The sequence below is a fragment of the Arachis stenosperma genome, chromosome 5 (genome assembly GCF_014773155.1).
Source record: "Arachis stenosperma cultivar V10309 chromosome 5, arast.V10309.gnm1.PFL2, whole genome shotgun sequence".
Taxonomy (NCBI): domain Eukaryota; kingdom Viridiplantae; phylum Streptophyta; class Magnoliopsida; order Fabales; family Fabaceae; genus Arachis; species Arachis stenosperma.
In genome coordinates, this window is record NC_080381.1 from 120,343,734 (window position 1) to 120,415,822 (window position 72,089).

The following is a 72,089-nucleotide window of genomic DNA, read 5'->3' on the forward strand; positions in this document are numbered from 1 at the left end:
AGGAGGGAAGAGCGAGGAAGGGGTTTATGTCCTTCCGATCTGCCCAGGGGCGGAGGATTTTTGGTGTGTTCGAGGACTCCTATCATGGGTTCAAGGACAAATACTTCAAGGTTCGCCCGGTCAAGGGTCGTCACCCGTTCTGGTTATCGTTGGAGAAAGAACGCCTCATTCCGACCTATTGGAGTTTCAGGGCGGGCTCCAATACTTTCATTAAAGTTACCTATAAGGGGATGTCGGCTGTGGATCGGAAGATAGCCGACGTGCTATGGGCCGTTTTCGAGAGGAACCATGTAAATCCTCACCTCCTCATGGGTAGTCGGGAGGTCGTCCGGGATTATATTCGTGAGTCGTCCGTGTCGTGTTTGTGTTTTGAATGGTTACTTGCTTTGTCTTAGTATGCTGGTTACTAATTTGTTCATTTTTTGTTTGTAGTGGGGATGTCTGCTGAAGTGACCGATCTCGAGAATCTGTACAAGACTTTCTTGACGGAAGATGATGGTGAAGAGGTCGGAGATCAATCAGCGGCGCCTCCTGAGGACGAGGGGATGCAGACGGCACCCACGCCTCCCGAGGTGGTCATGGCGGAAAAGGTTGCCACTCCACCTGCGTCCCCCATTCTCCAGGAGGTGGCTGTCCCCGGGCACTCGTCTTCCGCTCGTCGGGAGGAGGATGAGGAGTTGAGTGTCATCCCCACACCCAAGAGACAAAGGTCGCAGTCTAGCTCTGAGGGGGTCCTTACCGTTATGGAAAGGAACTTTGATGCCAGGTCGTTCATAGATACCCAACTGCTTCCCGGCACGGAGGAACATTTTCATGGTACCGACCTCTCGGGGCAGGCACGATGGATGTACCGCACCCTCCTTCGTGGCACGGCCATAGCTCAGAAGGCTGAGTTCGAGCTTTCGGGTATGGCCTCGCTTCGTCGGAAGTTCAAGACCGCCGCCACAGCCAACAATAAGCTCAAGGCTCAAGTTGAAACACTTCAAGGGTAGCTGACCGAGGCAAGGAATAAGCTTGATGCTGCCGAGAAGAAGACTGCGTTGGCTGAAGAGAAGCTGAAGACTGCCGACGCTTCTGTGTCCCGTTTGACCGAGCAAGAAATGACTTTGAAGAGCCAGTTAAGTGCTGCACAAGGTCGGGTGGCCGTGTTGGAGAAAGAGCGGGACACAGCCGTGGCAGCCGTCAATACTACTCAAGATGAGGCTGATGCGTTCAAGAGAAAGCACAAGGAGGTTAGAGAGCAGGGCAAGAATGCGATTTTCATGACCGAAGAGGCTCTCAAGGCTCAAATGAAGGTTATTGCTCCTGACTTCGACATATCGGCAATTGGTGTCTTCAAGACCATTAAGGACGGGAAGGTTGTTGATATGCCGAAGAAGTGATCTCTTGTAACTTATTTATAGAACTTTCGTATCAAAACTTTCGCGCCTGTTAGTGGGTTGGTTGGTTTGTATATACGTTTGTTTGTTTATTGTTGGTTGTTTTGTTTGCCAATTTACTCGCTTTACCGTTATGTTGGGTAATTTACTCGCTTTACCTTTGTGTTGGTACTTCTTCGAAGTCGAGTTCTCTCTTTGCTACGGTTGTTTGTTATATTCTTGGCCTAGGGGGCTCTCGGGTGTGATCAGTCCCGGGGCCGTGTATCGCCGTGCTTTCTGGTTTGTAAGGCGCGGGACTCGTTTGCGCGATAGTCGTCCCAGGAAAGTAAACAAAAAGAGCAGAAATATGGACAAGTATAACTTAACTAGTAATCAAGCAAGTCTATAACCATGGCAAAGGTATTGTTACAAAGTAAACGACTTAGGAATAAAACCTTCTCAAGTTGTCTGCATTCCATGTTCTCGGAATCTCCTTGCCATCGAGCTTTTCCAACTTGTAGGCGCCCTTGCCGATCACCTCTTTAACTCTATAGGGACCTTCCCATTTTGTCGCCAGTTTTCCTTTTCCCGGTTTCGTGTTGGCCAACTTAGATAGTAGGTCTGCCCGCGTGTTCCTTTCTCTTGGAATGTGTCGGATTGTGACTTTCTTGAATGTTTTACTCAGTTCCTTGACTTTTTCCAAATATTTTTGTAATAGTGAGTCTCTCGCTTGATAGCTTCCGTTTGCTTGCGAGGTAACGACTTGTGAATCGCTGCATACCTCCAGCCTCGTCGCTCCGACTTCCTTTGCCAGGGCTAAACCTCCTAGAAGGGCTTCGTATTCTGCTTGATTGTTCGAAACGGGGAACTCGAATCTGATTGATTGCTCGTATACGACCCCAGCCGGGCTCTCGAGGATGATCCTGGCACCGCCGGACGTCTGGTTGGAGGCCCCGTCAACATGGAGCCTCCACCGTGTGTCCATCTCTTCAGTTGGGTCCCCCGTTATTTCTACCAGAAAGTCTGCCATTGCTTGCGCCTTGATCGCATGCCGAGGTTCGTACCGTATGTCATATTGGGACAACTCAATGGACCAAGTCATCATCCTTCCCACTAAGTCGGGTTTTTGGAGCACTTGTCGGATTCCTTGATCTGTCCTGATGACGATCTGATGACCTTGAAAATATTGTTTTAATCTTCGAGAAGAGGTCAAGAGCGCCAGAGCTAACTTCTCTAGTTTATTGTACCGCAGTTCCGCCCCTTGTAGGGCCCTGCTCACAAAATAGACTGGTTGTTGAGCTTTTTCCTCCTCTCGTACCAAAACCGTTGCCAGGGCTTCCCCCGTTATGGCTAGGTACAGGTATAGTGGTTCTCCGACTTTGGGCTTTCCGAGTACCGGGGGTGTCGCCAAGATTTTTTTGAAGTATTTGAAGGCTTCCTCACACGCAGGAGTCCATTCAAATGCTATTCCTTTCCTCATTAGATTGAAGAAGGGTAGGGCTTTTGCTGCCGATGCTCCGAGGAAGTGGGATAACGAGGTGAGGCGCCCTGCTAGTCTCTGAACGTCTTTGACACATCCCGGGCTCTTCATTTGGAGTATTGCCTGGCATTTCTCGGGATTGGCTTCTACTCCTCTTTGGGTTATCATGAATCCCAGAAATTTTTTGGCCTCCATGGCAAAGGCGCATTTGAGGGGATTAAGCCTCATGCCGTGCTGTCGGAGAGATGCGAACACACTTCTTAGGTCGGTCAGGAGGTCGTTAGGCCGCGTAGTCTTTGCAAGGATGTCGTCTACGTAGACTTCCACTGTCTTGCCTATGAGGCTTCCGAATATTTTGTTCATTAGCCTTTGGTATGTTGCCCCTGCATTTTTCAGTCTGAACGGCATCACCTTGTAGCAATAGGTCCCTCCGGGTGTTATGAATGCTGCTTTGTCCTCGTCGGGTTGGTGCATCGGTATTTGGTTGTAGTCGGAATAGGCATCCATGAAGCTCAAGTACCGGTGCCCCGCCGCCGCGTCGACGAGCGCATCTATGTTGGGAAGCGGAAAGAAGTCCTTGGGGCATGCTTTGTTGAGGTCGGAATAGTCCACACACATTCTCCATTTGCCATTGTGCTTCTTTACCAGAACTACATTTGACAGCCAGGTCGAGTAGTCTAGTTCTCCTATGAAACCGCTTCTAGGAGGCTGGCCGTCTGCTTGGCCACCTCCTCTACTCTCTCCTGGGACATCTTCCTCCTTCTTTGGGCCACTGGACGGGTGTCCGACTTGACGGCCAGGTGGTGTGACATGACTCTAGGGTCTATGCCCGGCATATCGGCTGGCGTCCAAGCGAATAGATCTCCGTTGGCCCTAATCATCTCTACTAGGGGTTCTTTCAACTCGTGTGGGAGGTTTCTATTAACGAACGTGAACTTTTCCTCCGTGTCACTGACCCTGAACTTTTCCAAGTCCCCCTCTGGTTCTGGCCTTGGCTTGTCGTCGACTCTGGCGTCTAAGTCCGCAAGGAACACTCCGGATGCTTCTTTAGACTTCTTCCTCAAGGAGAGGCTGGCGTTGTCGCAAGCAACTGCCGTTTCCAGATCTCTTCTTATGGACCCTACAGATCCGTCATCAGCCACGAACTTCATAACCAACAGCTTCGTGTTGATTACCGCCTCAACATCGTTGATCATTTTCCTCCCCAGGTTGATGTTGTAGGCAGTGGAGTCCCGTAGAACCACAAACTCGGCCATAATTGACCTCTCCCCTTGTCCTTGTCCCACGGAGGTCGGGAGGGATATTATCCCGTCCGACTTAATGAAGTGGTCACCCAACCCTATGACACCGTGTTGGTGAGTCATGAGGTCGGCGTCCCGTAAACCTAGCGCATCGAACAAGTTGTGGAACATAATGTTCGAGTCTGCCTCCGTGTCCACAAGGATTCGTTTGATGAGGCCGGTTCCCACCCTAGCCGTAATGACCATGGGTGGGTTCTCAGGGACCTCGTCGAACCAATGATCCTCTGACCCAAAGGAAATAGTTGGGGACCTCTTGGAGCTTCGTGCCGGCGAGGAGGAAATTGCCAGGACTTTGGCGTCTTTCTTGTGCGCAGACCTCGACTTTGGCGCTGTGTTCTTGGCGGTCACCACGTTTATTATGGTGAGGCCGTGATCGTTGTCTTCTGGTTCTTGCCGCCGTTTCGTCGATCGGGTCCTGCCGTATTCATCGTGGTCGCGATGTCGTCTCCTCGGCTCCTTGATAAAGCGGGAGAATTCGGCCAGTTTACCGTCCCTGATTGCTTGTTCTAGCGCATCTTTCAGGTCGAAACAGTCCTGTGTTTGGTGCCCGTAGCCTTTGTGGTAATCACAGTAGAGGCTCTTGTTCCCCCTGTACGGTCTTTCAGAGGTCGGGGCTTCATCAATATTCCCTTTTCGGCGATTTGCTGGTAAACTTCTATGATGGGGAGAGTGAGTGGGGTGTAGTTGGTGAATTTTCCTATCCGGTGAGATGGTCTGGGTGCCTTGCTCGGGCCCCCGTCTCTAACCTATTCCTTCTGCCTTTCTCCGTTACCATGGTGCCTGGGTTGATTGTAGGAGGGCTGCCATTTGTTGGCAGCCACGACTCGGCTGACTTCCTCATCATTTATGTATTTCTTGGCTACGGTCTGGATCTCATGCATCGTCCAGACCGGTTTAGTGGTGAGGTGCTTTCGAAAATCCTCATTAAAAAGGTCATTCGTCAGACAAAGGTTGGTCACAGAGTCGGTTAGTCCTTCGATTTCCAGGCATTCGTCGTTGAACCGATCTAGATACTTCCTAGTCGTCTCCCCAGCACGTTGGGTCACGCCGAGAAGATTGATTGGGTGTTTTGCCTTCGCGATTCTAGAAGTGAATTGCGCCAAGAAGGCGCGGCTGATGTGCGAGAAGGCGGCTATAGAACCCTGCGGGAGGCTATTGAACCACCGTATTGCCGGGCCTGCCAGGGTGACCGGGAAAGCGCGGCACCTCACCTCGTCTTCCACTCCTTCGAGGTTCATTTGGGCCTCGAAGGCCGTTAGGTGCTCCTGCGGGTCTTGTGTTCCGTCATACCTCATGTCTGTTGGTTTGTCGAAGTGTCTCGGCAACCGGACCTTGAGGATGGAACGGTAGAATGGGGTGGCGCCCATGATGACGGGTTGCCGCTTTCTCTCGGACCTTTCTTCTCCGTTTTTACGGTCCCCACGCATGACGCATGCCCGTTTGCCTCGGGCATAGATGATTGTATCGTTTCGCCTCCTAGGGCGCTACCAATCCTCCCAGCTACTCTCCGATTCTGATCTCGGTATAGAGGTGCGCCGGGAGCGACTGCTTCGGTTGGGGGTTCTTCCCCGACTCTCAGGGGATTGAGAGTAGTCAGGGTCGGAGGTCCGCTGATGATGCTTTTGATCTGCTAGTTGGCGCTCCAGATTCTGCACCCTGTGGCGCAGCTCCTACATTATCCTGGCGCTGTCACTACCTGTTCCCCCGAAGGGACGCCTCTTCTGAGCTCTCGACTGGAACCCGATTTGTCGGGGAGGAGATCTTAACCTCTCACGGGGCGAGGCAACGGAGGCCACCCCCTCGGGGGCTGCTGCGCGCCCGTGGTCCTCTAAACCCGGCACGATCTCCATTTAGCTTCGTTCGATCCCCACAGACGGCGCCAATGTTCGGTGGGTCGGGTACCGGACGGTTCGGGTTGATATCTTGGTTGGTGAAGTGGGGGTCTTGCCTAGTCGTGAGCTCCCGGGCTGGCGAAGACAATGTTCCGAGTACTTCGTGCAAGGAGTGGGGGGGTGTCACCTGCAAAGACACTCCGACGCTCTAGTCAATAGAGTGTGCATGTGAAAAAGGGTAAGTGATAGGTGACGTACCTTGGGGGAAGGGTATGTCCCTCCCCATTTATACCGTGTCAGAGGTGGGTCCTGTAAGGACAGGCCCACCTCCTTTGAGGCCTCCCTTGCACAGCTGTAGAGCAGCTGTCAGGGACGCGTGTCCGGGTCGGCGATCGAGGCGCCCCGCTCCCAACCGTTTGGGTCGGGTGGTGCCCGAGTCGGAGATATCATCAATCATATTTTATATCAGCAATCTTCTTAAACATATCATCATCCAAGCTTGATGAATGATGGTAAGTGCACATTGATCTTTCTTTCTTTTATTTTCTAATTCTTCCTTCTGTGCTTCTGTTAGCTTGTCCACATTCTCTGATTTTACATAGGCTTTCTCAACCATCTCCCACACTCCTTGAGCACCGAGAATTGCTTTCATTCGGGCGGCCCAATTGTCATAGTTGAGCTTAGATAATTGTGAGTATTGAAAAGATAAAGTAGTTCCTTTTGAAGACAACATTTTATAAGTGGCTCTGATACCACTTTGTTGGAAAATAAAAGAACAAGGCACACACTTACGAAGAATATAAAATGAAGAGGAATGTATTGAATGTATTTGTGTGTTGTTGTTATTTATGAAATGATTACATATATATTTATACTTTTCTTTAACATCTAAATTTAATACATCCTAATAAACAAATGGTTTAAATTAAAACTAAATATAGACAATTTATTCAAACTGTGGTTTCTATTCATTCTTAAATTTTAACTATCAAATTTATTTTAACAATAATTTCGCCGACAGATTGGGGATTCTAACCCACACTGCAACTTTTTGTACCTCACTTTCTTGTGGAGTGAATAAGGGCTCCACCTTTGGACCAAGAAATAGTGATCAGCAATCACCCATGACCCTTCGAATAAAGCATGAGCATAATCCTCTTGGTTAAAAACCCTAACAAAAAAGAAACCCTCCTCAAGATCCATAACATGCGCAGCCTGCTTCCTAGCTCATCTTCAACTAATCTATTTTTCCATGGTAGGCAGATTGAACTTCTTTTGAAGAGGTTTGATAATTAGCGCTTGTTTTCACAGCCTGCACCATTTATCATATTCTTCAAGAATACATCAATGTTTGGTTTTGGATTGAAGGGAGCATTAACATCTTCTTCCTGCTCTATAGAGTCTTTAATTTGTCTGAAATGTAATCTTCAGCCACCATCTCAACAATTTTATTTGGATTTAATTTTCCTAGACCACCATCCAATAGTTTATCTTTGTAAGAAAGTTTAGCATCATGCGTGTTTCTTTCCTTTGATCTACGGTCTAAACCTCTTCCTCCATGAATTCTTTTCTCTTCTTTAATGCATTCATTTTAACTTTCTGTAGACCATTTTTTAGTGTTAAGTGTCAACGGTAGTATTTTCAGGTTCATTTAAAGAAAATAAAGAGAAAAAATAAAAAAAGTTTTTTTTTTTTCTATGATACACTAAATTGGTATTCTATATAATTTTGGTCTAAGCAACAAACATGTAATTAATGGACAAAGTTACCCAAAAATGAAAAATATGTACTTGATTCGTATCCTATGTGTGTTTATTAATAATTTAATTAAGTGGAATTTATTATATAAATAATTTTTATAAGTACATATATATGTAAGTTATTTTTATTCTTAAAGTTGTAAAAAGGTGAGTATAGTTAGTTGTTACATAAGCCATTTTTTTACGTTGTTAATATTAATCAATTTCGTTATCTTACCAACAAGGATTTTATCAAATTTTGTCAATTCTTGTTTATAATTATATTTAATGAAAGTGTGTTTATAGATATGTCTAATAAAAATATCTTTTTTATAATTGTGTCTAATAAAAATATCTTTATAGATGTATCTCCTGAATATATCTCTTTATACATATATTTAAAATATAATAATTAATTATTATTAATAATAAATTAACAAATAGTATATTTTTCTAATATTAAAGATGTGATATGCCCTAATACACTTATTTTAGTTGTATGGTGTACAATACTATATCAGACAAAATTCTCTTCACATAGAAGCACGAAAAAGTAGTACAAAATTAAATTTATTTGGAACTTATGCATAAAAACGACTAGATACAATTAGATTTCGTTAGGAAGAAGACATGGGCAAAAATTTAGTCAAAGTCTAATTTATTCCAATAACAAAATATATGCTTCATGTATATTTAATTAGTATGCATATTTCCGTATAATATATGATCCAATAATAATGTATATGTAGTGTGACTTCCGATTTAATTTTTGCTAAAATGTTTCGTAGCGTTAAGTATAATGGCATGAACATGACAAAGTCTTAGTTAGTGTATTTATAATTTTATATGGCATGATCTTAGGGTTAAGTATCAAGTTCCCTTCCATTGCCTAGTGATCCATAGAGTTAGTGATGGGATGGCAGGTGGTCAGGTGCTAAAGGTGCACAATACAATGGTGCTTCGGTTTATATTAAAATAACAGAGTTCATCAATTTCTCATGAAAAAAGGACCGATTAACACCTAAGCCAGTTTCACAAAATAAATATTAAAATAACAGAAAGCCTTATAAAATATATTTTTTATTTTAATAAAGAGTGTTAGAAGACTAATAAATTTTGTAATTTGTAGTCATTAATTAGTTATTATAAATATTTTTAATAATACAAAATTACTCATTTTTCTTTTGTTAATTACGTACTGACTAAACTTTAATAAAAGTGACGACGCTCTAGAATTTTTTACTATCAATTGTGGGAGTAGATTCTGTTTATATTGAATTGACATGATACAGTTTACAGTTTTAGTGTGACAGATATTTTTATCGGACACACATATACACCATTAAATTGATACGTAATTTTAATAGGTAAAGATAAGTTCAAGCATCGACACTATAGAATTTTCTAAAGAAAGGAATTTTTTAGTGTAGCTTGCTCTCCAAAATATCCTTAAATCGAACTTACACTGTTTTAGATTTTTTTTTTCCTAAAGGCCTGGATGGTTGCATAATTTCAGTTAATTAATAATTAGTATTACTTAACTTGAAGTGGAATTTTGTAGCAATATATCTCTATGTAATTTTAAGATCATAAATTTTAATTTAGAAATTATTGAGATAATTTTTATATTAGATTATCTACGTTACGTCCTTTAGATGTCGCCTTTACAAAACCTTATGTTAACACAGGATATTAATCTTATTGGTCTGTTCGTTTCATGGCCACCTCAATTTTACTTAAGTTCTTGGAGAGAAACATGTTATGGATGCTTTGCTTAGTAAAAGGATATCTTATTGTGTAATTAGGTGGTATTCCAGGTATGTCATTATTTTTTTTATTGTTTTTCGTTTCTTGTTAGTCATATACTTTGACCCTATGAACAGCATTGCAATATTTCAATTGTTGATTGTTAGTTTGTTACTAATAACAGAAATTTCTTGACATGGATTGAGAATCCTTTTGTGAGTCAATGAGAATAGCAATAAGTAGGGATACTTACTATTTAGATTCGGTTTAAGTAAACAATTTAATCAAGCTTTTTTTTAAAAAAAAATAGCTTAAACAATAAATGTATATTAAAAGTAGTTTATAAATAAGTTATTTTATGTTTGAATTTTTAATTTTAAAAGTGCTTATTTTATAGAAATATGATAAAAAAAAGTAGTAGTATTATGAGAGAAGTCATTTTTTTAATTTCTCTATATATAAGTTCTTAAATAACTTTTTAAAAAACTGTAATTTAATTTTAAAAATTACACCAAACATTAATACTACTATTTTTTATAAGTCAAAAACTCAACAAAATTACTTTTAAAACTTTCCAGAGACGTCATTTGATATCTTGATATCTTGACAATACTGCACTAGATAACTTGAAAACGGGAAGGTTCAATTGTTCAATTCATGTTTCTTTTAACTAACCTGCATTCAGAGTCTTGAGTTTGGACAACACAAAGGAAACTATAGACACAGGTTAGACCCAATAAATCTGATCCGTTAACTAACCTAGTCATATGGGCCTATCACTTGATATGGCCTTACATCATAAAAAGTCCAGTCCAATTTGAAATTTTGATATACAATTTTTTTTAATGGAGATTTACATATAATTACTTTTATTTAAAGCTAATAGTTCAAAATCGTTAGATAATTTGATATATACAATTAAATTATCTTTTAATAATTTTATTTCAACTATCAATTTCACATTAAAATAACTTATACGCGAGTTTCTACTTTTTCTTATTAGTTGAGGTCATAGAATACAACACATGCACCTAATATACAAGTCAAGATTTTCGAGGCTGTGATACTTTGGATGTAAATGTTAAAATGTTCATTTCATAATGAATAGGGGGGGACCTAAACTGATTATGGTTGGTTTGTTCTAATTGATTAACTAATAATGGAATTATTTATGATACTTTTTAATTATTTTTTATATATGCTGAGTGACATTTTACCTGAACAACTATCGACCATATACAACTTTTAACGTTTTTACAATGTCCGTTAAAACTTAGGGTTTACTCTTCTTAATTAACCCGAAGCATATAAATTAAAATGCTAATTATTTTAGTACTAGTGGATTTGATTGTGGAACTCCCACTCAATGTTTTACATATTAATACTTGAGATTATCAATGTAACCCCACATTCCATATATAGATAATGTAAATATAAAATGATTATTAGGGCTTCACACTTTCTATCTGCTCAACCAAATGAACTAGTCATAAGTCATATCTACTTGTCTTTTCCTCACTCAAATGTCATCATCTATATTATAATTGGTCATGGAGGCTTGTTTGATGACATAATAGAATTTTCTTTCAATATGATTTAGATTAATGCATACTAGCTAGAAGAACTAGATGTTTCTGCCTTTATTGTACTTATTATGAGTCATTGTTAGATTCAACAAATAAAATAAATGCAAGTTTTACGTAGGAATATGGCTCTAGATATCCGATTCTATTTTTTAGACATTCTGTCACAATTTTGGACATACTTCAATGCTATTGTGACGGCACTCGAATTTACTCAATCTTTTGAACTAAGACTAAGTCAGTTTAACTCTCAATACTTAGCAAGAAAGCTAAGAATATAAGAGAACACAAGAAAAAGAAGCTTTGGTGGAAGAACACTTTATTGCTCAAGTATTTGTTACAAATAATTCGCACACCCTTACACTAACTCTCATCTCCTATTTATAGCCATCCACCACCTCAATGGATGGTTAAGATTAAATCTAATCAACGGTCCAAATTAATCATCCAGAACCTTCTTTACACATATCTATCATACCACAACTTTTTAAATATTTCTAGATTATTCCATACCACTCTTTATACTTCTATATACATCTACACTCTTCTAGAATATTCTGTGACCTTCCAAAGTCTTCTAGAACCTTCTAGGATATTCCAGGACCTTCTAGGATATTTTAGAACGTTCCAGAACCATCTAGAGTATTCTCAAATACTCTAGAAAATTATACAAACACTGTTAAATCTAACCTTATAAAATTTACCGTGACATTCTCCCCCACCTAATGCGCAAACGTCCTCGTTGCGTTCTGTTCATGATAGCGCTTTAGGTGTTCTTGAAATTGCCACAGATCTTCACGAGCTTCCCAACTAGTTTCAGTTATCAGGAGTCCTTTCCACTTGATCAAGTATTGGATACTTTGTGGTACCCCTCTTCGTCGCACGACGCGATTAGCTAAGATCTCTTCGATTTTTTTATCAAAGGATCTAATCACCACGGGCAGAGCATGACTCGAGCTACCTTTACTCAGTTCGTCTTGGTCTTCATGATATGGTTTAAGCATACTCACATGGAAGATCGGGTGGATCTTTATAGAGGGAGGGAGTTGACTTTGTAAGCAACCTCTCCAACACGTCCAATTATCTCAAAATGGCCCTTCGTATTTGCGGATTAAACTCTTATGAATTTTGCAAAAGGCTTTGAATTGTTGTGGAAGAAGTTTGATCATTACCTTGTCTCCCACTTGATAGCTTGCATGCCTCCTCTTCTTATCTGCACATTTCTTCATCCTCTTGGTAGCTTTGTGGAGGTAAGAATAAGTGACATCTACTTGTTCTTCCCATGACTTAATCATATGATAAGCTCCAGGGCTCTTCCCTGAGTAAGAGGAAGAAAGAGAGTGAGTTGTAAGCGGCTGTTGTCCAGTCACAATCTCGAATGGGCTCTTTCCTGTAGACTCACTCCTTTGCAGATTGTATGAGAACTGAGCAATGTCTAGGAGTTTTGTCCAATCCTTTTAATTAGCGCTTACAAAATGCTTCAAGTAACACTCGAGTAAGGCATTCACTCTTTCAGCCTGCCCATCGGTTTGAGGATGGAAGCTTGTTGAAAAATGAAGCTCCGACCCAAGGAGTTTGAACAGCTCTGTCCATAGTCGTCCTGTGAAGCATGGATCTCGATCACTAATGATGTTCTTAGGCAATCCCCTGTACTTCACCACATTCTTGAAGAATAGTCGTGCTGCTTCTTCTGCAGTGCAGTCAGTAGGGGCAGGTATAAAAGTAGCATACTTCAAAAATCGATCCACTACCACGAAAATAGATTCAAACCCCTCGGACTTCGGTAAGGCAGAGATGAAGTCTAGAGAGACACTTTTCCACGGTCGCTCTGATGGAGGCAGAGGTTCCAACAACCCACATGGTGTCTTGTTTTCAATCTTATCTTGTTGGCACACAAGACAAGTCTTCACATAGCTCTCCATTTCATCTCTCATTTGAGGCCAATAATAAGAAGATTCAATGAGTACCAAAGTCCTTCGCTGACCTTGGTGACCAGCCCACTTGGTGTTGTGGCATTCTCTCACTAATTTTCTTCTTAAATTTTCCTATTTAGAAACGTATAGTCTTCTCCCTTTTGTGTAGAGAATGTCGTTTTCTTACCAAAATCTTTTAGTCTTACCTTCTCTAGCCAACTCCACCAACTTCTTGGCTAATAGATCATGATGCAATCCTTCCTTGATGGTATGCACAATATCTCCTTCAACCATAGAAATGACCGCCATCCTATATGGTTTTGAGATAGGCGGTTTTGCTCCTAACTCCAATTCAATGTTGTCATCCATCTTTCTTCTAGGTGGTAACTACTTTGGCAACTCAAGAGATATCACATCCTTATTTTCTTCAAGGACTTCCTTGATTTTGGGAGGAACGTCTTCTCTTTTGGATGTTGACTCCTCTTGTAATAGAGCCAAATATGTAATCTCTCCCTTCTTGAACCCTTTCTTGAGTTGCATAGCAGACAGTATCGGTGGTCCGCCAACTTTAGAGACTGTAGGGACCTTGCATGGAGACCCTTTCTCCATGACGCATATTATGTCGTAGTATGGCATAGGTATTATATTTTCCTTTCTTTGCAAATCAAGGCCAATGACTATTTTAAAATCGTCCATGGGTGCTACTGAGAAATCCACAATGCCCTTCCAAGAACAAAGAGCCATCTCAACCCTTTTTGCTACTCCCTTAAGGGGTTCGCCCTTGGTATTCACGGGTTTGAACCAGCCATTCTTTTCGGTGATCTTCAACCCAAACATCCTTACTTTATCAAGCATGATGAAGTTGTGTGTAGCACCAGTGTCGATCATAGCCATGACGGGTTTTTCATTGATAAAGGCTTTGACATACATCAAGCCTTTCTTTTCTGCGGTGCTTGCCTCTTTGCCCTTCACAGCATTCATGAGTTGGATAGATCCAACACACTTATTTACTTGAGTTTGGGCCTCTTGTTCCTCGGAAATAGATGCCAAAGTCCCTAGTTTTGGACAGTCCTTCATTTTGTGTGGTCCCTTGCACACGAAGCATCCTCCTTTGGGCACGAAAGCATTCTTCTTTTTCTCGTACTCTTTCTTTGAAAAGTATTTTCCTTCCTTTTTGGTTGAAAAACTCTTCCCATTGTCTCCCCCACCTTTAGTGAAACTAGGCTTGGAGGAAGACTTGGGTTTAGAATCTCCCCTATGATACTCAGTGAGTGATTCGGCCACCACGATGGCCTCATCAACATCCTTAACATTCCTTCTTTGTAGTTCTTGCTTTGCCCAAGGTTGGAGTCCATCAATGAAGAAGAACAATGCATCCTCTAATGCTAAGTTGGGGATTTAAAGCGTGAGAGTAGTGAATTCCTTTACGTAGTCGCTAATCGTACTCTTGTGCTTCAACTCCCTCAACTTCTTCCTTGCTTCATAAATTACATTCTCAGGCAAGAATTGTCTTTTCAACTTCGTTTTGAAATCTTTCCATGTGGCTATGTTGCAAGTACCATTTTCCATATCTACGCACTTTCTCCTCCACCACAAGGTAGCATTATCAGAAAGGTAGAGAGCTGCAGTGCGTACCTTTATTGCTTCTTCGACCACCCCTTGGCCTTCAAAGTACCTCTCCATTTGCCATAGGAAGTTCTCCACTTCTCGAGCATCCCTCACGCCCTTGAACTCCTTTGGCTTTGGGAGATCAATCTTTGTCGTCTCCTTAATAATGGTTGGTCGATATTTTGCCTCCTCGAACCAAACGCGAACTTCCTCAAATAGCTTCAAGGAATTCTCAAGCTTCTCTTCGATTTGGAGTATGCTTTCTTTGAAAGAATCTAGTTCTCCTAGCACGTGAGTCTCGAGGGTCTCCTTATCATGTTCTATCATTTGGAAACGCTCATCCATAGAGGATAGAACACTCTCCAACATAGAAACTCTTTCTTCTAAGAAGTTAGAGTCCTTACCTCTAGGCTCACTTGAAGAACGGACCTTCTTGCCTCCCCATTGAGAAGGAATAGCATCCCTTCCCCTTTGAGACTCAACATGCTCCATAGTGATACTAGAATCCATACCCACAAATCACTTGTCCTCCCTCACGAACCTTGCTTTGATGCCAAATTGTCACGGCCTTGGACATACTCCAACGCTACCGTGTCGACACTCGAACTTACTCAACCTCTTGAGTTAAGACCAAGTCAGCCTAACCCTCAATACTTAGCAAGAAAGCTAAGAATATAAGAGAACACAAGAGAAAGAAGCTTTGGTGGAAGAACACTTTATTGCTCAAGTGTTTGTTACAAATGATTCACACACTCTTACACTAACTCTCATCTCCTATTATAGTCATCCACCTCCTCAATGGATGGTTAAGATTAAATCTAATCAACGGTCCAAATTAATCATCCAGAACCTTCTTTCCACATATCTATCCTACCACAACTTTCTAAATGTTTCTAGATTATTCCATACAACTCTTTATACTTCTATATACATCTATACTCTTCTAGAATACTCTGTGACCTTCCAAAGTCTTCTAGAACCTTCTAGGATATTTCGAGACCTTTTAAGACATTTTGGAACGTTCTAGAATCATCTAGAGTATTCTCAAACACTCCAAAAAATTATACACACTATTAAATCTAACCTTATAAAATTTACCGTGACAGTACGCTCTCTTTTGATCTTTTTCTTTCTTTTTTCTCAAAGATAGATGGGAAGTAGAAAAAAACATGAAGATCATATATTTATGGTAAATTTTATTTAATATTTTCTTAAATAAAGGATAAATACCTTCTATAATAAATTTAATAATTATTAAACAAAATTAATTATGTCATCAAAATAATTAATATTAATTCTTAATTTAATTTGAGTTTTGATAACTAAATTAATTATTTATATTAAAATACTTAAACTTCATACTTACAAAATTACATAATTCTTATATCAACTCCATTAATAACTATGGAATTCACTATCCTTATTTAATTAACACCTTATTTACTTTCATTTTTATTTTAAATTTATGATTCGGCCTTTTAATTTTTCTTTTTATTTATTCTTTTTAGTTTTTTAATTCTTTTTTCTTTGTATTGTTAGATCTAACTAATATATGTGTAATTTTAAGAAAAATTATAAAATAAGATATTTTTTATAACTCTTATAATAAACAAAAAAAAATATTATATTTAATTAATTTAATTAATTATCAATGTTCAAGTTAAATTAAAAATTAATATTAACTATGATAACATAATTTATTTCATCCAATAATTATTAAATGTATCATCATAAAAAATAATTTATTTTTTATTTGGGAGAAAATGGGATAGAATTTACTTATATTTATACATATGGTTGATGAAAATTTTAAGAACATGGCATAAACTTATTACATAGTAAAATGGGATTTATATATATAAAAATTGAATTCTTTAAAATAAACAAGTTAGTAAAATAATAAAATAAAAATTTAATCATCATTAATTTTATAATTTTTATAAAATATATATTTTATTATATTAATTTAAAAGTAATTAATTTCTCACCTTACAAAAAGTTTAAAAAATCTTGACCCATATATCTATGTCATGCTAACCTCGAACCATTTTGAGGGTGGATTCATGATCATCGTCTTGTCCATATTATTGTGACTTGAATCTATCTGTATTCTAGCTGTAACCAAATAATCTGATTCCTAGTTTTTTTTTCTTCCTTTGATTAATAACTCATTTATGTGTACATCTATATAGTATTTAATATTGTATATTGAGATAAATTTTTCACATAAAAAAATTAATTTTAGGAAGCTAATTTTTTTTAGTTATTTTTTTAAAAAAGTTATTTATTTATTTTTATTAGAGTATAATTAGAATCGATTAGATCAATTAGTATTATTTAGCATATTTAAATATTTATTATAAGATATTATATTTTTATTATTTTGATTCTCTTAGCACATATACTCTTTTATATTATATTATTTCAAACAACTTGAATACACACAAACCTTTTTTTTACTACTCTCTCTTATCTTTTCTAACATGGTATCAGAACTATGGTATCTTCCTTGAGGAAGATAGGTTAATTTTTTTCTAGTAAAATTATCGTACTTTTCATACTTTTCTTTCATGCCATTTTTTTCTTTTTTGTTGTCAATACTTTGATGTTTTTAATACCTTACTGATTAACTCATTCACTACTTCCCTATTCTTATAGAGAAACCATATATTTTTCGTTATCTTCCGATAGTTTACCATCTTTTCACATTTTGTCATTTTTCAGCAGTTTTTCGACAATTCGTCATCTATTCAACAGTTTTTTGGCAGTTAGCTACTCTTGCGGTAGTTTCGTCTGCATTTCCTTTGGCAGTTTCGTCTGTGTTCCTCCCTTTCGGCATTTACGTTTGCGTTCTCTTTCGGCAGTTCCATATGTGCCTTCTTGTGGCAATTCCGTCTGCGCTTTCTTTGTGACATCCGTCTGCGCTTCCTTGTAGAAGTTTCATATGCGTTCCTTTCGGCAATTCCTTCTACGCTTCTTTCCGGCAATTTCACCTGTGCTTCCTTTAGGCAGTTCCGTCTGCACCCGTTCTATCAGTTTATGTGTTTTTTTTTATTTCGTTATTTTAAATAAGTTTCAAACTCAAGTTGTCACTTGAGTTTGAGGGGATAAATTATATCATTAACATTATTTAGCATATCTGAATATTTATTATAGGATATTATGATTTTATTATTTCGATTCTCTTAGCACCTATAAATATCATTCTATATTGTATCATTCCAAATAATTTGAATACATATACAAATCTTTTTTTTTTACTATTCTCTCATTCCTTTCTAACAATTTTAAATGATAATTCTTTAATTTTAATCATAAATTATAAAGTCTAAATCTAAATCTTTTAATAGGTTTTTAAAATAAAAAAATTAACTAACATTAATTAACTAAAACTAATATTTTATACTTTCTCTAAAAAAATCCATTTTGATTCTCTTCTTTTTATATGTTGTGATGTACTGTACCTCATCAAATTTTTGCATTTTCTTTCTTAAAGAAAAAAAATTCAGTAATTATATATTAAATAGAGAAAGCACGAAATGGACACTGAAAATGCGCTCTGCCAATTCTAGTTAATGTGTTCATCGAGGCTATTTATTATTGTTTTTGAGTCCCCGAAAAAAAAAATATGGTTTTCGTCTGATTCAGAAATCAACATCAAGCAAAAAGGGCATATAGGATATTCTCCAGATTTTAATTTTAACAAAAAGGTTTCTTTAAAAAAAATAAAACAAAAAGAAAGAAAGAACGAGTAATTAATAATGAACTTTTCTGTAAAAAATTTATTACTAATGAACTAAGAATAAATACTTTATATTTTCAAAATTTTGCAAATAAATTTTTATCCAATAATGTTTTCAGATCTAGTATCAGAATCAAAGCTAGGATCTGATCTATACGTGCAGCTGAATAATGATATACAGATGGTGATGAATGAAGTAATTATATATATATATATATATATATTATATATATATATATATATATATATATATGACATACCATATATAACGTGGAAATTAGTTACCACACAACACAAGTTTTAATTTCATTCGAGACAAAATAATATGATTAAAAGTATTGTATATGTCATAATAATGAGGGAACCAATAAAACAAAGTATATAAAGTTGTTAAGAAATAAAAACACCACATTGAAAATGATATTCATCAGTGGAGAATGTGACGGCATTTAATTTTTCCCCACCAGAAGAGTAAGAACAAAAGTTATTGTGGTCCTTCTGTTCTCAATGATTATTATTATTATGCGAGAAAGTTTAGGAAATAGAAATTTTATTAAAATTTGATCAATACTTAATCAGTAAAAAAAATAAATAATTTTATATTATTAGATATAATTTTATATAAAAAATATTAATAATAATTAATTAATGATTATAAATCACAAAATTTACTACTTCTCTAACACTTCTCTTATTATATATTATATTATTCTGTATTTGATTTTAAAAATAAGATAAAAATAATTATTAAAAATAAAATATAAAAAATAAATATATAAAAATTAATATTTTATATTTTATTTAATAATATATTAAAATAAGTTATAAAAAATTTTTATTTTATTTTTAATAAAAAATTAAAAAATACGATAATAAAAAATATAATTATAAAAATAAAAAATATATTTTTATTAGTATTTTTTTATTTTTCTATTAAAATACACTAATTCAATATATGTAAAGACAATTACGTAATATAATTATAAAATTTGATAAAAAAATTAAAAAAAAATAAAAAATAAATTATATTTCTTATTAATATTTTTATATTTTTTTAAATATAATTTTATGTTTCTATATTTTTGTCTCAATATCTCGTGGCTGTAAATAAGTACACTGTTAAAGATCTTTATACATTTAACTCATCAATTTGATCTATTCATCAAAAAAATAGTTTCTTTCAAGTTTCACCTAAACTTATTTCAAATATTAGTTGAAGAATGTCTAGTTTTACCAAGTTTTCAGTTATGCATTGAACTGGTGGCAACAATTTCGTTCTCACTTTAGAATTTGTCCTTATTAATTAGGTTAATTAATCAAGTTTTTGACACCATATCTAAAAATCTCTCTTCTATTGAAAGGTTCTTAATATATAGTAGGGATTAGAAATTATCCTTCATTACTAATTATTGGTAATATATAATATGGTATGGTAATTGATTTTCAGCAAATTTCTGAAAACCAAATTTATTATCGGGAACAGGTAAAATTAAAAATTTAAAAGTTTAACTAAAATTTAATCAGATCAAACTGAATATAATAAAATAATATTTTCATATATATTTTAAATAAATTATTTTTTTTAATTTATTATCTTAAATCAGTTAATCACTAAAATATCGTACCAATTTAACTGATTATCTGATATTTTTTTATTTTTAAACAATTCGCTACCAAACATTTTTATTTTGAAACAGACCAAATTTGTGGTTGATTTTCAGTTAATCAAATTGAACTGGCTTATCCATTTCGATTTTTAGAACCATAATTTCCAGCCTCTCCTATATATTATTTTTCTTAGTTTGTTATATATATATCAAGATAATAATCACTATATAAGTATATAATATATATGTATCACTTTCATAATGCATGAGTAGTGACTATAAATAGCAGTTCATGATGTCCCAAAATGGACAAGAGTTTAATAACTCATTCGTCGCTGAACATTTTGTTTGCTTTCATGTGCAGCTTCATATGGATGCAATTTTCCTTGATTTTGAGGAATTAAGATAGTAACTTATCAATGCTAAATTATCGGACAAATTAAATCAATGAATGCGACAAAATGTGTCATTGTTGGTCCAGTTTTTATTTATTCATATGAAAATCATTATTTGTCAAGTTGAATAATTTTTTGTGTATTCTTTTAGGGGGACCAAGCTAAGCAAGGTACATATTTTACATGCAATGAAACATGACCCATCGTAACTAATTTTGGCAACAAATTAAAATTGAAGCAAGACCTATAATATATAAAGTTAATTATTATAAATAAATTGGTGTGAGTATTTGATAATAATGTTGTTGTTGTTGAGTGTTGGTGATGTCATATTTAACTTCTCATATATAGTAGTTGCGTTGTCCATATATAAGAAACAAAATCTTATCATCCACAAAATTATCATGTGAACATTAATCGAACAAGTATGTATGTAATATATACAAAAAAGAATGATTCGAGTGAAAAATTCCAAACAATAGGACAACTCACAGATGGTTACAGGTAGTAAAGAAGACATGGATTGTTAGTTGAGGAGGGGTCATAATATATAAAAAGTGCTCACAATTATATATGACATTATCTCTTATTTAAATCTTAATTATGTAGTAAAATCTATCCAACAAACATTTTCTAAAATGAAAGATAAATTATCTTTTTTTATATATATGTTTATGATTATTAGATAAAATTAATTAACTTATCATTGGTTAATTTATCTACTCCAACATTCCACTTACTTAGGTTTATAATATGATACAGAAAAGTATCATTTATGTAAAATGGAATTCATCTGATTTAATTTTGACCATTATTATTGCTGATGAAGTAGTGAAGTGCAATGAAATTTTAGTTCTTGTAGACTTCTAGTATACTCAATATTTGAGTAATAATTTACTAATAAATTATTTGAAACTTAAAGAATTTTTTTCTTAAAAAAATTACAAACAATTTTGATCATATTTTACAATTGTTTTAATTTGATTACAAATTATAATAAACCTTTTGCATGGGACAAATAATTTGCAATTAAATTAAAACAAGAAAAATATTAGAATTAATTATTTTTGGGTATCACTTTTAATTATCAACTCAAGTTTTTTAGAGAGAAAATGAAATTATTTATTATATATTGGATAAAATTAAATATTGCTTACCTCAATAGTCTTTCTCTTGTTATAAATATCATCAATATCATATTCTTAAATTACGAGGAACTTCTAAAAAAAATGAATGTATTAAACCAATTTAATGGTCAAGAGGAATTATGGCTCCTCTTTATTATTTTATTTCTACTACTTATTGTTGGTTGGCTAAAAGTATTATAATTGTAGGGGTAGAAATAGATAAAATATTAAAAAGAGGCTAAAAATATTTACATAATAAAATAAGATTAAAATAAAATTTTAAGGAGAATCAAACTAAAATTTATATATAATTTACATATAAAAAATTAAAATTAGGGGGTGATTGTCCCCTTTGTCACTATGTAGCTATGCCCTGTATAATTGCGTACTTGCTATGTAATAATAGTAATGTTTCAAACAAATTTAGATTGGTAGTCATGATTAACTCACTCATCTACTTAAATAAATATCAAAAATTTTAATCTTTATCTTGTGTATATAATAATTCATTGACCAACAATATACTTTTAAATAGAACTTAGACTCACGACAAATTAATATTTAATCTGTTAGACTGAAAGATACATAAACAAAAAAATAATAATAATAACATTGTAAAATTTCAATTGACTTCTCAAGTATCTTCTTGAGAAGTAATTAACAAAATTTCAAACTTCCAAACATGATTTATCTTGACTAATTATTCAATGAGCCAAATCTTGACTTCGAATCTAGAATAAATAATGTATATTCATGTGAGAAACTACTCATCATGGAAAGAAAACACATACATACAAAAAGCAATTTAGTAGCATATACATAATGCAAAGAAACTCAAATGATGAAGTCTTTTCTTTTCCTTCTCATTAGTCACCAAATAAACCCCTTGAATTGATTTTCAACTTAATAATAATGAAGACAAAATGCTAGGCATTTTCATGATAGAATGTCCCAAGTAGGTTGAATCGGCATATTCTCCTTTAGATTTATTTGTGGACAAGTTTCATTTTCACTCAATCCATTATCTTCAAACATTTATAGTCAAAATTCCTATATGCGTCTATTTTGTGGTCACACAAATATAATACCCAGATCCACACTTTGGATATTCCTTCTATGTATACTTTGAAGAGTTATATATTATAATTAAGAATAATTCTTTTAAGGCATAAGATCAATTCATCATCTTAATTCTAAGTCCAAAGTTTATTTTTCAAGGGAATAATTGTGGGTCCATCATTATTAGTGTTAAAGTTGACAATTCAACAAAAAATTTTCCTGCCGCGTACGTTGGTTGAGATGAAGTATAAATGTGGAATAGCTAAGAAAATAAAGTAAATAAATAAATATAGAATTTTATTACTAACAAGTGTCATTAGACAACTTATTAAGGTGTCAAATATAAAAAAAAAATTTGTTTTAGATGAGATAAGTTTTTAAAGAATTTATTGAATAGAAAATGTATAAAAATTAAGAAAAATTTTCAACATATATGTATAAACACATATTAACTTTTTTGTTTTAATTTCTAATTTTTAAGTTAAAGTTATCCATTAGTCACCAAATAGTTATTGTTATTTTCTCTTCTTTTTTCTTAACGGAATAATATTATAAATTTCAACTAAAAAAACGTTAAATTCTTAGTTGCTGTTAATAACGCTGGGTGTACATATGTACCTAGCATTATTCCTTTACCTAGTTCTTGGGACTTTCTATAAGATTGAAAATCAAGAAAGCATCTGTTTTTAGAAATAAAAAGTGAAAGGTTAACACATCTATCCTTATTACTTAAACTTGTAACAGTACTGGTAGTATACTAGATATTATGAGTATCATGCATGTGATACATGAGTTCTATCGGTGAATTCAATATTTTTTTTAGTTTTCAAACTGTATTTCTTATTTTCGACAAGTTAAAAGTTAATTCGTTATAAATCTGAATTTTATTTAAAAATTTGTCGTTAAGCAATGAATTACTGCATATAAAAAATGTAATTCAAACATTTTAATCTTATTTAAACGAACCACTGAACTAACCACTAAATCATCTCAACTTATCCGAGACAATTCAATACTAATAGCACTAAGAAGTGTATATTCAATTGAATTAACATGAAAAATTTTAACCAAAATAAATTGGCTATATTACCTTAAAGCCACGTGTTTCTATCGGATATGACAATTTATTTTTGACTTTTTATCAACCTAAAGATGGTACCTACGTTAGTTCCCTTTTAAATATTAATCATAACATAAATTATTTATTAAGTAAAAATACTTTTGGATAAACATTTTTACAATAAATTATTAAGTTTGTGTCTTTTAACTCAATACATACATGTGTAATAATTGAGAAAGTTTTAGTGGCCAACATTTTTAAATTATCAGTATTAGGTCTTTAACATTTTATTGCATTTGAGTTTTTTCTGAATTGATGTACAGAAAACACTGAGTAATTGATGGTTAAAAATAATAAAATTTATTAGTCTTCTTAGATTAATTTAGTTGGCCTTAGATTAATATTAGTCTTCTATCACTACTGGCAGTAATAACCTTATTTTTGAAACATTATTAACTTACCATGAACATGACAATTGACAAATAAAAAAGTGTTGAGTAAATATCATGTAACTTCAGGCGATATCCTTACCTTAAAGAGAAAAAGAAATAATAATTCAAAGATTATTATTTTGGTAAACAAAAATATTACGTCTACATAAAAAATTAGTTACTAAATTAATTATTATATATTTATATATGTACTATTTCATATTCTTTTAATATATATTTTATATTTTAATATATATTTTATATAAATAATTAATTGAGTAATTAATTTTATATATATATATATATATATATATATAACATGGTTATGTACAGAAAATATGACTTATTATTTTATTTTATTTATTTGTTTATATAAAATCCCTATCCAAATTAATGTATAGGTCCAAATTTGCAATTTCTTAGTTTATATATGCATACTCTTAATCACTCCCAAAAATCACGAACTTAGTTACATTACTTTATTGTTATAGAAAACCATTATTTCATGTAATACAAGTTAGTTTGATGAAGCGTTCCTATATTTATGCTAAGGTTTTATTGGACTAATTATAATATTATATAATCATCATCATCACTCAACAAGAATAGAGCAACTCACTATTCATCTTGAAAATGTGTCCGACACATGTTTCCCGTTTCTTTGTAATTAACTATACGTTGATTGATGAATGCTTAATTTTTTTCTTTGGTTAAAATTTCTGATTAGCCATTCTTAAATCATTAGACCAATTTAATTAAATTTAATTTTTAAAATGACTTAGTCGTATATAATATTATCTTAATTATATTTATATTAAAAGCTAGACGGCCACTACAAGTGGTCCATAAATCTTCTCAACACACAATAAAACTTTACTACTTTATCGAAACTTTCTTCTTTTAATTGAAAAAACAAAGTTGTATAGCGCCAAAAGGTAGGAGTTGATCAATGAATCTGTGTCCAATCACTTGTTTCTTTTTTCCATCATATGTCTCTAACATGTTGAGTCATTGACATAGCAAAGCACTTCACAAGATTATTGAAAAACTAATAACAATAATAATAATATAACTCCATGAATAGGTATAGATGTCCATGACATGATATAGTAGATAAATTATTCAATTGAATATACATATCTATTGAAGTACTATACAAAGAATTTAATTAGTATATAATCAAATTAAAATATCTTATTATTGCATAAATAATTATAAGTGGTGTATATCCCTAAAAGGGTGCATATCTCCCTAAGGAATATTAATATAAAGAGTAATTAATAACATGTAAACCTTAATATAATTTTGTTTAAGTAACACTAATTGGACCAAAAAAGAAGGAACTGGGGGATGTTGATTTATTTTGATCTTCTGGGGCTGCAAGAGTGAGCTCCAAATCAGGCACTGTTGACGAAGAATTCATGTGTTGATGATGATGAGGCCAAAATGGTTGAGCTTGATGTTGATGTTGATGATTATGATTATAATTATCATTGTTAATGGTTTTTACTTTTAGGTCATTATCTGATTTGATTTCTTGATGAAATGGGGTAAGGCGCCCTAGAAGTGATAGAGTGGCATGATCAATGTCATTATTCTCAACAACTTCTTCTAATTTTGACTCATTACAAACAATAACACTTGAATCTCCTGATTTGCAATTAGATATGCCACCAACATCATCATGAAATTCTGTTTTTGTGTTATTGTTGCCTATGCCAACCTGCCATATCCACCAATTACAAACTTCAATTATTGGGATTCAAAATACTATGCATTATTATTAAAAATAGTATTTGTTTATAAATATATATGTTATTTTATATATTTTTATTATATTTTATAATACATTTTATATAAATAATTAATTGGATGGCTAATTTTTTTAAAATAAATAATATAATTCCGATTAAGACTATCAATATAATTATTATCTTTATAAAAAATATTATATGTACATAAAAAATTATGTATACCAAATCAGTTTTTATATACTTATATATAAATATATATGCTATTTAATTTATTTTGAATGTATATTTTGTATTTCAATTTGTATTTTATGCGAACAATTTTATTTTTTTATATATACAAATAACGTGATTGTATATTTATACCATAGATATAAGTTTTAAGCAAATTATTGCATTAATAAAAAGTAACCAACATATCTAAATACAAATTACTTCTAAATATATACATTGACTTTTAGATGTTAATAAATTTGTAAAAAAAAAGAAAGAAAAATCCTTTGTTTAATTAGTTAATTTCAAATTGATGTAAAGAAATGGAGAATTGTAGTGTAAGCAAAAAAAAGCAAGAAGTAGTATACATACCAAGTCAAAGAGACTTGAGCGTCTCTTCTTCTTATTGATAGTTGCCAATCTGAGAAAGTACTTTTGAGCATGGCTTGCAACTTGGGTTGGAGTTCTTGTGGTCACATAGTTTCTAGATATTCCTCTCCAGTCACCCTTTCCTAGTTTCTCAAGTCCAACAAGGAAAGTTCTGTGCTCTTCTTCTGTCCATGGTACTCCTAAATAATAATAATAATAATATTATGATTATATCCCAGAAAAATAGAATGTTATATTAATTCATGAATATAAAATCACATATGAGAATAAACACAATGATAAAGTTTAATTTATTTTGCAGTAAAAATTAAACAGCTATTATATATATACTCCATACTTCCTAAACCATTTCATACACTATGTAAATCCATATATGTTGATGAAAGATGAATATATATAATATACAAACATAGAAAGATAAGAATTATAAAATAAAGGGTAAAATATTTTTTTATTTTTTAATTTTGTTAAAAATTTTAAAAATACTCATAAATTTTCTTTCTTTTAATTTTGTTCCATAATTTTTTTTTATTTACATCAAATATATCTCTAACGGTTAATTTTTTAAAAAATTTAAGACAAATTCAATAACAATTATACAAGAATAACCATCAACACAAGTAAATTAGGGATAGTTATCATGTATTATTATTGAATTAGTCTTAAATTTTTTAAAAATTTAGCTGTCAAAAATATATTTAATACAAATTGAAATTCTTTTGAACAAAATTAAAACAAAATAAAACTAAAAAGTATTTTAAAAAATTTTGGACAAATTTTAAAGACAAAAAAATAGATTTTATCTAAAAGTAAGAAAATCTAATTAGTATAGACGACATTATTAATATGTGAAGATTGTTTGAGATCGAAGATTGTAATGAAATTATGATGATTATTGATAATAAAAATACCCTTTTTCCTGTCTTGGGGAGGAACGATGAGACCATCTGAAAGGTAGCCAAAAGCAGAAGAATTATTGTTGTTGAGGGTGATGTTATCATCAATGGGTAATCTTGAAGATGAGAAGGAAGAAGTAGTAGTAGTTGTTGAAGATGAAGAGGGCAATGAATCCATGCTAAAACTTTTCTTCATTGCAACACAACATGATGAAGATGATATATCAAGTTGAACCCCAAAGAGCCTAAGCCCTACAAAACTATTATTATTATTTGTTGTTCCTCCTCTCATCATCATCATCATAGGTGATGTTGTGCATGTTCTTGAATTGTGCCCTATGTTCCCACAATGTGAACACTTCCTCCCCATTCTTGTGTGTGATGATAATAATAATTAGAATGAAGAAGAGAAGAATTGAGAAAGCAGCAATAAGAGATGTGTTTTGGAGGTATATATCATGAGTGTGGGGTTTATGAAATTGGACAGAATTTTTCATTGCTTGGACATAGTTTATTCTTCGATATTTAATCTTTTTATTTTTTATTTTTTTACAAAATTTACTTTCCTTATTTTCCTTATTTACTTTTTCGTACTTTTTATCAGTTAAAAATATAAAACAAATATTTAAAATTTATGTTATTTAATATTCATTAATTACTATTAAAATTAATACATACCAAATAAAATAAATTTTGACTATTTTTTTTTTTTTGAAAGAAAAAAAATAATCGTGCTCACAAGGATATATAGATAATAGATAGATTCCTTATCTTATATTATTTCAGAATATGGGTTATTTGTGTCTCTGGATCTATTAACGGTACACGTGTATCTATCTTGGATTATTGTTGGAAGTTAATTTGACCATTCATAAATTACAGATCCAAAATCTATATTAATTGATTGTTGATGGTTAACATTTTTTATATACAGGAGAGATCTGTTTAATTATATTAAATATAATTAAATTTTGTTCGAATCAATTTTATGCACTATAGATGTTATTGAATTATATCATATTATTTTGGCTTGCCAAATTTCAAATTCAAACATCAATAAATATATAATCAAATTAAATAATCATATTTGTCTGTATTTCTAAATTATAATATATATTGAAATAAAATATTATGATAATATATTAAGTTAATTCAAAATTTTATAACATTTTATTAGAATATCAACGTATTGATGGGAATGAATCCCTTCTAGTTTGTTTAATTACATATGGAGTTTAGACTTGGATCAATTAGTCAAAGTCTACATAATAAATACTTTCATATAGCTAAGCGTATGCTCTAATTTACCTATTTGAATTTTTTAGTTTCTAGCTATAAGTTAGATTTCACCTATATTAAGAACTTATCAAAATATAATTAATTCAATTTTGATTAAGATATTATTAGAATAATGCATTTTTGTGTGTATTGTAATGGTTATTGGAACATGTAACTGAGATGTTTTATGGATCTAACATCGCAAATATTTCAAATATACTATGGTGTCAATCTTTAATTGTAAGATAAATAAAAAAGAATTTTTTTTTAACCCCCACTAAAGAGAGTTAATAGAATATTTATACAATATATACAATGGGTTATTTATTTGGTTTAATATATGTTAAAAAATAAACATCCAAAATAAAATACTACTAATTTCTCAAACACAATATACCCATACTATTCAAAATAACCATCCAAATACCAGGAATAATAAACATCTGATATCTCTATATCCCATTGTACACATTGTATAAATACTTCATTGACTCCTTATACTTTTTCTTTTTTTTTTATAAATATTAATAGAAATACTCAGTGACCAATAATAATATTTATAATAAAGTTCAATTAAATACTTTTAATTATATTTTTTCTTTTTTTTTTACTCAGGCATTTACAATTCTAAATTCTAATTTCTTTCTTTTTGTTATTTTTTTTTTCTTTTCCTGCTCTGGTGCATCTTTTCTTCCTTCTGTGTTTTCTTTTAGTTTTTTTTTTATTTTATGAAAAAAAACAAGAATAAACAAGAGAAACAAAAAAATATTTTAAAAAGGTTAAAAAAATTAGACAAAGAGCACAAAAATAAAAAATATAAAAATTTGTGAATGAAAACATCAAAATTCTACATTCAAAGAGAAAATAAGCTAGGTTGATGTAACATAAATAGAAAAGCTAAAACAAGTATTTAAGACAGAAAATTTTCAACAAAAATACATAAATTTTGAAAAAAAAAAAGAAAACGAAAAAAACACCATTTTTTCACACAAACAACAATATTTTGATCAAACAAAGAAACTTGTTTACACAATTTTTGGACAATAAATACAAATATTTTAAGAAAAGTATATAAAGAAAAAAAATGCATAAATCGTTTTGTTTGGTGGTTCAGTTGTCGAATAAGTCAGATTAGTAAGGTGAGTGAAGGATGAAGAGTTGGAGCCTCGCGATCTTCCGAGCTGTTGTGATGTAAAAGGGGAGTCACCTGTAAAAAGGATTCCAACGTCCAAGTTAAAATCTGTACAGATGACAGTAAAAGTGAGTGGATACTAACGTACCGTCGGGGTAAGACCCTTCCTTATATATTCTGCTCCTAGAGCGGGCTCCACAGAGTCAGATCTACCTTCCAAAAAGTTTTCCTCTCCAGTGTCATGTGCCTTGCTAGAAAAGAAGAAATATTCGGGTATTTCCCTCGATTCGGATCTTATGTTCTCGTTGGGTAAGCCGCCCAGACCAAAACGATGCGTCACTGGACCGGATCGAAATACATTTGATGATAAATACACAAATTTTAGAAACCAAACACACACAAAAATTAAAAAAAAAATAAGCATAAAAAAATATTTAAAAAAAATCACAGAAATAAAAAACAAAACAGAAAAATTTGTGAATGAAAATACAAATTCTGTGTTCCAAAAAAAAGTAGGCATGTCACAACCATATTAAATATCCAAACTTATTTCCAAAAAAAATTTAATTGGATATTTTGGCCTCCAACAAATTTTATTATTTAAAGTCCTCAAAAATTATTCTTATCGTCGGATCAATTTATCCAATTTTAATTCTTAAATATTTTTAGAGAATAAAAATTTATATTAGGAGATCAATTTTAGATATTTATTCCACCTCTGTCTCTTTTATAGTACTCTATATTTTTTTATACTCTCTCTTTTTCTCGTTAATACACGTATAATTTTTACGATAAACAATATAAAAATATATATTAATTATATACTTGAAATTTTTTTAAAGATAAACATAGGTAGAAAATGCATAAATTCTGTTTATTTGACACTGAAATTTTTAAGATAAACACAATTTTCATTAATATACACAAATGATTTTAGGAGAAATAAGAAAAAAAAATTTTTTTTAGTCGAACCAACACAGAAACTTATTTATCTAAACTCAAATAATTTTTCTACAATAGATACAAATTTTTTTAAGAGAAATAAATAGAGAAAATACATAATTTTTTCACGACAAACACGGAAATTTAAAATATATATAGTTTTAGGAGAAAGTAGACTAAACTAAACATTCAACCTTAATAGTAATTCCTAGAAAAACTCATGTTTCTATGTATGACTCTTAATTTTATTGACATAGGCATGATGAACATTTAATGTCATAATTAATAAGACAACTATATTGGTTGATTTTATTTGGTGATCCAAATATTCTCTGGGAGGTATTAGGTCTATGTGGAAAGAGAAATATCACAGAAAAGAAGTACTTTGAAATTGCATTCAACTAACATTACTTGCCCTTTGGGGTAACAACAGCAGTGAGAAGAGTAAAGCTAATCAATTCTTTAAATATAAATTTGGTTTAAGAGATTTGATTTGGACTTACGGCTAAATGGAATGAGAATAATATAATTGGGCCCACAAAGAATTATACTAATAAGATGTTACATTTTATTACTCGAAATAGTATAAATATAAAAAGAAAATAATCCTTGTAATTTATTAGTAAATTATGTGAAATGAAAAATGTTTTAATACATCTTTTGTTTTTTCTGAATTATTTCTCTTTTCTATTCTAAATACATTTTATATCATTTTATGTTCACCCTAATTATACGGTCATTGAATGTTTGCATCCATTGTATCCTAATTCATCAATATGATAACATAAATATAATTTATATTAATTATAACCTATGAAATATGGACACTTTGTTGAATTGTCTTATCTGTATATTCGATACATTTCAAATACGATATTTGTTTGACACGTGTGTTTGTTATGTCCAATTAACCGTGTCTTGATAAAAAAATAAAAAATTTTTTCAAACATACTTGAACGCACTTAAATACTAACAAGTGTCAGCGTATCCAACCTGATGTTATCATGCATTCTTGAAATAAATTTAAAAATAATATATATTATTATTTATTAAAATAAAAAATATTTTAAATACTTTATATAATAAAATTAAGACATTAAAAATAATTAAAAAAATTAATTTATGTTTTAATATCAATAAAATAATAAAATATTATTATGCTTTTTCTAAAAATATACTTTATATTTTATATATATATGTGTGTTCCCGTATCTTATAAAATTTTAAAATTCGTATATCAGAATATCTCGTGTCGTATCGTGTTCCGCGTCCGTGTATCATAGATTATAACTTATATATAAAAAAACTATCATTTGTATGTTTAAACCCAACTCATCATTATGAGTTCAATTTACCAAATTATTGACGAACTAAACTCAAATCGATTCACGAGTTAACTTAATTCATTTCTATCACCACTTGCAATGAAAGTATAGAACGTATACCTTTGTATATTTATAATTTTATTTATATAAAAAAAAACGTGAAGAAGACTTGAGAATTTAATTTCTTATTTTTTTAAGTTTCATCCGGCCAACTTAAATTTTGAATGTTTCAAATGTAATTCCACTCTCCAACTCGTGAGTCAATAAATTTCCTCTTGTTCAAATTCAAAGTAGGAAATTAACATATATAACACCTGGCTTTAATTTATTCAAGGCTAGAAACCCTTGTGCGGTTTCCCTTAAATTTACTCATCATCAATGGACCTGAATTTTATATACATTTCACAATATATGAAAAGGTTGTTATTAATTACCTCTTATTAAGTCCACTTTCTTAATATTACCATTAATTAACTTGTTAATTATCAGCACTTCCTATGCCGTTTAGTAAAGGGATTGATAAAGACAACTAATTATAATAATCAAAACATGCCACTTTCCACAAAGATTAATTAATTATCATTATCAACAAAAAGTAAAAGGTATAGTTGGAAAAAGGGTTGGATTAAGTTGTACATGTTAGGTCTCAATTAAGTTCGAGTTTTGTAGAAATTAAAAAAAAAATAGTACCTTTTTTTTACCTACTAAAAGTGCTAGCTATAGTATTTTCTAGCTAGCTTAAACAAGATTGCCTCCTATTAAAAATAATTGTAGTTTTCTTCAAATAAAAAAATAAAGAAAATATATGAAGAATCTAAGTAATAGCTGCTGTCCTACCTAATATATAGTAGCTAGTGAATTTATATATAATTTATTTTCTTTCTGTTTGGGGTTAAGAAATAGTTAGTGATTTTCATGTTATTATTATATATGAGCCAACTTGTGGAGAATTTAAGTCCAGATTGTGACTTTGATTTTTGATATAATAGAATTTGAATAGAAAGAGAGAATTCAAGTTGAGCATTAATAAATTCTTGCAGCTGAAAATTCATATTCATATATATCTAGTCATTCAACTAAGGCTCATTTGTCATTATTAAGGGGAAAGAATCTTCTTATTGCAAGAGAAGATACTATTGACCCAATTCTATATACTATGATATTTAATTTGTTATATATGTGCCTAGCTAGCCCCATTAATTAATTTTTATTTTGCTTAGTAATTTAATTTACTCAGTCACCAGTCCTTTCAATATCTTTGAGGAGTACCATCTAAATATATAATAATAATAATATAGATCGATATATATTTATAACTCCATCAAATATTAAAGATAATATTGGTGAAATAAAATTAAAGTTTAATTACTCAGTTAATTTTTATAATTTTGTTATTTACAATTAGATTTTTATAATTTTTAATTAAATTTTTATATTATTTTTAATTTTGTAATTAAAATTTTTTTATATAAAAAATATTAAAATTAACAAAATATTTATCTTAAAAAATATGTGATTAAAGATCTAATTATATTTTTATAGTTCTAAATATTTTTTAATTTATAGAAAAACATTCAGTTAATTTTAATATTTTTATATATATTAAAAAAGATTTAATTATAAAATTAAAAATAATATAAAAATATAATTAATATATATAATAAAAAATTTAATAAAATTATAAGAACTAACAAATTAAAATAATTAAACTTAAAACTAACCAAAAAACCATGAATGTGGATTTATATCTTCTAATAACCTTTGTTTTTCTCATCCTACACTACTTTCATTATCGAATGAGTTGCATTATTGCATTCGAAGTAAAGTCTTCAATCAAAGTTAATTTACATCTCTATCAAAAAAAAAATAATAATTTTTTTTTAAGCAGCCATCATATACTGTATGTGACATCGTGTATTGTGTTCCTAATTATGTATAAAAACAAATATTATTTCTTATTACTCCTGTATATATGATTAGAAAAAGAAGCACCACTTTCAAACATAGGATGTGGAAAAAAGATAAGGTAATGAACGGGTTAGGTTTGGTTCAAAGGTCTCAATCAATCAACCAATATATATATATATATATATATATATATATATATATATATATATATATATATATATATATATATAATATTAGAATAAAGTAACAAATAAATTCTTAAAAATTATATTTATATTTTGGATATATTATTTTTTTTAAATATTAATAAAATCTTTTAAAATAATAAATATAGATAAGTTAATTTAAATTAGAATTTTTTACTCTAATTATAGAAAATTAATATAAAAATAGTGTGTAAATATGTTTATATCTATTATTCTAAAAAAATTTATTAATATTTTTTTAAAAATTAATATATTCGAAGTATAAATTTATAAAAATTTATTTATCCTCTTATTCTTATAATTATATAAACAATTGATACATAGCATTAATTAAATGACAAATTAAAAATGCTCCTTTTTTTTTTATGATGATCATCAATCAGTCATATTATATCAAGTGAAATTTAATACTAGGGACAGTATGTGGCCACTGAAGCTGAAAAAGATAGATTACATCACTAAAATCCAGTAGCAAAGTGAAACTTTTACTGAATGTCCAATGTGCAAGCACTTGGATTCTCAAAATATATATAGTAGCAATTATAATAATTATTAATTATACATTCAACCATTGAATTTGCTACAGCTGCATTTTTATCGAGAGCACGTATAGAGGATACATAGCATTTTTCTCAATCTAGAGGCACCACTTGGTGGGGTTGAAGGATCATGATAACTATATGTTTTATTTAAACTCTATACACCTCTGGCATAAACTAATATACTAATTATTTAATAGTTACCTAAATAAATAAATTTAACCAAACAAAAGTGAAAATCGATGCACAATTAATAATCAATTAATAATAAACTTTTAAATAAAATTTAAAAATACAGTAAATTAGTTTTTAATTTGTTAGACTAAATTAATAAATAAATGCAGGTTAATTTTTTTATAATTTTGATATCTTGAATTTGATATAATCTAATATAAAAAAATAAAATATAAATTAATGTGTCAAAATTAAATTTCGTTAATATTTGATTTCAAAAAAATTATAAATAAGTCTCTAATCTTTTATCTCAAAGATAAATAAATTATTGGTTAATTAAAAATATAAAAATATTCCTCACTTTTTAAAACGTGAAATATCTAAGTCTTTTCGAAAAATTTATTTATTTTTATATATTTTGGACAAAAAAATTTAAATATTTCATATTTTAAAAACTAAAGATATTTTTATATTTTTAATTAATTAAAAAAACTTATATTTTTTTAAATTATAAAATTTAGATCTTATTTATTTATTTATTTTCGTTGATTTCTTATTGGCATTAGTGGCTTTCTAATTTTGCTAAGGGGTATCAATCACTTTCCTCAAGTCAAAAGCAACAGAAATTAAGGAATCATCATTATTAACCAGATGAGGAAATTAAAACGTGAGTTGTTTCTCATACAGATGAAAAATCTATTATCTTAGCTTGTTCCCATAGTTTATATATAGGGTTTAGTTATTCGTTCAATTTCTATAATTTCATTATATTTTTAATTAGAGTCTTACATATTTTTTTAATTAAATCTCTATATATTATATCAAATTTTATAATTAAATTTTTACCGTAAAAAATATTAAAATTAATAAAATATTATGTTATATAAAACGAATATATCTAATACTTAATTGAATATTTTATTTATTTAATAAAATATTTTATTAATTTTAATATTTTTATTATGATAAAAATTTAATTATAAAATTTAATATAATATATAAATTTAATTGAAAGAAATAAAAAATTTAATTAAAAATTTAGTGTAATCATATGAATAGACAAAATAATGAAATCTTTATTAATGATGAGTTGATATAGCAGTATATTGAGGGAACCATTATCATTATTGAACTTAATCACCTTGATATCACAACCAATCTTAGTTTTATATTTATTTTTAGGTTAACAGTGTTATCAATTATTGATGCCAGTGAATAATTTAGAAGAACAGTAAGATTCATATCTCTTTATCTCTTGGATAATATTATATAGATAATTACTTTGGACACTGAATTAAAATAACAATGATAAAACAGTAATAATGAAAGGGATTGAAGGACACATGGGGAACGAAGATGGAGAGAGTAACACTTTGGTATATGTATTTGATAACTCAAATTGACCCTAAATCACAAAAGGATTTTTTGTGTAGATTGATGTTACACTTTCCACAAGTTACATCTCAAATCGATCGTTAAGAACTTTTCCTTTTGGTGTGAGGCGAAAAAAAAGTGTAATGGCTTGGTGAAAAATGAATGGGGAGAAGAAAATAAATAAAAAAATTATAACTAAATGTAATTATTGTTTAGTATTATTTGATTATATTAACATATATTATGTGATGATTTATGTAAAAAATAATATGTAGAAATCATATCTGCGATTATATATATATCATTTTCCTTGTACAAATTAGAATGAGTAATATGTTTTTTTTGGTACTGGAGTGATGTTTTTTTAGTTGCTCACGGTAACTTCGAGTCCAATAGGTGAAGAGCAATCTGTCCCAGATCTGAGTTATATTTAAAAGTCTATTGCTAGTCAATAAATTATTACATGTACAAGATCACATTCAAACTCAACATGGCTAGCCCACATCACAGTTTTACACTTTCCACTCTCCTCCATTCTTCTAAATTATGTTTTACTCCTCTTTTTTTTTTTGCTCATAAATATTTCATAATTTATTTTAAGGCTTCAATTTTATGGTTCGGGCTTCAGGCTTACAAATATACATTGAAATTTTGATATTATAAGCTCAAATTCTAGATTGGATTGGATTATTACCATGGATATTAGGATTGATATCAAGTAAATAAAGTGAGAAAATGAGCAACTTTTATTATGAACTGGTCGCATTAAATAAAAATTAAAAATTCAATAGTGATTTTCTCTTCTTTTTTTTCCGAATATTCTGTTTCTCATAAAATTAATGTGTGAAATGTTACATTATACATCAATAATGAGTTATGTGGTTGATGATGATAATATTTTTTATTCTTCAAGTGAATTAATCAATGACAGGTTTCGGTCTATGTAATTCATATGGATAAAGGTGATATATCATTTCCATTATTGGTCAATAATAGCCTTCTCTCTATTTTGTGACTAGCATTCTGTGAAGGATTTATCAAACCAGGTTAAGGAATCATAAAAGAAAATTTTGTATTGAAATTGTTCTTTAATGTATTAAATATAACAAAAACTTCAAATTTTTCCTATTCAATGCTTCCTTTAAATATAACAAAAACTTCATTAGTGTTAGCAAAACTCCTCTATCAATTACCACAACATTTAGCTTTCTGGTATATATATGTTGCATCGAAGAACTCTGAATTAGTTAGTTTAAATAGTCGAAGATTTAACAGCAATTCTTAAATATTGCAGATTAAACAAGATATAATGAGAAAGAATCTAATAGAGACAAACAAAAGACAGAGAAAAGAAATTACCCACTTTCAAAGGTCAAAGTGAACCCAATTTTTTCATTCCAAATTCAAGAATTTGCCAAACCTCCCCAAATAGGATTCGTGTGTTTCTTCTGTTTGGAGTTCAATTAAGGAAACATTTGAAAGCTCACTTATGTTGGAAGTTTATACATTTGTATTACAGCTAATGTGATTTATTTAACCTAATTAGAGATAATAGTTAGTTAGATTGATGTACTCCTGTACTCCTATGTATATATATATATATATACTTTACTTGTAAACAAATACCAGTAATGAATTCACAATTCTTTCTCACTTTGCATCCCAATAAGTTGGGACTAAAAAATATTAAAGTAGAAAAATAACCATTTACACCAAAGTAAAGTAATCTAGACAAAATTTGAGAGTATAAATAAATTCTCTTAATGCTACAAGCTCTGAATAGTACAACAAACTCTTCTATAATAAAAGAAGAGAATCACTTCAAAATGAAGCAACTTCCTTAGAGCTCCTGGCTAGCAATTATAGTATACACTAGTACACATGAACTTGTATTTTTCAGCAGAAACTGCTTCTGCAAAACTGAAAATTTGTTAGAATTAATTAATGATTATGAAAATAATCCGGTTTCTTGGTTACAAGTTCATTTTGAAAAGAAGAGGGTCCTCACTCCTCTGAAGCATCTTACCTAAGCATGCTTTAAGAGCCATTCCAGTGTCTAAACTTGCATATTCCACGACGATCTTCTACAAAAGAATTGCGAATAGACTGCAACATGGCTCGTACAGCAGGAACACAAGTCAATTCCTCGTGTTGCTCCTGAGAAAATAAGTTTAATTTACGATTTAACAACCGAACAGATCACGGTTACCTGAAAGCGACAAAGCAAAATAGAGAAATACCATTTCGGCAAGCCTGTCCTCGAATGACCCAGCATTTGCATCAGCACGCATGAATATCTTCCGATAGGCTGCTTTGAGGCTCCTGATCTGGATTATTAAACAAGAGAAAAGTTTAGTTGCACTTAAAATAATTGAAGACCAGTAATTTTAAAATTTTTGTTAGTATAACCTCTGCAGTGCTGAATCCACGTCGAGTCAGGCCCACTAAATTTAGACCCCGAAGCTCCGCTCTTTCTCCGGCTACCATCGTGTACTTTGGGACATCTTGTGAAACCTTCATTTATGTAAGAACATGACATTGTAGTTGCACACCTGAGTAATGTTAAATCATTTGGCATGGTAACAGTATTTGCTTTAACAAGTTATACAAGGAAAATTCGATATCAATAATATAGCAGGCCCAGTTTAATCAACTTTCTATTAATCATCCCGATGAGCAAGAATGCTCTATTGAATTCCAAAATCAAGAACAACCAGATTCCTCATACAATACTTACTAATCACAGCCTTCATAAACTTTTTTCTAATTGGCTTAGATGTTGTATACTATCCTTACATGATATCATAACAATCATATTTTTTTTGTTACAAACAGAAAAATTCGAAACGATGAGATTCAAAGTAAAACGTACCACAGAACCACCACCAAGAAAAGAGAAAGAGCCAAGATGGCAGAATTGATGAACAACCGTAGCTCCTGCAGTGTGAACATAGTCCTACATATGAAAAACATTAATTATTTTCCAATCCCCGCTTCATACACAGGAAATTAACCAAAGAAAATTTATCATGAAAGGTAGCGTAGGTTATGAATAGGGCTTACTTCCACCACAACATGCCCAGCTAGAAGAGTATTATTCGCTAAAATGTTGTTGTTACCGATCTTGCAATCATGAGCAATATGACAAGATCCCATGATCAAATTGCAATCACCAATAACCTAGTCATATGAAGACGGTAAGAGTGTAAAAGGGTATATATGTGTGCATCTGTGAAATATTTTCTCCGAAAGCAATTTACTAAAGCCATTGTCTTACAGTCTTATCGGTTGACTTGGAAGAGCGGTGTATTGAAGTATGTTCCCGAATATCGTTATTATCTCCAATTTCCAGGAAACATTCATCCTCTAGCTACAGGGTAAGTAAAATTTAGAAAACTTATTATATTCCCAAAATAAGGAAAACATGAATTACAGGACTTTGCCACATATAACATTTGTGAACACACTGAAATTGATTCATAATATGGATGCCGTAATATTAATAGTACAATAGAAAATGACAATTGACAAAATGATAACACAACATTATTAAAAAAAATCCCCAAACTAATTAATCTGAAACATACCTTGTATTTCAAATCTTGACATTTGACACCAATCACAGCATGATGCCCGATGATGTTATTGTTTCCAATGACGGTACATCCAGGATAATCATCACCAACAATAGCACCACTGCCAAACAGAATTCCCCAAACAATATTATGATCATGTAATCGATGAAAGCAAACTACTCAGAAGAAGAAAAACTTAGAAGAACATAATAGGATAACATTGAACTCACGCCATCATCATACAATTGTCCCCTATATATGTATTTCCAAAAATATGGCTTCCAGGATGCAGTTGACAACCATTCCCCAACTTCGCGGAGGGACTCACAGTACAAAAAGGTCCAATGGAAACCCCCTAAGCATAACAAGAAGAGACCCAACGAAAACTTAAAAGTGAATATATGAGTGCACAGCAAATTCGCATTGATATCAAATGAAGACCGCAAAACACAATAATAAAGTAAACAACAATGCAAACTACAGGTACATATTAAGTGTCCAGAACGAACACCAAGCTCTTTACCTTAATACCATTATGCTTCATTCTTTTTACTTTCTGAATTGCACATCAGAAGGCAGAAGCTGTCTGTCTTTTTTATGGTAAAAAAACAGACCATGAATTCATGTTTGGATACACTTCTTCTAAACTACAAATAATCTCCGCATCCCGTTCAAATCTTATGGTTTGACTAACAGAAGCAATTAAACAAACAAGTGGTGACCAGTGACCAGTACCACAAAAAACAGGGACAGAGTCTAATAGAACACAAATTAAGGTCCAAATCAAACAATTCTCATTCAAACGATATGATCTCCCTAACAATAGTGAATTCACTACTGGTATTTGCTTACAAGTAAAGTATATATATATATATATATATATATACAGGAGTACATCAATTTAAGTATCTAACTAACTAATATCTCCAATTAGCTTAAATAAATCACATTAGGTGTAATAAACTAGGATAATGGAGAAAAGGATGAAACTTTGGTAGAACACTAGAACCCCAATAAAAGAAGAAGAAGTACCTGGCCGATGAGAGCATTGGGATGAACAATTGCGGTGGGGTGAATGAAGCATGGGTTTGTGGCAGTGTTGGAAGAGTGGACATTAACACTTTGCTCCTCCTCTGCAAAACCTGCAAAAACATGACACAGCACAGCAAAGAAGTGGCACAATCAAAGAGAGAGAAAACCATAATAAGAACCCAACAAGGAAGAAGAAAACAGAGTCAAGGTTGGTGATAGAGAGAGAGTAAAGTGATGGTTTACCGGAGAAGAAGCGTGGGTGGAACACTGAACTTGGGAGGATGCGGCTGCGGCGGCTGCTGAGAGCGGTGAGTTTAAGGAACAACGACGACATCATTTAGTTTCAGTAGATGCTGCAAGCTAGCAACTACCATCTACTACTTGAATTTTGTTTTGACTAAATTACAATTTACAATTTTACACCATTATTTCTTCCTTTCTTTTTCTTTTTTGTTTTAAAAAAAATTGATATCATTTTATATGAATTTATTAATCATTTATCAACATTTTAGGGTAGTACTAATATACCCTTAAGTCAGGTTTTTGTTTGAACTTTGAACTTTATTAAATGGTAAATTATTAATTTATTTTCTTTATTAAAAAGATATGAGATTCAAATTCACCTCAATATTTTTTAGAAGATGATAAAATTGTATCTCGTTAGTCATCGAAAAATATATATTTATCACTTTATATATATATATATTACAAGTTATAAAAGTATAAAAATACATTGTTTAAAAGTTGTATTTAAATATCCTTTATAACCTAAAAGTATTAGGTTCATAATCCAGAAATTTTGTAATATATTTAGTTGGAAATTGTAATATTTTACTAATTCAAATTAATTATTTTAAAATTTAAAAAATTTAAAACTAATTATTCAAACATATTTTTTCATCATAAATGATAATAAAAATGAGATAAAAAAAGCAACTGAATATATTGAGAATAAATAAATATTTCACTTTTACCTTAATAATAATATCGATAATATTAGAAAGACAAAAAACAATCAAATTAAATTTATCTTATTTAATATTTATTTATTATAGAATATATTAAATAAAGTCAAAAATAATAAATTTTAAATTTTTTTTGCTAATATTTTTTTTTTGTCATTAAACATTTGCTTAATAACACTATCTCTTGAAAAGTTGAACGAACAGGGAATATAGTAATTTAATAGAAACAAATGTAGAGTGCTAAGAAGGGGCATTTCGGTGATATAACAAACACAACATATATAATAATATAAAATAAAATATATATATATATATATATATATAAATGTGCACTAACTAGTTAGCAACGGTCATATGATATCTCATCAAAATCAAAAACAAATCAGTGCAGTGAAGTGAATGACGGCGCAGCTCAATAAATGGTGGTAGTAGTGCCAAATCAGGATCACCATCATTCCTCCTTCATCTTCAAAAGGCTCAAGAGGGAGGAATGCAGCCACACCAAACATGATTCTATCTTCTCCAAATGGAAGGTTCTTCATACAGTATTACATATTTACAAAACACAAAATTGCTTATTTCAAAGGAATTTGATCAATTTTGTTGCTGAATTGTTGCAGATTTTAATTGGTGCTTCCGATTGGGAAGATCATTCAAAGGGAAAAGAAGGATGTGCAAGATACAGGATCCATAACCTGCCAGAAAAAGCTTGTCCAGGTGTATATGAGCTTGGAATAGCTGTGTCATCAAGGAATGATTTGGGGAGGCAAATTTACAAACTTGCCCCTGAGTGTGTAGTTGTGACTTACCTTGGAGAAACTGATAATGTAAGGGATAGGCTGCAATGCTATGGCAGAGATGGATCTCATTTGCACAGCAAAACTTCTCTTCAATACTCAATTTATGATTCTCTCCAAAAGAAGAGGCCATTGTTTCAGGAGATCTTTTCACAGGGATACCCTATTGTTTATAGATGGGTTGCTGTAAGTGTTTTCTTACACATTTTATTTCAACTTTTTCAATCCTTAGGTTCTCCTATTCTTAAAGTCTTTGGTGCTATGTCGATGTGTTGCTTGATAATATGTCTAAAAGGAAGACTCTTTCTTTGTTTCTTTTTTTTTTTTTAAATTATTATTTTAGGGTCAATAGTTCTCAATCTCATAGTTTAATCAGCATGAACATTCATAGTCACAAGTGTCTCAGATGAAAATTCTTAGTTATCAAATATTGGGATAGAAATCTACAATTAATATGAAAAAACCTATGAGAAATTTAACAGACGTTTGAATAAGGTTAAATGGTTCTCTACTTCTCTTAGTCCCTACACCATTTTAAATTTAATAATTAGATTCTTATCGTACAAAAAATGTTAGAATTAATAATTTTTTTTTTAAATTAAAAATACTCATATTTAAGAGCTAAATCTCTATACTTAAATGTTGTCTCATTTTTTAAATATTCTATTAATTCTAACGTTTTTAACATGGCAAAGACTTAATTACAAAATTCAAAACGACGTAAGAATCTATTTGAAAGCTTTTAAATTATAAGGACTTAATTATAAATTTGGTGAAATTATAGGACTAAAAGAGTATTTTAACATTTGAATAATGCAATCTTTTTAACTACAATGATTATTACTGTTTTGATGAACAGATGAACAATAAAGAAGAGGCCAAGAGAATAGAGTCTCAGCTGCTCAAAACATTTGATTATGCATGGAATATAAGCAGTAATGGTTGCCGACGGCCAAACGATATTCTTCAAAAGATAAACAAGATTTCTTCCAGCACAAGAACAATCTCAGATAAGGCCAGGGAGCTCCTACCTTTCACCCGAAAACAAGTCGGTATCCGAATCAAAGTGGATGAAGAAGAAGAAGACAGTGATGGCATCTACAGTTTCCTATCTAGGGTGTTCAAATTCAACAAATCAAGGCCTAAGAAAGTCGAAAATATCGTCATTGCCAATCAGCAGGATGCTGTAATTTGTGGGGTGGCTTTAGGTGATGGTTCTGTCTGTATAAATACACCAGCTGAAAGAAGAAAGAGGTGTCCTCAACACAAAGGAATGAGAATTAATAATGTGTCCCCTGCCAAAGCATTTGTATCCCCAAAATCAAAGAGCAATTTGGTTCCAGAAATCAATAAGTTTATGGACCAAAATGTTAGCAATGATGATGTACAAGACATTCCAAAAAAACCAGTTGGAGAGAGTAGTAGTAAAACCAATATATGTGGAATCATATTGTATGATGGTTCACCTTGTAGAAGAGTACCGGTTAAAGGAAGGAAAAGGTGCCAAGAGCATAAAGGAAAGAAAATTTATGCCAAGCAGAAGATGATTTAAGGATTTGGTGATTTGTTCTGTTGTTGTATAAGGTAACTTGTTAGATTATGTTTAATGTCCAAAAGGAAAGTGAGTCAACACAAGAAAATGTGAGGACATCAAGTCCTAATTCTGTTGGTTGACAAAATATAGAGGAAAATAATGTATTTAATGTTTCATGTTGTTGTAATATGAATTGTATTTGGTGTTTTACATTGTTTTATAAATTCAATGTTAAATCTGTTGTTGTTTTAGAAAATTCTTCGCTCTTAGAGAATTAGAAATTTTCAAACTCAGTAGTTAAGTAGAGTAATAAGAAGGAATGTGCATTCAGCTAATGCTAATATCACAAAACTCTATTTTAATTAGTCCATGATAGATACAGGTTATATTGTATTTGTAAAATTTATTGTTGCTGAATAAGCATTTTAGAAATCTAAATTATTGATATATTTATCTTTTTCGAAATTAAAATAGTAACACAGAATATTTATCCTTTTGAGTGTAGTCTTTTTTCAAACTCTGCGCTAACACAAGATGCTTATCTATCAAGTTATTCTTTTTTAAATCTAAAATAGTAATATAAGTATATAAAATATATGATATTTCATATAATAACAATGATTTTATTTAAAGCAAGAAATAATTATGTGTAAAAGATATTATAAAATATATGTTATTTTTTTCAATAAAAAAAGCCATATTGAGACTATCTTACAACACTGTTTTAGTATGTGAAAACAAATTGTGAATGAACATATTAACATAATGTAGAATGTGAAATAGAAGAAAGTTTTTTTTTTTTTTTTCATTAGGGGAGATCCACTGCACAAATCTAAATATGTGTAAAGATATTATCGGATCTAAATTTTTTACTTTTTATCACTTCAAATTACATAATTTAAAAGTTGAATTAATATTTAAATTAATTTGTGAAATTACTCGCACTTTATTATGATACTCAAAATTTCACTTTATTAAATTTGATCTCTCAATTTATCATTTATAATTTAAGTTAGTTTTTAATTATATTTCTGTCAGAAAACTGTTAATGACGTATAATTTAAATTTTTATCTTAATTTACTTTTTAAGAAGTTCTTAAAATTTTTAAATAAAATTAAAACTTTAAATGTTTTGTAAGGAATAAATTGAAATAAAAAAAAATTTATTATTATTTTAAATAATCATTAAAAATTTTAACCGAATAGTTATCACTTTATTTGATTGTTTGGTTAATTATTATGTGATAAAAATAAAATTAAAGACTAACCTAAATTATAAATACTAAGTTGGATGACTAAATTTTATAATTAGTAAATATTATCATTTTTAGTTAGCACTTGATTAATAATAATTTACACTCATATTTATTGATATTTTGTACATATAAAATATATAATTTACACTTTTATTTATCAAAATTTTATATATATGAAATAATACAATTTATACCTATGTTTTTTTAGAATTTGCATACATGAATTAGTAAAATTTAGGTTTAATTATTCTATTAATTTTTAGTTTTACCAAATTTTTAATTAAGTCTCTATAATTTTTTTTAATTGGTTCTTATACTACTTTTAATTTTATTATTAGGTTCTTTCTAATACAAAAAATATTAAAGTTAATTGAATATTTCTTCATAAATTAAAAGTATTCATAATTAAAATTTTAATTAGATTTTTTACCGCATCTATTTTAAGAAAAATATTCTATTAATTTTAACATTTTTTATATAAAAAAATATAATTATAAAATTAAAAATAATATAAAAATTTAATTAAAAAATATAAAAATAAATAAAAATTTAATAAAATTATAAAAATAATTAAATAATTAAATCTAAAATTTATATATTAAAAATAATTTAATATTTATATTGATTACATAATAACCAAAAATACTAAGTACTTATTTAGGTGTAATTAAATTAATAAAAAAAACTTTTTAATAAAAAAATATTTTTTATTTTTTAATATATTTAATAAATTTTTAATAATAAAAAAATACTAAAAGAATAAAAATATTTTTTTAAAAATTACAATTTATATTTTTTATAAAAATTAAAAAAAATATCTTCTACATAATAAATAAATAAAAAAATATTTTATATAATTATATTTTAACCTAATTAATAAACAAAAAAATATTTTACATAAATTATTTAAATATAAAATTATTTTTATACTTCTACAAAAAATTTTAAAAAAATTATCTAAAAATTTTTTTTCTTAAAACCTCACTCAAAGGTCTTAGAATTACAGGCTCCACGGTCTCTCATTGAATAAATCAAAATTTGGAGAGAAGCAAGAGTGTAAACTGAAGGAGATATGAGTATTAAGTGTTACCTCTTGAAAAGTTTGGGATGTTATATGCAAGAGTAGCCTATCCGTTTGATTTCGATATCCGATAGTATTATTCTGCAATACAGCCTTCAAAATCAGAACTCCATGGAGCTCAAACTCCACTCATCAATGGCGTCACTGGCACCCGTTCCCCGCAAATTAAACACCGTCGTCTCATCCTATTCCAAATTCCCGCACTTCTTTCCTCCGAAGCCCTCCAATTGCTCTCTCCCTTCCACTCCTCTATGCTCCTACGCCGTTCCGGATTCCAAGAACCCCACCGCCAACAGCAACAAGGTCCAACCCCGCCGTAAAAACGCCACCCCCATCGGTCGTTTCGCTCAAAAGACCCAAACTTCACGAAAGGAGCATCTTCCCAGCGAACCAAAACCCAAACTTGATAATACTCATAATAGGGTCGACCAGAACCGCCAAAACGCGCTGTTTGATGCAACCACCCTGAATGTTAATTTGATCGAGTTGTGCGAAGAGGGTAAGCTTGCTGAAGCTTTGGAACTCATGGGTCAAGGTTCTGTTGCTGATTATGGTGTTTTTCTCGCCATGTTGAATTTGTGCGAGGGTACGAGGTCGCTTGAGTATGGGAAAAGGGTTCATGAATTCTTGAGAAGATCGAGGTTTCGAGGGGAGGTTGAATTGAACAATAGGTTGATTGGAATGTATGGGAAATGTGGTAACATGAATATTGCACGCAAGGTGTTTGATCGAATGCCAGAGAGAAACATGAGTTCTTGGCACTTGATGATCATTGGATACACTGAAAATGGAGCTGGTGATGATGCTTTGTTGGTTTTTCAGGAGATGAAGGAGGCAGGGATACGGCCTGAGAGTGAAACTTTTGCATTGGTTTTGGCTGCGTGTGCAAGGGAAGAAGCTGTAGAGGAAGGATTATTGCACTTTGAATCAATGAAGGAGTATGGAATTGTTCCCACCATGGAGCATTACATGGAGGTCATTAACATTCTGGGTAATGCCGGTCAGTTGAATGAAGCTGAGGAGTTCATTGAGAGTAAGCCATTTCAGCCTGAAGATGACATTTGGGAGGCTCTCCGAAATTTTGCTAGGATTCATGGAGATATGGATCTTGAGGATCGTGCGGAGGAGTTATTGGCATTTCTCAATCCTTCAAAGGCCATTGCTGATAAGCTTCCAACACCTCCAAGGAAGAAACAGTCTGCAATTAACATGCTAGAGGAGAAGAATAGAGTGGCCGAGTATCGGTGTGCCGTTCCGTATAAAGAGGCTGATGAGAAATTGAAGGGTTTGAGTGGCCAGATGAGGGAAGCAGGTTATGTGCCTGATACAAGATATGTTCTCCATGACATTAATGAGGAAGAAAAAGAGAAGGCCTTGCAATATCATAGCGAGCGATTGGCCATTGCTTATGGTCTAATCAGCACTCCCCCGAGAACTACACTTCGGATAATAAAGAATCTGCGTATTTGTGGTGACTGCCACAATGCAATCAAAATCATGTCGAAGATCGTCGGACGGGAGCTTATTGTCAGGGATAACAAGCGATTCCATCATTTTAGAGATGGAAAATGCTCATGCGGAGATTATTGGTAGAGTTACTACTCAAGTGTAGATACTCTGGTGCTGTCTTACTAGATTGTTTCTACCAAAATGTGGAGTTTCAAATCCATTATCAAACAGATAAAATATTAAAATCTTTTTGTTTCATCTAAGGATTGATCTATGTAGCTTCTCCGTTGTACATGTTGTTTAGGCTGCATATAATATAAGTTCCCACGAGCACAAGCGTGTAATGTTGAATCCTGAAGTACAGGCTGACCATTTTCTCTTATAAGTAATTCTGTTGATATATTACTGATTAATAAGATCCACAATCATATAGGCTTAGCTAAGTTGCATTATAATCATTAGACTATTAGGTTGCGGAATATAAAGATACAAAGTTATATTTGGCAGATGAGATAAGACATAGACAAAAACATTCTATCAAGAGACATTGAATAAGTGTATTTGTGCCTATCTTGGTAGAAAGGACACTAAAACACTAATGAAATATACAATTTATTTTTTTTTTTCTTTTATTCTTATTAATTTTTCATAATTATACTTTTTATTATTATATTTTTCTTTCTAAATTTTTGAATGAAAAAAAATGAGAATATATTGAACTTTCATAATTTGTTCTAATTTATTATTAAATAAAATATAAGAACAATAATTTGTGTTTTGTTTTTAGTATCTTGTCTTGTTCTCAGTACCAAACACAGCTTTAGAGATTTAGAGTCATCAACGTTCAGACTTCAGACCAAAGATAAAAAAAATAGACAAGCTCACTTGTACTTCTGATCTTTTCAATGTGATGCAGAATCATCAGTCTAATGCTTTGGTATCAGCGTGCAGATTTCATTGGATTGTAATTGTAAGATTAGATTATTGGAATTAGCTACTTATATTCAAATTATCTCTTGTAATTGAGATTACTTCAATTTCAATAAATGAATATATTCTTACCCAAAGAGAATACCAAATGGAGTACCAAATAGCCAACAAAAGTTGAATAGTAGTAGAAGTAGAAATCTGGCGCCAACGGGTGGTCAAAGGTAATATGAATCTGGCGGCTGCCAATAATATAATCCTCTGTGCTTGCACACTCAAAAAGTGCAAATTATCTTTTATTTGTATATACATAGTTTGTGTCCTATCTCAACAACATATTATCTTCTCGTTACATCATGAAAACAATGGGATCTGCCACAAAGGATCATTCATTCCCTTGCAATCTGCAGAGAAATGCATGCTGTATCCTGTTTATGATGGAACATAATCTTCATCTCACAATGTACAACTCGAAAGAATGGAATGTGGTGCTAAAACAATGTGAATAGGATGAGGCCAAGAAACCTTTTTGAAGCCTATGAATTGAAGAGTTAGACAAGCGAAAATCTGAAAGGTAGCATCATCTGTTGCTGTTACTGTGTCTGCGACGATGGTTGGCTGATTCTTTTATTGGTTACCACTTCAACTGCAGCATCATCTCTTGATGGAACTCTCAGGTATGATTTCATGGTATCATAAACGGTAAACCCAATTGCCACTGATGGAACAACCTGAATTGCAAAAGAAAACATCAACTAGAAGGAATCTAACTGCTTATTGCTTTTTGCATTTTTGTTCACAAATCCTAAAAAGGAAATAGTTAAAATTAAAATGGAAACCAAACATGTTGTAAAGTTTTAGTTGCTCAAATATGCAATTAGTTTTCCCATCCCACCTTTATGTAATTGATGCTGAGCCCTGAGAACAGCTGCTTCCAGCCCTGATTTCGAGCAATCACAACAAGTGATTTCATAATCCCCTTCAGTTCTGCATTATCAGATGCCAGCAGAGTTTGAACCTAGCCAGAATGTTGTCAACTTTGTACTATGCATTATTTGATATCCATCTACAAAACTTTTCCAATGAACAAATGATTTAAGTTACCTGCATTTGCCTCCTAACAACTTCAAGAGGATATGTGAAGGTCTGCCCCAATAGACCTGCTACGGATCCACATGTGAGTTTCACCATAATGCTTTTCTTGTACTCCTCAGGGACATGGCGCTTCATTTCTTCGTAGAAGTAAAACTTCAAACCAGCATACGGGAATATTCCGACAAGAGTTGGAGCTGTTGCCAGGAGCAAGTTGTGAGAATATCATAACTATGAAGATACAGCACTACAGATATAAGCAGATTTGAGAGCATACCTACTCCCCTATAGAGACCTCTAATGCCACCTTCTCTGTAAGTTTTTGCAAAGCAATCTTGGATCCCTCTATAAACTTGTTCATTATGAACCATCCCTGAAACATTCAACTTTTCTGGACTAACAACCTGCAGTCACAGATAACATATGTCAATCAGGTTATCAAATTCTTGAGTTAACATGTAAATTCATCCGAATGAGTTTACAAATTTTTACCTAAGCTCAAGAGTTTATAGAGAACTCTCAAGTTTGATTTCTAAGACGGTAATCATATTGATCAGAATTCAGAAACTTTACCTGATAAGCTAACTTAGTCCGAATCAAGTCGAGAGGATACGTAAAAAGAACAGCCGTCCCTCCGGATAATGAGCCTGCCATGAGATCAAGGGTAGGGCCTTTCGAAACATCAGGGAAAGTAAGCATGATCCATCTGCGGTATTCCTCATAGGACATATAATGAAGTGCTGCATAAGGTATAATCCTTGCAACACTTGCTCCATTTCCTCTGCGATTCAATAATGATTAAATTAATTAGACAGCTGCAGAAAATTTCTCAATTATATTCTCTCTCTACTTTCTTGTTTCAATGTGTTAGTTGCTGAGGTTCTTCTAAGTTCTACCTGTAGAAACCTAAAAAGCCTTCGGTCTTGGCAATTCTGCTGACTGATCCAACAAGTCCTGAGCTGTGAAACTCAGCTCTTCGAGTCTGCAAGGAATGACAACAGTAAATTACAAAAAATGGGGTAAAGAGAAGAAACCCATTTCACCATCAATTTTGAAGCAAAAAATAAATACAATAAAGAAGCAATCTTTCTAACTTTGAAGAGTAAAGGGTATCATAAAGAGACTTCATTTCTTGAAAAAAGGGATTAAAACCAATCAATCAAAATATTCAACAGTACGAGATTGGGGGATAGAAAATGAAGCAATGAAGTAAAGGTGAAATCTTTGGAAGAATATGAAGAGACCCAATTGATGAAAAGAGTTGAAAGGTAGAACCTGGAAGAGGATTTTGACACGTTCGAGTGGGGCAACGACGGTTTTGGCGAAACCACCCGCTGTGCCACCCGCAAGAAGCTCCTTAGCGAAGAGGGGCATGGAGTCCAAGACATCATCAACCACCATGGCTTTACCTTCTTCTGCTCCTCTTTTGATTCCCATTCAAAGAAGAGCGAAGAGAGAAGAACAAAAAGGGAAGGTTCTTTGGCTTGTTCTGTTGTGTTCTGTTGTTCTGTTTGGTAGTTTGAGTTAGGAAGAGGAACCACGTAGGTTGGAAAGGTCAGAAGAAGTTGCGTTGAATAATGGATTTGTAACTTATTTATGGAAAAGTATGAGGAACCAATACTCTTATTATACAATGCATACAATAGGGGTGTAATTGAAATTAAAATTTAATTATGGGTTACGAGGATTTAATTGAAATTAAATTTGAATTATGGTTACAATTATTAATTATGAAGATTTACTCATTTGAATGGTTTAAAAAATTAGGATTCGGTTTGACAATAACATAAACCATGATCATTCCTATTTGAGCGGCGCCGTCAGTAGCAAGGACCCAACCCATAACAGCCGACGTTAATATCTCAGTTTCTCACTGACTCGTGTGTGGTCAACTATAGTCTCTCCCGGAGAAGTCGAGTTCCGCACCGATGAACGCCCATAAGCGCATTCCGAGCGTGTGACTCCTGCTGGCGGCACCGCATCACGTCCTTCCCTGCGTGTGGCTCCTCCCGTCGTCTAATCGGGTTATTCACCATACAAGTTAAAAGAGTTAATAGTGTCTCTGTTTTGGAACGTTCATCCACCGCGTGCCAGTGAGTTGATGGCGTGTAAGGTGAGAATGGTTTGTTTAATATATCACCATGGATGCTTATTTATATATGTTTTAGATGTTCATCGTTGCACAGGATATGAATGCGTTAATTAGTTAGGGATTAGTAATATGAAAAATTGAACACGCATGTATAGGCAATGTATTTGGTACACGAGATGAGTGGTTAGTTTAGAGGCTTTCCCCCATGAAGTGCTTGATGTATACAGTATAATATTATTAGTTCATTATATTGTGACATATAATAACATAAAACTAACTGGATTGGTATTGGTAAGTCTTTTCTTGTAGATGTAAGGTGAATAGAATAATAAGAGTTATTCATGATTAGATTCCGAATACATGCATGAGTATAAATCATAGATGCCATATGCATTAAAAATGCTAATTTAGTGACATTAGATTCATAAACTAGGTAATGATATAATAGGTTAAATAAAATAATAAATTCAGTTTCTATCAATATCGATGCATTTTTTTCCTAATTAATATGTGTAGAATAATGCGGTCCAGTTATACATCTGTATCCTTATCTATGGAGTTTGGTGAGGATTTTGTTAAATCTCATTTGCTAGTTGATTATTTAAATAGTTTACATGAATCTAGTTTTCGGTGTTTTTTTTGTGATTATAGGCCATGCCAAGATTGGATGTTACTGAGGTTGGAAGTGAAGAAATGGATACTTGTTACGAGGTTTGCATTTTAGTTTCGTCCTATATTATGATGCTTGGGACAGTAACCATCCTGAATGTACATTTGTTCGTTTATTTTGCGATTATAGGAGATGCCGCTTTTGGATCTCTCCCAGGTTGGAAGTGAAGAGATGGATCCTGGTCACCAGGTTTGTTCTCAAATTTAATTTTTTTCGGTGTCTTGAAACTGTAGGGTTGATTTAAACATTAACGTTTTTGTTTTTATTTTTTTTTTTAAATTTGATACTTAGGTACCGGATCATGATGGCCTTCGAGAAGATGAAATACCTTGTGTTGGAATGCGGTTTGATCAATTGCAAATGGCTCACGAATTCTATGTGACATACGCAAAGAAAGTCGGGTTTGCCACTAAGATACGGACGACAACCTGTGATAAGCTCACAAATCAACCCATTAATCAAGCTATTCACTGTAATAGGGATGGGTTCCGTGTGTCTCGTGTCAAAGCCTCAACGCGGAAGAATAGGATCTCAGCCGCTGGGTGTAAGGCAAGGATATACGTGAAGTTTGACAAGGAGGCGCATGATTGGGTTTTCTTCAAGGTAGAGCTGAGTCACTCGCACCCATGTTCAGCGAGGAAAGCGGTGCATTACCATGAGTATAGGCAGCTGACCATGCATGCGAAGTGCGTGATCGAGGATAATGATGAGGCTGGGATTCGACCAAACAAGACTTTCCTAGCTTTGGCAAATGAGTCTGGGGGCCCATCTAATCTGGGATACTCAGAAAAGGATTTACGAAACTATATTACAGCTAGGCTCCGAACCAGCAACGTCAACGTTGATGTCAGAGAGATGATGAACTATTTCATGAGAATGAAGGACATCAATCCCAACTTCTTCTACGCGGTGAATTTGGATGATGACTGTAAATTTCGGGGTGCAGTATGGGTGGATGCAAGGTGTAGGGCGTCGTTCGAATATTATGGAGATGTTGTGTCACTTGATAGCACATACAGCACAAACAAGTATGGAGCATTTACTATGGAATTATTTTTCTTTCTTTTTTTTTTCATAGTTTGGTCGTGATTGACGTTTGTTTTTTGTTGCTGTTTTTGTATGTAGGCATGGATTACCATTTGCGTCCTTCGTCGGTGTCAACCACCATGGTAAGTCGACCATCCTTGGTTGTGCTCTCCTTGGAAATGAGGAAATCCCAAGTTATGAGTGGGTTTTCCGCCAATGGGTCAAGTGCATGGGAACTGCTCCACAGCGGATCATCACCGATCAATGCAAATCCATTTTTTGTGCAATAAAAAATGTGTTCCCCGATACACGCCACCGGTGGTGCATCTGGCACATTACGAAGAAGTTACCGCACAAGCTTGGAGGTTATCGCCGGTACAGAGAGTTGTATGATGAGTTCAATGATATTGTGTGGAACTCTCGAACCGAGCAGTCATTTGAGGATAACTGGTATGAATTAATAGACGAGCACAACTTACATAACAACACATGGCTGTCAGGTCTGTTAGTGTACACTTATTTTTTGCTCGATGGTTGAAATATTTTCGTTAGGTGGCTATATATGATTTAATAAGAAGTTTCTTTTTCTTTATGTAGACCTCTTTGATGATCGACGCATGTGGGTCCCAATATACTTCAAGGGTGAATTTTGGGCTGCCATGAGGAGCACGCAAAGGAGTGAGAGCATGCACTCATTCTATGGAAATTTCTTACACAGTCGGACTAGCTTGGTCCAATTTGTTCACGAATATGACAATGTGCTTGGAATTAAGGAGCAAAGGGAACTGGAGGATGACGCAGCAGACTCGAGGGGGGTTATCCCTTGTGCAACGACCTCACCTATGGAGAAACAATTTCAGCAGGAGTACACTACCTGCATGTTTAGGGATGTTCAAATAGAGTTTGTCAAGAAGGCTAATTGTAGGGTCTCTGTTGTTGCTGAAGAGGGGCCAGGTGCATGCATGAAGGTTGAAGAGGAAATACTAGTGAATGAAGCTATTCTTTGCATTCCATACGACGTCCACTTCGAACGATCCACGCAGGAGGTTCGTTGTGAGTGCAATCTATTTGAGAGTTCAGGAGTGTTATGCTGTCATTGTCTTGCAGTCTTCCATTATTACAAGGTGTATAAAGTACCTAATCGATATGTTCTCTCTCGTTGGAGTAAGAACATAAAGCGCAAGCATACTTATGTCAAGAGTAGTCACGATGTCAGCCGGTCGGATGAGAGTCATGTTGCATTCAGGGGACTATGTGCACACTTCTACAATGTTGCTCAGGATTTTGTAAACGATGACGAAGAAACGGCCTTGCTTCATGCTGCTCTAGAAGAAACGAGAGCTAAGCTGACTGCTCACCGTGCCAAGAAGAGGTCCGAGAGTGTGGCGGACTCCCACAACAATATTGGCTCGACAAGTTTGAATGTTGCCACAGTGATGGACATCCAAGCCCCATCGAAGGTCAACACAAAGGGCCGCCCAAAGAGTAAGAGGCTCGGCGCTGCCCTGGAGAAGTCAATTAAAAAATCTGCCCGGAAGAGAAACAAGCCTGATCCACCGGTAAATGTGTCTATCAACATCAACCCAGTATCTTTATTTGGTATTGTACTATGGAAAAAGTTAACTGTTGACCTTTTGTTTTGTTAACCAGGTGGTTTGTCCGAAGCCAACTCAAGATGTAAGATTCGGTGGTGTTGTAGGCCACGCTGATCCCGAACAACTTGGTGGCTTCATGTCTTTGTTAAGCTCCTTTAACAAAAATTAAGATTTGTTATACAGCCCATTATTTTCCTTATTTTTTTTAAGATTAGTTGAACAGGCTGGTTTCATGGCTAATCATATAGGTTTTGAGTTGCTATGCAGTTGATCAGAGAGTAAGATTGGATTGCTTACATGAAGCATGTTAATGTCACCCGAGTGAAACCTTTTGCGTTATTTTATTCCAATGAATTGAAAGCATACTGAATTTACATCATAGTTTTCCTTTTACTTTGGATTATCGGTATTCACCCTAAACATGGTTGGGTATCCATGGGTATTTCATTGTCCAGCGATTTGTTTTTTTGATTAATTTCTGACCAAGTTACAATGGATGTTCATTACACTAAAGTATAGGATGTTTACTCTAACTGTATTCAAGGATGGTCATTCATCATCTACTCCAATATGCACACACATGCATACTTTACTAAACAAGTTTAATAACCACATCAATCTAAGCTGCAAGAGAAGTAAAACATTATATAAAAAAATCTTTACCTTTTGTCTCTACACTCGGGGGTGACTATAAATTGTTGGAATTTGGTTAAGACTTCTAATCAAATTTAGAAATTACAATTTCTTATCAATGAGCGGATGTTCATTTTCACCTTTCGAATGGATTTCTTTTGTAGTTACTTTACTAAACAAGTTTAATAAGCACATGAATCTAAGCTGCAAGAGAAATAAAAAATTATATAAAAAAATTCTTTACTTTTTGTGTTTACACTCGGGGGTGACTTGAGATTGTTGGAATTTGGTTAAGACTTCCAATCAAATTTAGAAATTACAATTTCTTACCAATCAGCGGATGTTCATTATAGTACCTTATAGGATGTTCAGTTTGATTATTACAGTGGATGGTCATTGTCCCCATAATCCAATATGAATAAATATGACTAGTTTACTGTATAGCATTGATAAGTCCGAGAAGCTAAGCTGCCAAAAAACAAAGACCCTTACCTGTTAACGTAACCAACATATCATTTTAATGTATACACTAAAAAAATTCTAACCGGAATCATGTAACTCTAATGTGCAATAAATAAATCCGTAAGCATATCATTAGCAAGTATAATAATCACTATTTGGTAGTTTAATTCACTGGATCTAAGCCTAAGTAAGCAACTTCTTCCTCCCTTTGCGCAGTGCCCCCTTCGGTAATCCTTCCGCACGTTCAAGCAATGACCTCGTGCTAGGTGCAGTGTATGGTGAACTAACGTCCTTCTTCTTGTTCCGTGGCGCATTGCACCGAACAGGTTTACCCTTTTCCTCCAACAATGAAATAATCTGGTGAATCAATGCATTGTGTTGGCCACAAATAATATCCAGCATCAACTCCATCCGGTGTGATCTGAGTGAATCCTGATAGAACATTTATCAGGCGATTTTGTATTACGAACCGTTACATTGATATTCATACAACATGAATAATGAAATCCTGACAAATGTTTACAATAACAAACCTCGTCCCATGCGTAGAGTTCATGCTCTTCTGTCCACCTTTCCATTAGTTTAATAACGCACATGCCACAGTCAAAGCTACGGAAAAATAAAACACTATCACAATTAGGAAGTCAAAAACCTGCTACGTGCTATCCCACATTAGTCAAAGGAAACTTAAAAATTCTCAGTTTTAGGTTATAATTTTATCTCACTTGTTCGGTTGGATTGGGACCTTGGCATAGGAACGAGCTGGGCCGTACGTACTCCGAACGAAGGCAGGAATCGCAATGCTTGCCATATCCTCACATAGTCTCCCCTGAAAATCATGGAACGAACGATCTCGAATAACATGCTATCGTATTACATAATATAGCTGTGTACTAAATAAAATAAGTACATCATATTACCACAAGTGCATCGAGCTTATCTCGTTCATCATGTACTGGTGCAGAATGCAAACTGTCGAGTATAGCCATTCGCTTCGCATTCACCTCAAATGCATATAACCACCAATGACCTCCCCGACAATAAGGAAATAACCACTGCAGCAAACAGTGCATATGAATGAGTCCATCTCGTTAGGAGAAATAAGCAAAAAGATAAAAAAAATAATATTGACCTCCCTCAAGCATTCTAGAACCACAACATACTCACATCAAAGGATAACCCACTTCCAACATCATAGTCGAATAAACTCAATGAACTCTAACCATCTATTTAATATTCGAATCCAAAGACTGCGTGAGGCCACATACACAACACGTGCTAAGATTTTTCATATCTGAAAAAGCAACTTACCCATTTTCTCTTTGCTGCCACTACTTTGTCAAAGAACCTTGTATCGTCGCCGAAGCTTGGGCTAAGACCGGGATAAATTGGCCTCACACCATCAATAAATGACGCCAGATGCTCATCTCGTGTCACTGATTCCTGCAGAACCACACACAGTCAGAATCCAAACGAAAACTACTCCACTGTGTAATCAGAAGAATGTAATTACCAAGATGCCTGGAGACACGCAATAGAAATCTCGCTTGAACCTTGATGATTCGATGTCGTTGAAAGAGTAGCACATCCATTGAATTACCTAAACAATTTATCTGGCAAATGTAAACTATATACCGATATAAAGATATGAAATTAAAGTGAACGAATAGGTTCATATACTTACGAAGCTGTTGACCCAATTGCGGGGTTTCAAGGACCAGAAGTCCTTCCTTTGTAATACCATGTATTCCCGTCCTTCGTACTAAGCTAAATCTTGTTTCTTGTTCAAGGACGAGTCCACTATCCAAGATCTGATTTGTTCCTCCTTAATCTCCCCCAACTTTATTTTTTTAAGGCTTGGATGAATTGATTGAATCGGGGAAGGGGTTGGAGTCTTCTCAAACTGCGTTAACCCGAGTGAAAAGCTGGGCCTCCCCGGACTCGGTGTATGGTAGCCTGATTTGGTTGGCAATACAGTTTGTAGGGGCTGCATGACCATGGCCTTTGATTCGCACCCCTTTTCAACATTATTCAGAACTTCCTCAAATTCAGGACAGTGAATGATCGAGATGTCGAATTCACTGCAAAGGAATGCGATGTGAAGTTAGCTAAGACAACAATTTATGACTAGGTAGACGGCTAGTCACAAGGCAGTGTATGACAAATACATAAGAAACTTATGCAATATGGGTAGCTAGAAACTACTAACCGGTCAAAGTCATAGTCACTGAGCTGGACATGTGCTGCTTGTGGCGTGTGTGGAGACTTATCCGTGTGTTTAGTGTTTTCTTCTATAGGACTTTTAGGATTGGCATTGCACACGGGCTCTGCTTGTTCTGCATCACGTGGCCGAGGTTGCTGTTGGAATAATCGTATCCTTCTAGCAAGCGGCATGTGGTCATCCTCATCAGAGTCTGGGACTGCCAATGGTGCAGCATTGCTTACTATGTTTTTCTCCCTTGGAATGCCTTTTTTGGTGCCAATTCTAGATCGGCTTTTGCGGGCAATCACCTTTCTCCTTGTACCAGTCCTGTACTCCTGTGGTGTATATTGATACATGTCGTCAAATAAAAAAATGAACATCCAACAGCCCTACTAAAGCAAACATCAGCAACAGTACTAAAGTGAACATCCAAAACTATTTTCAAACGGTCCATCATCCTGGCAGCCGCATAAATTCGATTATCTCATAAACGAAAAGCCATGGAAATAAATAAATCATAATTTATATTCATAGCTAAGATCAGAAACTAGGTTGAGCATATTAGCCGCATCTGTTTAATTACCAGACTCAACCCAAAATAAATACCCAACAGAAAAACACACAACGAATGTATTCAATTCAGCATTCCCGATAAAATCTTCCAATACAATCCCATCAATCATCAATGCAAACTACTTTAAATTAAGATATTGTACATCATGCGACTAATCTAATTAAATCCGAATTATAAGTTATTAATTAAAATAATATATGCGTTTATCATGTGGCGGTATAAGAACTTACAATATTTTTTATAAGAAAAAAAATAAAGTCAAGAAAGGAGCTCGAATCTATTAATAGTTATATTATAATAAATAAAAATTTATTTATTAAAAATTATTAATTTTGTAATTTAATAGTGTAAGTATATATTATAGTAGCTAGGTAGCAAATAAACGGTGCCAAAACAATGGTCATTTTTACTCTGCAATAATATTAATGCACGGGCAAAACAAAATGTAAAGTACTTTTGTATCTTGTAATCGTGTCTGCACATGAATTGTCCTTTTTTTCCCTTTTCACAATTTGTCAAAACAAGTTGGCAAAAGGCATAGATAGTTATCCAATAATTTTTCCTTTTCTGTTTTTGTCTTTTCCCCTAATTCCCGAACCAAACAAATAAAAGTAGATGCACCCCGTGATTGATTTGCTGTAATTATCTAATTAATACACTTATACTTAACAATGCTCTAAAACTACTTTAAGACAATCCATCAAACTGGCAGCCGCATAAATCAACTATTTCACACAGGAACAACCATAGAAATAAATAACAAACAAGTTAAATATCTATTCCAGATCAGAACCTAAGTTGGGCATGTATACAAACAAGCATTAAAAATAAAACCATGTAAATTTATTCACGGTCACTAAAGTGGCAATCCGAAGTTTTCATTCATAAACACCAAACATTAAAACCAACCATGCAGGCACAAAGTGAACTAATTTTCAAAAATTGTGAACGCAAAATATATGGTAAGAATCAACCATCCGATCGGATAAGTAAGGATCCAATTAAATAGGCGCACAGCATATCATACATAAAGCAGATCACCTTATCCGACTCCTTGTAGATTGGCTGAGATGTAGTTCTGCTTTTGCTAGTCGGTGAGTGGTCAGCGTCCCTGCGGGGCCTTTTACTCCTTCCCTTCTCGACAACTGCTTCATTAGGAGTCTGTTTTCTCCTTTTCTTCTGTTTTCTTTCATTGTTGACTATGCAACCCTGTGTGTTCAGCATGGGACAGCAAATAGATCAAATACATCACCGTGAAAACTTCCGTTTGCATTTGTGTTCCACTGTAATGTTAAAAAGAGGTTATTAGAGTTTGTACCTGTGAGATAACATGGTCGGCCTGCTTGTCAAGTTCATTAGTGGTCCATTCAATAATCCAAGGCTCAGGTACACGACATGCATGCAACGGTCCATGCTTTAAGCGGTGAAAGTACAAAACCTATAGACAAGTAATTTGAATATTAGGACTTAAACCTATACAAAGCCTATACAAAGCAATAGATCGTTATTAAAGTTACGTAATTTATTTGCAATACCAGCAACACAAACATGCACCCGCCACATGTTTCCCGATTTTCGTCTTGAAATTTCCGTATCGCATCTCGCAACCACTTTAGTATCTGATATGGCCAATGAAATCTTCTTGGGTTAGATACGTCCAATATCGGAGGGAGGTGCCATGGAGAAACAGTCTGCTGGCTTGTAGGGTTAAGAAACATCTTCAAAACAATCATGATAAAGTATCTTCTAAAGCTCAGCCTTTCTTGCTCGGTTTCCATCGGACAGGCGAAGAGAAAGTCCCGCAACTGGGTTGTAGTTTTCTTTTGAAATTCCATCTTTATCGCCACATGCGATTCATTTTGTTTTTGATATAACGGTATTGGCTCACCTGCGCGAAGCGAAACAGTTTACCATGATAAGTACATGTCAACATGGATAAAAGCATAACCACGCGCCGGGATTTTTACACATTACATAATTTACACTAACCTTGCGAAGGTATGCCGAATACATTGCCGATTAGTTCGGCGGTAATGCGAATATCCCCGGCGTCGACCCTCAGAGTGTTTGTCTCCACGTCATAGGCCCTGGCTAACTGGATCATGATGCTCTGCTTCACATGCCATTGGGGTACCCGGCGCAGGTAGTCAAATCCAATGGCATCAATCTCCGCTAACTTAGCCTGCTCATTATGTCGTTCGAAATGGGTAAATAAGTTGTTAATGTAGCAGGGTGAGCATCGCGTCTCAACTAGTTTCTGTTGAGCACAACAAAAAAGGATCAGCATATTTTCCTAAAAAATAAGCAAGTATGTTCAATTATTCATCTAACCAATATGATACCTTTTTACCCATCTGAGTGTGTCGTCGGCCGGTTTAGGGATTAGTTTTGATCGAGCACCGTGCTAATTTACCCACACAAATTTCAGCCAGCAACCTGAGTCGTAACGTCTTATAGAAAAAGGCTGAAAAAATGTGAAAAAATAAGGAAAATAATAGCATTATATTACATTGCAATTGATGTAAACTTAATCATTGGACGCTATATGGCACAACAATATCATACATATGTATCCAGGCCAGAAAAATTACAGCCTATTTCATATAAAGATCGAACCTCACAATTTCCCTTTTGCCACCTTCCCTAAATGAGATTTGAAAACGAGCTCATGAATACATATCATCAAATACGTAATCCAACCATCTAATTCCCTATCAAGTCGACCATCCAAATCTATTAACAATGATGTCAATTTTAGAAACTGATGAAAGATAGAACAAATTAACACATAATCACATTTACTTTGCAGAAAACAGCATACCACACAAGTTGCACCTCAAGTGCATCAAACCTAACCTTAGATCCATACCGCATATAATACCTTGTTAGAGTGTCGTAAATGCAATTTTGTCGTCCGTGCCTATAAATCTAACTATCCAGGCATGTTATGAAAATTTAATTAACTTTATCACACACCAATAACAACAATTTTCATCAAATTCTGTAGTCACAGTGGCAATAGGAACACATCAATAAGTAAAAATTGCCCACACTAGGATAAAAATTTGAAGACTAATGTATCCGTGATTACATCTGGAAATTTAATATTTATTTTATTTTTTTTAAAAAAAACCCTTATTTAATGTGATGAAACAGAAAGCTTATTAAGGCATTAAAGCATATTAAAATGTGGCTATTATATACGGGGTACTTCACCCACCTGAATGAATGATCTAGTTGACTCCACCTATAAACCATATGAACATGAAATAATGTTACAAGTTTCTGTTTCTCATTACTTAGGTAAAGCATTCTTCTATTACATAAGACTATACATCAAGCTGGCCAAATTATGCAGTTTTAAAAAAAGCTTTTCTTTATTAAACTAGTATACCAGACCTTTTAAGTAAGTTAGGCCAATTTATAACCACTATCTCCACTTTGAAAGATTGATAATTTGAAAACACTCTACACATTATTATTACTTATTTAAATACTTTTCGGTGCATATAACACCAATCCTCATGTTGTCACAGTGGTCACAAACCAATAACAACAATTTTCCTCAAATTCTGTGGTGACAGTGGCAATAAGGAACACAGCAATAAGTAAAAATTGACCACAATAGAATAAAAAATTGAAGAATAACCATCCAATATACTATTAAAATAACCATCCAATATACTATTAAAGTAACCATCCAACAAATGTCAACCCATTTTCAACAATGAGTTGCCAGTATACGTCACGTTGCATGCACATGGTCCACACAGAAAGGGACAAAAAAGATTTAAAATTGACCACTATATAACCACAATCCCAAATTTTTCTGACCTTTCCCGCTCCAAACTTAAATCAGCATGCATATCAAGATCCTAAGCTAACTACATACTAGTCTCTGCGATAACAAACAGCAACCACGGCTTTCTCACCATGTGTCATCAGGGATTGAATCAACAGCATATACATACATTCAAACATGCAACAGCGATTATAATTTTTCCAAAAATGAACAACAAAACCCACTTACATTGGATGATTATGATTCCTATAGCGGTGATGTTCTTTGAGCTTCGGGTGAACCGTACGTTGGTGAGCAGGTGGGGGTTTCTTCCGTGGTCCGCTGCTCCGATGATAGGTGCTGAAAGCGCCGAGGCGAGGAGAAGTCGGGTGCTTCAAGGTTCCTGGGTGACGGCACGTTGTAGGCGTTTCCGATCTTCGGCGTCGCACCAAGCTCCTCCGTTGCAGAGACGGCTGGGTGATCAAGACCAAGAGAGCGCCGTTCGTTATACCACCGAGGAGGAGTAATGAATTGATGGGTGGCTTTTCTCAATTACAAAAGGGACTGTGTGTGAGCAAGGTTTGGGAGTGGTTGGGTTATGCGGCGTTAGTGTGGTGTTCAAACATAGCAAGGGTTTGGGTTTGGGGGCTGGGGAATAAGGACGAAACAAAGGATTGGGTGATTTGGGGAAAAATCGCAAATACAAGAGATTGTGTGGTATGTTAAATTAAACAGCTAAAATAGGATTAGGGTTATTAATGGGTTAATTCTTACTATTAATATTAACTGGACCTAATAAACGGCTCATTGTATACATTGTATACATATCTCATTGTCTCCCTAGCGGTGCTCCTTATTTATTATTTGGAGTGCGTGGTTTACTGGAAAACTATTTTTACCTCATTTTGATATCCAACCAGTTGGTGCCAAGTAGGATCATGTTTGATGAATCTTCTCTCTCCCAACTTCTCTAAACAAATCTATTCCCTACTTTATGCTAAAGCCTCAAGGATTCGTCTAATGCTCAAACTTCCTAAACCATCACCATTTCAGGATTTATTGTATTTAAATGAATACAAAAATATTTTCAAACACACATAAAAACAAAACTGGAGAAGTTAAGCATCTACACAACAAATGTTATTGTTAAGAAATTTATAGAAAAAATTTATAAAATAATTATTTTACTATAGAATATATATATCTAAAACTTATGGTAGCTAATTCTTTTTATTCGTAGAATATTTTGTTAAACAAATTATCTATTAGAAAAAGTGTTTATATTTATTAAAACATAAAATTATTTTTTATATACAAAATCCCTTTAGACAAACAAAACATATTTTTTAACAATAAATCGAAACTCAACATAACATGGTCCATTAATTGATACAAACATTCTGATAAATATATGTTTCAATAATAAATCGATTTATTGTTTAAAATTTGGTCATTTAAATATAATTTAATTTAAAATATTTAGTTAAATTATTTTAATAATTAACTTTACACAAAAGATAATTGAATTTAAGTTTTGCATTTTAAATAACTTTCGATTTATAAGGTTAATTCTTTTTATACATGTAACAGAAGACATGTGTCAAAACCTAGTTAATCTATTAGAGATCACATTCGAACTTAGCAAAATGTCATAAAACGTGGGGTTTTTTATTTAAATAAAATAATAGAAGATCAAATTTATGTGAATTCCTTAAATGAAATTTTAAAACGTGATTTTTTTAAACTATATAATATATAAATTGTCTTAGGATGTGAGTTAGATAATGCATGAAACATGTTATCCTAAGACGATTTATGCATAAAATTTATTGGATAAATACACATAAATCGTCCCAAACTAATGTGTTTTTCAAGTTGTATATAAATCGTCCCACCTTAACATAAATTACGTTTTTTCACCTAAATTTCATAATTCCTAGCACGATTTACATGTAATACACAACTTCAACACCTAAGCACAATTTACGTGCAAATTCAAAATTAATAGATATATTTAGACATAATTTTAATTTGTATTTAAATATTTTTAGGTTGAATATTAATTTTTAATAACTTTAGGAAGTAAAATTTTTAATTAGTTAAAAAAATAAATATAAAAAATGATTTTGTTACAACAAAGATTTATCTTCTAAAATAATTAAAAAGACTTCATTGAAAAGATTAATTATTGTGTATGAATAATTCTATTTTATTTTCAAAGACAATATCTAAAAAAATTAAAGAATTTAAATGTTTTAAAATGAAAAATTATTAAAATGATCAAATAAAAATTAACATCATTAAATTTATAATTTTTATAAAATATATATTTTATTATTTTATTTTTAAAAATTAATTTTTTATTTTATTATTTTATTAATTTATTCAATTTAAAAAATTTTAATCTAAGATTAAAAATATTAGAATAATTCTAAAACCTAAATGATAGAGAATTGGCCAAATAGCAATCAATAATTGAATATTTAGAGGATACAAGTAATACTAGCATAAAAATGAAGTGAAAAAATAAAAATATATAATAAATATAGAATTTAACAAAAAAAAATTGAATTGAGTACTTGACGTACTAAAATTAATTTTTTAAAATATTTATTGTGTGAATATTTGTAGATATAGATCAAATTTATTTCAGTATCCTATTAAAATTAAAACTGAGTTTACCTCAATTTTAAAATCTAATTCAAGAAATAAAAATATTTTTATATTCATAAATTATTTAGACTTATAACAAAAAAAAAAAAAACTATCTAAACATAATACAAACAAATTTTGGATATAACTATCTAATACTTGATTAAAATTTTTAAATTGAATAAATTAATAAAATAATAAAATAAAAATTTAATTTTTAAAAATAAAATAATAAAAAATATATTTTATAAAATTAATTTTTATTTTCATTTTAATAATTTTCTTATTTTAAAATATTTAAATTCTTTAATTTTTTTAGATATTGTCTTTAAAATAAAAATAGAGTTATTTATGCACAATAATTTAATCTTTTAAATGAAGTTTTTATTTATTTATTTTAAAAGATAAATCTTTGTTATAACAAAATCATTTTTTATATTTATTTTTTTAACTAATTAAAATTTTCACTTCCTAAATTTATTGAAAAATTAATATTTAACCTAAAAATATTTAAGTACAAATTAAAATTATATCTAAATATATCTATTAGTTTTGGATTTGTACGTAAATCGTATTTGGGTGCTAAGGTTATGTATTTGCACGTAAATCGTACTAGGGTTGTAGACTTTAGATGAAAAAAGTAACTCATGCTAAGGTGGGATGATTTACATACAACTTGAAAAATATATTAGCTTGGGACTATTTATGTGTATTTATCCAATAAATTTTATGCATAAATTGTCCTAGAATAACATATTTTATATATTATCTAACTCACATCACCTTAAAATAGTTTATATATTATATAATTTAAGAAATTCACGTTTTAAAATTTTATTTAAAGGATTCACGTAAATTTGATATTCTATTATTTTATTTAAATAAAAAAAAAAAAAAGCCTAAAACGTGTGTACAGGGACAATCTCAGCAATGTTACAGGAGATGCACAAGTTAGTATTGATGATTTTAGTCATATTACTACTTGACTTGGTGTATTTAATGTGTAATTAAACATGACAAAATCACAATTTTTATGTTAATACTTGATATAATGGGCCTACTGTATTTAGGTAGTAACATTTGTTTCTTGTTGAGCCTAGGTATTTCTATGTCCTGAAAGTTCAATGTGAATATTGATTATTTATAATTTTATACACATGGTTATCGTAATTTATAACTGAACTATTAATTAAACTCTTCATATTATTCGATCATTGAGGTACTGAATTAACTAGTAAATTATAGATTAAATTGATTGATACTATTATAATTAAATAATTATATAAAAATTTTATTTTCTTATTTTCATAATGGAGCTTTTAGTCTTATTTTTATATTAAATTAACTATTATTTTATAGTTTTATTTTTAAATTAAATTAACTATTGCTTTCAAGTATTTTATCTTTTTTAATTTATAAATACAATTTAATTTTATTTAAGTAATATATTCGATAAAAAAAGATACCATATATAGCAAATAACAACTTTGTCTGATGATAAGTCTTATTTTAACTTTTAATTGAGTTTGGATGATTTTGACTAAATCTGACTAGTTTTTTTTTTTTAATTGAATTTGACTAAATTTGACCAAATTAATTATTTAATCAATTCAATTGATGATCGAACCTAATTTGAAAATTTTGATGGCTAAGCTTTTAGTTTGACTAACCTGATTCCAACCAAATTTGATAATTATGTGTATATGTATATTTTTTATAATATTAAATATTCAAAATTAAAAAAAAGCTTGATCACTACTTTATTAATTTTTATAATTTTACAAATTTTTTAATTAATGTTTATAATTAGATTTTTAGTAATTGTTATTTTTCATAAAAAATACAATAGTTCAAAATATTTGTTTTTAGAATATTTTATTATTTATCCTAAAAAAGAATATTTCAAAAATAAAATTATATTTTTAACAAAAATAGTTAAAATAATTCAATTCAAAATTTTTATTTAACATAAAAATTTAATTATAAACTTTTAAGCTACAAGAATTTAATTAAAAATTTAATAAAAAATAATAAAAACTAACAAAGTAACTAAATTTTTTTAGAAAAACAACCATTTGTACCCATGAACTTTATGAACACTGATAAAAGTATCCATTAAAAAAAGAAACTAATGTTGCATCTATCAAAGATGGATTCTGTAAGACAAAAATACCCAAATCCTAAATTTATGTTGACTTTTTAATAAAATTCCAAAATTACCCCACTATTATCTTCAATCTCTCCTCTCTTCTTTTCGAAATCTCAAACACCTCCATTGCCACTATCTTAACCACCTTCTATTCTCTACTACTCTACTAATAACCACCACTGCCGTCATCTTTTCACACTGACTATGACAAAGACGACAACATGACAACCAGGCAATCCATCGTTCCCACGCAACGTTAGATGGAGAAGCTCCACAAGTGAGACTGAACCGAGATCCAGCGCGCAAAATCCTGTGGTGCGATTCAACTCCTCCTAGGTCCACTTTAAGTTCATGGACTCCTTGGAAAAAAGGTCCTATATTTACAATAGTACAAATTACAAATTTATTATATAATTAACGAAATTGAACTTTCTCACTCTCCCAAATCACCACCATCATGTGCAAGATTCCTGTGTTACTCACATGCGACCCCACCAAAACGATCTTGCTAAAGTTCCAATTTTTAGCATCCAAAGATGCTTCTCCTTCTGACATTGTATTGAAAGTGATGGAGGAAGGCTGGTGATGGTAATGGCAGTAATATAGTGTTGATAGGATTTGAGATTGGAAAAGTGATGATGAGAAGTAAAATTAAAAGTTAGAGTGAAGTTATTATTGCTGTGACAGTGGAGAAGGAGGAAGATGAGGCTGACGGTTGGTGACGGTGGCGGTGATGATGGTATTGGTGAAGGAGGTGGTAAAATTGATGAAAAGAATAAAGAGAGGGTTAAAATTTGCTAAAAGGGATATTGAGATTAGGGTTAGGAAAATGGTAATTTAGGGTTTTTAGATATTGAGATTAGTGTAACATCCTAACTTTCACGTCATGATCGTACCAAAAGTAAGGCGTTACCGACCTGATTTCCTTTATTATAAATTTATTACTGAGCCTTTACATCGATATCGCGTTTCAGTTTTTAGAAAATTTCAAAAAAAGATTTTAGTAATTGAAAATCACATAACAAAAGATTTTCAAATAATAATAATCACATAATTACTAATAATAATAGATGTTATACGATTAAATTCAATGTAAAACTCAAATACAATACCTATCCCTCTGGATAAAATAAAAACCCTAAAGCAACAAGGACGAGGGAGCTCTATAAAAACAACAGGAATCACAAGTAAATCTACGAATCGTCTGCAGCTTCTTACTGAATCTCCGAACCTGTGTCACTGAAAGGGTGGAAGTTTTGGGGTGAGAACAAACCACTCGTTTTCAGTAGGGAATGGGAATGCCGTAAAAGTAATGATATAAAGTGCAAATAATTAACTTTACTCAATAAAAATATATTTTTATCAAACCCTTTGAAAATACTCTTGGTTCTACTTTAGATAATTAATTACTTCCTTTTAAAATCTCTTAACTCAAAACAAAACTTAAATATAAAATTAGTCACATTTTCTGTCTCTCAGCTACATAGTTAATCCTCCGTCAAATGTCAACTCGTAATCACTTTAATACACTCACAAACAAGTAGTGCAAGCAAGAGATTCAATTCAATGTACAAGCAAGTCACAACAAGACAAACAATACAATCACAAAGTAATAAGACAAGCAAGCGCAATCAAATGCAAATGTGCAAATAACATGATGCATGTCTATCCCTAACGCAGGCCATGAGCTCATGTGTCGGTTGCCTACCCGCTCCCGACATTACCCGGGCACAAGTCCCAGATATGACTTTCCAGATGCATCAGTGTGCTTATAAGTCGTACGGCTAGGCCGCATCAGTGTGACTTTCCAAATCAATAAGCGTACATCTGGAAAACAGTTCTCAGTGTGTGGGCGTCCCCACTTTACATTTGGCACTAAGGCCCAAACAATGTCACATCTGCTCTCCTGTGACAGACGCTTCATTAATTAATATATTCCTTTAATCTTTGTTCTCTGCTCTCTTGTGGCAGAGATTCCTTTTCTTAAAAAAAAAAACAAACTCAAAACAACACTTAGAACAAAATCTCTCCTTACAAAATTGGATTTAAAACATTATGTTTTTCTTAATAAATCTAGTTTAAAAAATAGAATACACCCTTTGTCAACTAAATAAATTTCAAATAATTTAATTTTCCAAAACCAAATCTTTTAAAATAACTTTTCAAATAAAATCTCAGATTTTTATAAAATTTCGACAGCACTTCCCCTAAAACTTGGGGTTAGCCACCCTTTTTCGGGTCCCAACTGAACCATTTTCAACCTCTTTTCAATCGAAAAATCAAATACATATTCATCAAATTCAGTCACAAACACAACTTAAACTCATCATTCAGTTATTTCAAGCCATCATGAATTATTTGCAAATATTTACTAGACTTCCGTGGCATTTATAATTTAAAACAGTTAATTTCAAAATAAAACCCTCTACCTTCGTATGAAATCAAAATCATCGAAAGTTCCGGAGAAGTTTTCTGACGGAGCTGCTAAAGGAGAAAGCGTCAGAAATCGTCTGTGCTTTCTAAAACTCCAGTTAACCAAATTCCAAGAGAAAAGAAGCTTTATCACCATCAACTTTTACCGGACAAAAGTAACATCAACGTGTAAAAAAGGAGGATATAAACATTTTTACCGGATTAGATTTTTAATTAGAGTTACGAATTAAAAGAAATCGAAGAGGAAAGAAATGCGGGGAGCTTACGGCTTCACCATGCAATTCGGTTACTCTCTCTTCATTTTAAAATGCAAGTTCGGTGATTACTGAATGAATTAGAGAAAATACTTAAATGAGTTGATGGTAATTTGGCAAGACAATGGTAGTTAGGTGTCATAATATTTATCAAAGGAAATGGATATATATATGTGTCATTGTTATGTTAATGCATGCATAGTATATATAATATTACCAATCTTTCTTTTGCCTTTGTTCCCTGGCTTCGGCCAAGTATTCTTTTTTTTTTCTTTCTTTTAAATAATAATAATAATAATAATAAAAAAAAGATTAATTTAAACTTTGTCTATTAAAATAATTTTTAATGTATAATTTAAATTAATAAAATAAGTCATAATTAAATTAAATTTCAATAATTATAAAATTTATTTAATTATTTTTGTTAAAAAATATCTTTTTTAAATAATTAATTATTTAATTTTTAAAAATTTGGGATGTTATAATTAAGGTGTTTAGGCAATAGAAGTGTTTGAGATTTGGAAAAGAAAAGAAGAGGGGTTGAAGATAATGGTAGACATAATTTTGGAATTTTATTAAAAAGTTAATATAAATTTAAGATTTAGGTACTTTTATGGTACAAAATTTATCTTTAATAAATACAACATTAATTTTCTTTTATAATGGATATTTTTGTCAATATTCGTAAAATTTATGATACATATGGTTGTTTTTCCAAATTTTTTTAACATATACGCTTAAAACTAAATAGTTACATATATAAATTGAAAAAATTATTGTTAGGATGTATATTCTAGTAGTGCGACGGCTAATTGGTTGCACCAAGCTAAATTTTTCCTCTCTTTTATTCGTTAATAAATACACAATAAATATCCACCTCCAAAACAATATATAAAAGAAATAAAAATGATAATGATTAATTCTTTTACTAATTAATTTACACGCAGGTGGGTTAACATTAAATACATTTACAAATGGGACCTATGAAACTAGTATCCTAAGCTTTAGTAGATCCCAATAATGCAGCACATGTCTCCATCAATTCACATACTATATTTAAAGTTTAGAATTTAAAATTTAGTCTATATACTATAAAATGGTTAAAAAATTTTAATATAAATTTAAAGATGTATTTTATCTAAAAATAGAGATTTTTAGTGTATATTTATTTTGTAGGCAAATAATGTATTGAGTAAACATGTAATCAACATGTTAGATACGTAATACAATCGCATGCAACACATAAATAACGTATTGTCATATGGCACATATCCATTTAATACGCAGATAACGTGTTATCACATAATGTACATTCATTTAACACGCAGATAATATAATGTGTTGGACTATTTTTTTGATATCTCCACAATTCAGTAAAACACTCCAAACACCCATATTTAAACAAAATACTATTCTTTTTTTATATCTAAAATAATTTCTGCTATAAAATTAGGTCAAATGTAAAATAATAATTGAAAAATAAAAAATTAGTATAATTTGTATTTTTAACTATTAATTAATTATTAATTTTTAAAAAATATAAAATAAAAATATATTATTTGATTATTAAATTAATAAAGAGTAGAATATCGTTTTTGTCTCCAATATTTGGGATAAGTCTCAAAATTACCTCTAACGTTTAAATTATCCTATTTAAGTCTTTAACGTTTCAAAATTGACTCAATGTTGTCTTACCGTTAAATCTGTTAATGGAATTGACGGCGGGACAAAATTAAGACGATTTTGAA

At 31.9% G+C, this 72,089-nt stretch overlaps 7 protein-coding genes across 9 annotated transcripts; 3 read left to right on the forward strand and 4 right to left on the reverse strand.

The window, feature by feature from the left end:
* Positions 1-3,524: 3,524 nt before the first annotated feature.
* On the reverse strand, positions 3,525-5,506 carry LOC130981255 (uncharacterized). The gene is made up of 2 exons (XM_057904859.1): positions 4,899-5,506; positions 3,525-4,794 (listed from the first exon to the last, which is right to left on the reverse strand). The coding sequence occupies exons 1-2, from the start codon at positions 5,504-5,506 to the stop codon at positions 3,525-3,527; spliced, it is 1,878 nt and encodes a 625-aa protein (XP_057760842.1).
* Positions 5,507-25,033: 19,527 nt separating this feature from the next.
* LOC130979855 (uncharacterized) lies at positions 25,034-27,684 on the reverse strand. Its single transcript, XM_057903400.1, has 3 exons — positions 27,247-27,684; positions 26,318-26,514; positions 25,034-25,704 (listed from the first exon to the last, which is right to left on the reverse strand). The coding sequence occupies exons 1-3, from the start codon at positions 27,599-27,601 to the stop codon at positions 25,291-25,293; spliced, it is 966 nt and encodes a 321-aa protein (XP_057759383.1). The 5' UTR covers positions 27,602-27,684; the 3' UTR covers positions 25,034-25,290.
* Positions 27,685-37,710: 10,026 nt separating this feature from the next.
* LOC130982594 (probable acyl-[acyl-carrier-protein]--UDP-N-acetylglucosamine O-acyltransferase, mitochondrial) lies at positions 37,711-41,073 on the reverse strand. Of its 2 annotated transcripts, none has more exons than XM_057906633.1 (11): positions 40,960-41,073; positions 40,717-40,826; positions 39,915-40,039; positions 39,697-39,805; positions 39,387-39,479; positions 39,173-39,289; positions 38,982-39,065; positions 38,519-38,623; positions 38,350-38,436; positions 38,136-38,266; positions 37,711-38,021 (listed from the first exon to the last, which is right to left on the reverse strand). In XM_057906633.1, exons 1-10 carry the CDS (start codon positions 41,051-41,053, stop codon positions 38,147-38,149), a joined length of 1,044 nt encoding a protein of 347 aa, XP_057762616.1. In that variant the 5' UTR covers positions 41,054-41,073; the 3' UTR covers positions 37,711-38,021; positions 38,136-38,146. The 2 variants fall into 2 exon arrangements, with proteins under 2 accessions (XP_057762616.1, XP_057762615.1); XM_057906632.1 differs by having other exon boundaries at positions 37,713-38,029.
* Positions 41,074-42,040: 967 nt separating this feature from the next.
* LOC130982631 (protein EFFECTOR OF TRANSCRIPTION 2-like) lies at positions 42,041-44,211 on the forward strand. The gene is made up of 3 exons (XM_057906674.1): positions 42,041-42,214; positions 42,302-42,664; positions 43,338-44,211. The coding sequence occupies exons 1-3, from the start codon at positions 42,101-42,103 to the stop codon at positions 44,028-44,030; spliced, it is 1,170 nt and encodes a 389-aa protein (XP_057762657.1). The 5' UTR covers positions 42,041-42,100; the 3' UTR covers positions 44,031-44,211.
* Positions 44,212-46,290: 2,079 nt separating this feature from the next.
* On the forward strand, positions 46,291-48,219 carry LOC130979618 (pentatricopeptide repeat-containing protein At2g15690, mitochondrial-like). Its single transcript, XM_057903096.1, has one exon. The coding sequence runs from the start codon at positions 46,461-46,463 to the stop codon at positions 47,940-47,942; it is 1,482 nt and encodes a 493-aa protein (XP_057759079.1). The 5' UTR covers positions 46,291-46,460; the 3' UTR covers positions 47,943-48,219.
* Positions 48,220-48,854: 635 nt separating this feature from the next.
* Positions 48,855-51,385, reverse strand: LOC130979158 (mitochondrial carrier protein CoAc2). 2 transcript variants are annotated; one of them, XR_009086528.1, is made up of 8 exons: positions 51,093-51,385; positions 50,714-50,799; positions 50,391-50,598; positions 50,095-50,221; positions 49,830-50,014; positions 49,621-49,743; positions 49,251-49,456; positions 48,855-49,153 (listed from the first exon to the last, which is right to left on the reverse strand). XR_009086528.1 is itself a non-coding variant. In XM_057902523.1 (7 exons), exons 1-7 carry the CDS (start codon positions 51,252-51,254, stop codon positions 49,319-49,321), a joined length of 1,029 nt encoding a protein of 342 aa, XP_057758506.1. In that variant the 5' UTR covers positions 51,255-51,385; the 3' UTR covers positions 48,859-49,318. The 2 variants fall into 2 exon arrangements, 1 of the variants encoding a protein (XP_057758506.1); XM_057902523.1 differs by having other exon boundaries at positions 48,859-49,456.
* Positions 51,386-52,429: 1,044 nt separating this feature from the next.
* LOC130981256 (protein FAR1-RELATED SEQUENCE 6-like) lies at positions 52,430-55,471 on the forward strand. Its single transcript, XM_057904860.1, has 8 exons — positions 52,430-52,450; positions 52,561-52,620; positions 52,709-52,768; positions 52,871-53,607; positions 53,705-54,105; positions 54,203-55,164; positions 55,256-55,338; positions 55,411-55,471. The coding sequence occupies exons 1-8, from the start codon at positions 52,430-52,432 to the stop codon at positions 55,469-55,471; spliced, it is 2,385 nt and encodes a 794-aa protein (XP_057760843.1).
* The last annotated feature ends 16,618 nt before the right edge of the window (positions 55,472-72,089 follow it).

Bases quoted from the DNA above. Each gene is read 5' to 3' on its own strand.
- LOC130981255 (XM_057904859.1), bottom strand. From the start codon at position 5,506: ATGGGCGCCACCCCATTCTACCGTTCCATCCTCAAGGTCCGGTTGCCG. The intron at 4,795-4,898 runs GCAGAAGGAATA...TCCCCATCATAG, and splicing joins CACCATGGTAACGGAGAAAG to AAGTTTACCAGCAAATCGCC.
- LOC130979855 (XM_057903400.1), bottom strand. From the start codon at position 27,601: ATGGGGAGGAAGTGTTCACATTGTGGGAACATAGGGCACAATTCAAGA. The intron at 26,515-27,246 runs GTATTTTTATTA...ATTATTATTTAG, and splicing joins TCCCCAAGACAGGAAAAAGG to GAGTACCATGGACAGAAGAA. The intron at 25,705-26,317 runs GTATGTATACTA...TGGATATGGCAG, and splicing joins GCTCAAGTCTCTTTGACTTG to GTTGGCATAGGCAACAATAA.
- LOC130982594 (XM_057906633.1), bottom strand. From the start codon at position 41,053: ATGATGTCGTCGTTGTTCCTTAAACTCACCGCTCTCAGCAGCCGCCGC. The intron at 39,480-39,696 runs GTATGTTTCAGA...CTTACCCTGTAG, and splicing joins GTCAAGATTTGAAATACAAG to CTAGAGGATGAATGTTTCCT. The intron at 38,437-38,518 runs GTTATACTAACA...TTAATAATCCAG, and splicing joins GTGGATTCAGCACTGCAGAG to ATCAGGAGCCTCAAAGCAGC.
- LOC130982631 (XM_057906674.1), top strand. From the start codon at position 42,101: ATGGTGGTAGTAGTGCCAAATCAGGATCACCATCATTCCTCCTTCATC. The intron at 42,215-42,301 runs GTTCTTCATACA...GAATTGTTGCAG, and splicing joins CTATCTTCTCCAAATGGAAG to ATTTTAATTGGTGCTTCCGA. The intron at 42,665-43,337 runs GTAAGTGTTTTC...TTTGATGAACAG, and splicing joins TTGTTTATAGATGGGTTGCT to ATGAACAATAAAGAAGAGGC.
- LOC130979618 (XM_057903096.1), top strand. From the start codon at position 46,461: ATGGAGCTCAAACTCCACTCATCAATGGCGTCACTGGCACCCGTTCCC.
- LOC130979158 (XM_057902523.1), bottom strand. From the start codon at position 51,254: ATGGGAATCAAAAGAGGAGCAGAAGAAGGTAAAGCCATGGTGGTTGAT. The intron at 50,599-50,713 runs GTAGAACTTAGA...ATTGAATCGCAG, and splicing joins GGCTTTTTAGGTTTCTACAG to AGGAAATGGAGCAAGTGTTG. The intron at 49,457-49,620 runs GTGGGATGGGAA...TTTGCAATTCAG, and splicing joins TCAGCATCAATTACATAAAG to GTTGTTCCATCAGTGGCAAT.
- LOC130981256 (XM_057904860.1), top strand. From the start codon at position 52,430: ATGCGGTCCAGTTATACATCT. The intron at 52,451-52,560 runs GTATCCTTATCT...TTGTGATTATAG, and splicing joins TGCGGTCCAGTTATACATCT to GCCATGCCAAGATTGGATGT. The intron at 52,769-52,870 runs GTTTGTTCTCAA...TTTGATACTTAG, and splicing joins AGATGGATCCTGGTCACCAG to GTACCGGATCATGATGGCCT.